The sequence below is a fragment of the Musa acuminata genome, chromosome BXJ3-4 (assembly GCF_036884655.1).
Source record: "Musa acuminata AAA Group cultivar baxijiao chromosome BXJ3-4, Cavendish_Baxijiao_AAA, whole genome shotgun sequence".
NCBI lineage: Eukaryota > Viridiplantae > Streptophyta > Magnoliopsida > Zingiberales > Musaceae > Musa > Musa acuminata.
The window spans coordinates 33,085,600-33,155,415 of NC_088352.1; the positions used below are offsets into that span (position 1 = coordinate 33,085,600).

The 69,816-nt window shown below is 37.6% G+C and overlaps 2 protein-coding genes across 4 annotated transcripts; both read right to left on the minus strand.

Moving 5' to 3' along the window:
* Positions 1 to 15,042: 15,042 nt before the first annotated feature.
* LOC135636755 (WEB family protein At5g55860-like) lies at positions 15,043 to 21,291 on the minus strand. 2 transcript variants are annotated; one of them, XM_065148768.1, is made up of 4 exons: positions 21,027 to 21,291; positions 19,633 to 19,702; positions 17,714 to 17,908; positions 15,043 to 17,009 (listed from the first exon to the last, which is right to left on the minus strand). In XM_065148768.1, the coding sequence occupies exons 3-4, from the start codon at positions 17,882 to 17,884 to the stop codon at positions 15,231 to 15,233; spliced, it is 1,950 nt and encodes a 649-aa protein (XP_065004840.1). In that variant the 5' UTR covers positions 17,885 to 17,908; positions 19,633 to 19,702; positions 21,027 to 21,291; the 3' UTR covers positions 15,043 to 15,230. The 2 variants fall into 2 exon arrangements, with proteins under 2 accessions (XP_065004840.1, XP_065004839.1); XM_065148767.1 differs by lacking the exon at positions 19,633 to 19,702.
* A 27,214-nt stretch (positions 21,292 to 48,505) lies between these two features.
* LOC103982006 (RNA polymerase sigma factor sigD, chloroplastic) lies at positions 48,506 to 57,599 on the minus strand. 2 transcript variants are annotated; one of them, XM_009398794.3, is made up of 5 exons: positions 56,997 to 57,599; positions 56,187 to 56,408; positions 49,275 to 49,454; positions 49,006 to 49,200; positions 48,506 to 48,926 (listed from the first exon to the last, which is right to left on the minus strand). In XM_009398794.3, exons 1-5 carry the CDS (start codon positions 57,561 to 57,563, stop codon positions 48,645 to 48,647), a joined length of 1,446 nt encoding a protein of 481 aa, XP_009397069.2. In that variant the 5' UTR covers positions 57,564 to 57,599; the 3' UTR covers positions 48,506 to 48,644. The 2 variants fall into 2 exon arrangements, with proteins under 2 accessions (XP_009397069.2, XP_009397071.2); XM_009398796.3 differs by having other exon boundaries at positions 49,275 to 49,415; positions 56,997 to 57,598.
* Between the last annotated feature and the right edge of the window lie 12,217 nt (positions 57,600 to 69,816).

The following is a 69,816-nucleotide window of genomic DNA, read 5'->3' on the forward strand; positions in this document are numbered from 1 at the left end:
CAGTGTCAGTCTAACACTGATATTGCACTAGGCGGTACCACCACCCAGTCTAGCGGTACCACCGCTTGACATCCTCTTGGAGATTGTGTCTGGGCGGTACCACTACCCAGATCGGTGATACCACAGCTTGACAAAGTCTCGAAGACTGTGCCACGACGGTGCCACCTCTTGGGTCACTGTTTGTGTCTTTTCACTTGGCCCAACATAGTCCTTACATGGGCCCAATTGACCCCTAATTAGGTTGGCCCAATTCCAATCTCAATTATATGCTAACTACAAATTCTAAGGTATACACTAAGCTAAATAAGCCCAATTCCAACAGACTCCCGACAAGCTCTTGGACTTCATGTTGATCTTCTTGGTGAGTTTCGATAAGCTTCTTTGGCAAGCTCCTGGACTTCTCAATCAATTCCGATAGAACTTCTGATGAACGTTCGGATTTTTGATATACTCTCGAACTCCCAACGAAATCATGTTCTTGACTCCGAGACTTATTTTGATTTATGCCTTACTATCATAGTTAATCCTATACACATAAAATACACTTCGATCTAGACAATTATTGCTAAGCATGAATCATATTGTCTGACATATCATTAGTCCATTGACACTTCATCTGATTCTTCGGCGTATTTTTCTCTCTTGCAGTCTAGTGCCCAATTGGCCAGTTGACCTCCGCAACTCTGATATCCTTAGCGGAATATCCGCTCTTCTTGGCCTGATACCTGAAACCATGGCCCGAAGCCTTCTGTTGATCTGTCGACCGATCTTCCGGCGCGACGTCCAATCTTCTGACATGTTTTTCTCCGACCCAACATGATTCTTCCTACTTTAATTGTCTCTCCCTGATCGAAGCATCCCGCGTCACTCAAAAAATAGATCAAATCATAAATACTTATCAATTGGTTTTATCATCAAAATTCGAGATTCAACAATCTCCCCCTTTTTGATGATGACAATCAATTGATGACAAAGTTTAAACAAACTCCCCCAATCAATATGTCATATTGATAAAACTCTTGGATTAAAAAATCTAAGTAATATGTTATCATAAACTTATATATAACATCATACTTCTCCCCCTTTGTCATCAACAAAAAGGAAAAGTGCAACTACCAAGTGTTTGAGATATTAGTTCAAATCATTGCATAATAAATATAATCTTCAGTTTTATACAAGCTAGCAAAAATTTGGCAAGTGCTACATCATATTAGAATATGCAAGCTATCATGTTTTAGATATGCAAGGTAGTAAGATAGCAAGTTCTACAACATATAAGCTAGCAAAAAGTTTTTTCATCATTTTAGAAAGTGTAAACTGGTAATATTTCGAAAGCAAATGCAAGATAGGTTTCTTGCTTTTGAGATCAGCAAACTAATAAGTTTTGCCTCTCTTTGCAATATATACGTTTGTAATTTTTGCTTCTCTTTAGATGTGCAAGCAAGCTAGCAAGTTTTTCTCCTTATAATTTGTCAAATTTTACACACATGAAAGTTGGCAAGATTTTTGCATCTTTTGAGATGAGCAAGCTTTTTGCTTCTTCTTGAAGTATGCAAGCTAACTAGCAAGCTAGCAAAATTTTCTCCCCCTATGTCATTGTCAAATAGAAGGGAAGAATACAATATTGTAATTCTTTTCCCTTTTTATCAATCTTCACATATGAGAACAATAAATTTGCATTATAAACATAATCTCATGTTTTATCATTCAAGCTAGCATATATATTTTTTTTGTTCTCTTTTGCAATGTGCAAGCTAATAATCTCCCTTTTTTTTACAATAATGATTCAATTATATCATGCAATATACAAATCATAAATTCTCATTTGTATGCATCAACATAATATCATGAGTATTTTATGTATAATTTCATATCATCACATAAAGAATATCAAGAAAAATTAATTGGGTGATGAGATAAACACTTCATGAATATAAGGAATTATACATCAAAATCATATCGTGAAGGATAAGATCATGTGAATGCCAAAAGACATGATTCATATAGTAAATCTTCTATTAAATAAAATACCAAAAAAAATATAAGAGTACAAAGAAGAGATCTTGATTAAAAAAAAATCAAGTAATAAATCCAAGAACACACAAGAAAAATCATGATTCATTTAGAAAATCTCCTCTTAAGAAAATACCAAGTAGAATCGTAGGAGAATGATTAATAAAAAAATATTGATTCATAATAAATCTTAATTTATAAATATCAAGGAATCAAGATCATGATTTGGATAAAAATTTATTCAAATTTAAATCATCAAATCATCAAAATCACTTTCGTAGTTCAAGAGATTTAAAATAAAATAGATTTATCAATCTCTTATTCAAAACTTGATAAGATAGAGAAAAAAAAAATTTCGAGAAAAATATTTTCCTCTTTATAGTTGTTTCAATTCATGTGATTTATTTCATACAAGCATGCCTTTGACATTTATACTAAACAAAAATATACATAATTTTTAAAATAAAAAATATCACTTTCATTACAGTAAAAATCGATAATCCATAAATCGAAAAATCATCATGCATAATTTCAAAATATAAACTAATTAAGCATGATCTCAAATTATCATTACATTTTCATTAAGACATCAAGCATGGTTTCAATCAAAATTGGAAATCATCAAGATACACATTATGTCTTCTTGAAAAATATACATAGGATTATTATTGGATTTAAATCTAACATTTTGTTCCTTTATCACAAAGCATGTAATTTTTATTATTATTTTCAAAATTACTAGCATGATCATAATTTTTGTATTTTCATTACATTATTAAACAAGTAGTATTCTATTGTTCTAAGTGTTAAATCCTTCATGTTCTTTGGAAGGTTGTTCTTGAGTTCTTCATGTGCATTGTACATCATTTCATAGGTAATCAAAGACCCTATAAGTTCTTCAATTGGAAAATAGTTCAAATCTTTTGATTCTTGTATTGCTATTACTTTTGATTCCCTATAAGTCTGACACTAACATTGCACTAGGTGGTATCATCGCCCAATCTGGCGGTACCACCGCTTGACATCCTCTCGGAGGCTATGGGCAGTACCACCGCCTGACACAGTCTCAGAGATTGTGCTATGACGGTGATAGCAGATAAGATTTCCTCAACTACATGCGGATATCTCTCTACTCTATTGAGGGAAATCCTCCTTCCTAACTTATATAAATAGGAGAGGGACATGTGAATACAATCAAGCTTCTTCAGTAATTTCTTTTCTATCTCTTTTCTAACATGGTATCAGAGCCTTCTCCCTTGCGGATGTAGGCAGCTCTGCCGAAGCCTTCTATTGCTCTTATGGGTGTCGGTGTGGAAGTCAGAAGGACTGGTGTTGACTTCCTTCCTCCATTGCAGAAGACCGATGATTCCTCTCCCACCGCCTCCTCCTCTTCTTGTTCGGTTGGAAAGGGTAGCGTCATTGCTTCCCTCTCCTCCCGTGCCTATGGGCTTCTTCTCCCGCCTCTCTAACTCTATCACTCGCTGCCTCTCAGAGCACCGTAGTTGGTTTGAACTCGTTGACTACTCGGCCACCTCTCGCCCTCGCAAGAACCTTGCTTACGTTGCCATGGTGGCCGCCATCCTCGCAACTACTCCCCGGCCAACAATCTCTCCTCCTCGTTCCCGTATCTCGCTCAAGCGAGAAGTGCCACTGTTGCCATCCTTGCCGCACAGCCATCACTGCTTTCTTGCGATAGCAGGAACGATTATAGTTCTTACAACAGCAACCGCAACAATCTGTAGCTGCAGCAGCAACTACTCTTCTCACTCGTTGTAGCAGGAGCTTTAGCAGATTTCTCACAAATTTCTCCTACTGCAGCATCGCTGCAGATTTCTTTAACATCGCTGCAGCATCACTGTAGCTTTCTCATCACTATAACAGCAGTTTTCAGTAGCTTCTGCAACAGCAGTCGTAGCAATCTGCAATTGTAGTAGCAGCTACTCTTCTCACTCATTTCCTCCCCCACTTCCTCTATCTACCGTGAAGCACTGCAGTAAAAAAAAAAAAAAAAGGAGGCTGGGATGTCTTCGTTATTTTTTTTTTATATTCCAATTCCTATTTCTGCAGGGACTCACAGTTCTTCTCCTACAAGGCTTATCTCCATCAATGCAGCCATACTAATCCCTTTCAAGTTATCAAAGGGTGGCAACTATGCATCCTGACGGGCTTAATTTTCTAATCTCTTATTTGGATACGACTTGCTAAGTTACGTTGATGGCTCCTTCAATTGTCTGCCAGCCATGCTCAACATCCCCGGAGAACCTAGTCTAGTACCTAATCCAGCTCACAAACTGTGGTTGCGTCAAGATTGTCTCATCACTCTATTGATTTCTACATGTGTGACTGCTGTCGATGCGTGGCGAATCATTCGCGTACTCGCAAGCTCAGCCTTCTATTCAAGTTGATAGTGACCAAACAAGAGGGAAGTACTATCACTGATTATCTACAAAATATCAAAGTTATCATCGATGACTTAGCATTGATAGGTCATTCCCTATATGACGAGGAGATCATCATCCATACCCTAAATGGTCTTGGAGATGACTATAAGGAGTTGGCGGCTACAATTCGGGCATGCGACTCGCCAGTCTCCTTTGAAGAACTCTATAACAAGTTGATTGACTATGAGATGTATTTGAAGCGTGCGGACAAACTCCTTGGACCGTCTATCACAGCTCAAGTCAATGATAAGTCTAAGAGGAAGAACACTCAGTACCCTCCGAACATTACCAACAGTATTCTTGATCCTATGGGTCCCATGCAACACCCCCCTTATCCTCCTAACTTCTCGCAAAGTGGCAACTCCAATACTCGTCCACCTTGGTATCCTGCACCTTCAAGCCACCAATGATAGATCGTCTACTAGTTGTGTGATAAAATCGGACACTCCGCTAAAGTTTATCGGTCTCGACCTTGTCTTCCTGCTCTATCACATTGGCCTCAGGCAAATCTCCTCACCACTCCGACGACTAGCCAACCCAATTGGATTGTGGACTTTGGCGCCTCCCATCACATCATCTTTGATCTTCAGAATCTATCTCTCCGCAATCCCTATGATGGCGATGAAGATATCATCATCGTCATCTCCACAAATAGAGGAAACATTTACGAATGGTCGTCAGCTCCACAAATAACCCAGCCCACTATTCATTCTTCCATTGCGGCTCTAGTTGATATCTGGCATCGTCGACTTAGTCATCCCTCGTCCCTTATTCAGCACAAATTACTTTCTAGTTTCTCTCTTCCTATTTCTAAATCGCATAGTTCTATAACGCATTGTGATGCATATCTTAGTAATAAAAGTCATCGACAACCATTTGGCCCATCTTCCATTTTCACCTCTAAACAATTTGAAATTATTTATACAGATGTTTGGGCCCCTGCCCCAATCCTATCTTTTGATAAATTCATATTTTATATCATTTTTATAGATCACTTCACTAAATACACATGGTTATATCCTCTTCACCATAAATCTGACGTTTCGATCGTCTTTCTCACTTTTTGAAAGTTAGTCCAAAACTACTTTCAGTCTACCATCAAAATGGTTTACTCTGATGGTGGTGAATATCAAGCCCTGGCATCTTATCTCTCAGCTTGTGATATCCAACACCTCAAGTCTCCCCCGCATACTCCTCAACTTATTGGCTCCGTCGAACGCAAACATCGGTATATAGTAGAAACTAGCCTCACACTTCTTCATCATGTCACAGACTTAGCTGGTTTTGCCTAAGTCGTGCGGCACCCTTGCGTGTCCGTCCGTAAAGGTCAGCCTCCCCGAAGCCTCCCATTGTCCCTTAGGACCAACAAAAGAGAGAACGAGTTAGAGAGAACGCCTCAATCAGGATCCACAAGCAAACATCTCTGAAAAACACTTCATAGACAATGCAAATTATAAACAGACTTTACAAGCTCTGAACAGTTGCACAACAAAGGGTAAAATGGTCCATTATAGACCGAAAATCTCTCGCACGTGTCCACATGACACAACCTTTATTTACAAGCCTAAAGAGGCCACCAATCCAACTAAAATGGGACTATTAAGCCTTTGGTCGCCCCTCTACATGCTGTACAAGGCATGAACATGCCAAAAGACACGGACATACATAAGCATTACATCCAACATCTTGTTTAGAAGTTTGTACGTGACATTCTCCCCCACTTATTCCTTCGATGTCCTCGTTGAAGCCTTTGTCGACACTGTAACTCCTCGCCTTTGCTGAGTCTTCAATCTTCTGCTCCAGCTATAATGCGCCTCTTGGCTCCTAGCTACTCTCCGCTGCTGTTTTTGAGTAGTCGAACCTTTGATCCGCCATGCTGCTTCAACTCACCAAGGACTCTGACTTTGGTGTGGGATTGGCTGAGTTGTGTTGATCCTTGTTGATTTCTGCGGATCCCCTAGATGAAGGAAAAGACCATCCTTACTGCGTCAGTCTCTCAAATGCCTCATGTTGCCTAAACTAGGTGGATGCTTGTTGGAGTTTTAACGAGCATCTTCTCGCAAACTTTTGAAGTTTTGAGTCATTCCTCTACAAAATTTGCTCATTGACTCTTCTTTCACTTAGTTGTCACATCCAAGTAGGTTCGCATCACTTCCGCTTTCGATTGACATTTCATTGGGAAATGAAGCGGACAATCTACTCTCAGTAACACTAATCACCGTTGGTGAGGATTTGACAACTATTGTCTTCCATTATCTTCGAAGGGTCTTTGAACATATGCAGAGCTCCTCTACTGGATAGATAAGAGGATTGGGGTACTCAGTTTCGCCCATTCTCTTAAGAGTTGAGAAGGCAAAGGTTACTTGACTTCGCCCGCCTCCTCGAGGTTGTACTCCATGCATCGAGCTGGTTACTGGCCTTCGCTTGCTCTTTGCTCACACTTCTGAAGCACTTGAAGTGTTTGCACTCCTTGCGTTGAGTTAGCTACTGTGATTCACCTTCTCAATGCCATTGAACATCTGGAATGCAGGAAGTTTTCACCCTAACTTAGAGTAATTCTCTCATAGGTTTGGTCGCTTCTAGTATTGTACCGTCTTCTCCATCAACCTTGCCGCCTACTCCACTGAGTAGCAAAGGTACAGCACCGCGTACTGCCTGCTTCATTCCTTGGTTATGCACTCTTGCATGACCCGAAGTCCTTCACTTTCGGCTATCTTAATGAGAAGCTCATTGACACCGGTCTTACGAAGTTCCTCGGCCTCTGCCCTTCAGCCTTGTCTCGGTACTTGGAGATTGCCTTTGCATGCTCCACCTCCTCGGCTACTTTCACAACCAAGCGCTCTCCCTCTATGAGAGCAAGGGATCAATGACTTTCACGGAAGTCCCGCCTCTGCGGTACCATGGCGCTGCCATTCCCATGGCCCTACTCTCCGTCGCCTCGCATTTGCTTCCCTTTTCTTCACGATCAGTAGATATGTCTCTGTGGCACTCCTCTGAGTCCACCTTCATTCTAACTGATGCTTGATTTTGGGTAGCTAAGTCCCTCTGGACTCGTCGTCGCTTCCTCGCCCCTTTCGACCCCCTGCTTCAACACCTCTGTGTTCTCCAAGCAGTTTGTTTGGTCGATGGAAAGACAGACTGCAACTCTCATGCATGGCCTCTGCCATCACGTTGTAGGGTTTGCACCGATTCTGTTCTCCTTAGCTTCCTTGGTAGCAACGTTCGCTTACTCGACCTTGTCCTCTGACTTGCCGGGCTCCCTTAAGCGAATATGAGCTCTGGAGCAGTCTAACTCTATAGTTGCTTCAACCATACCTCTGTATGATCAAGTCCCTCCCATGGGACTCACTAGTACTTGTATTCAAACTTTTTCCTTGGTGGAACATAGCTCCCATATGCTAATGACCAAGGCTTTCATCCGATGCAAACTTCGATGCACGCCCGGAAGACCCGCCTCTACGGTACCATGGCCTTCACTCCTTGAATCCATAGCCCTTCTTATCGTCGTGTTGTTCACCGAAGTGGAGCTTCCAGTAGCTCCCGATCATACATCCGTATGATCTAGTCCCTCACGGGACTATGTCATGTGTATCGCATTGCCACGAATTGTTCCACCACGATCCGCTGCACCATGTCGCCTCCTGGTGACATCTCCATTGCATTCTGATCCTTGTGGAATAAACTCGAATTGTGAACCCTCCATGTGTGGCCTCTGCCAATACATCGCAAGGTCTCTTCCACCTTCGATTTTGTTCGCTCCTTTGGTAATCGACCTTCATCCACCCACTCTTGGGTCACACCTAGATAAAGCACCGCTCTAGGACAGTCCGTCGCCTAGTAGCTCCCGAAGTCCACCGACTTCACTGTAATTTGTGCATCATTGTCTGGATCCTGGGCCTCTGCCCCTACCAGCACAATCTCCGCTGTGCACCGCTTCCTTTATAGCAACTTAAATGATAACACTGTGGCATATTCTTCAAGAGTACCCACCTCTGAGTCCTCTTGCCCCGTGCTAAGGCCTTCTGAACCCAATTTCGTCTTCGTAAATTGAGTCGCCTTAGTTCCTCCATCAAATGCTTCTCCGAGATAAGGTGCATGTGCCCAGAAGCTCCCTTCGTCTTTGGCACCATGCAAGATGAGTTTGCTCCGTCAGAATGAAGGACCTATAGAACAACATGATCCTACTCTTGCTTCTGCAAGAGTTCATGTCCTTGACCTCTGTCTAAGGAAAGCACTGTGCTTCTGCTCCATGTTCCAACTTCTATGCTGGCTCCCTTCATGCGGCTTGGGTACTTCGCCAAGTTACACCCAAGTTGCTCCGCTCCTCGTTTTTGCATTGAGTCGATGGTGGCCCTCGTGCCCACCTTTCCACGGGTCAGCCCTCCCTTGAGTCCGATCTCCAAATCAACTCCAAGTGTGCTTCATTTGTGTTGCTTTGGGACGCTCCCCCACCTGATCTCGCAATGCATCCACCAATGCATTCTCTCAAGCGAGATCATGCGACGACTCCTCGCCGCCTGCTCAGTCCATTGAGCTTCGTGGAGTTGTTGTTTGTTGAGGTACTCCTCCTCAACATGTGCAGTCCATCGCACATGATTCTCCCTCTAGAGAGCTGGGACTTATCCCTCCTAGATAACTGTCCCATTTGAGCAACATCTCTCTTCGTTTCGGAGACCACCATCCCCTTGGACTACTCCGATCTGCTGAACAAACTGTGCATTGTTCTGCCTCCTGTAAACGCACTTGCTAGTTTGTGACTCCACGTCAATACAACCCCCCCCACCCCCCCGCTGCACCACTCAAGGCCTAACAACATGCTAAACTCGTTGCACACTTCAGCCTCCTACGGACGTATCCTTCACATGCCAAAGAGAAAGTTTCAATGTTCCATAGCGCCGAGTTTCGGTCGCCTTGGGATGGCCGCGAACATTCTATCGTCCGCATATAAGCCCATGCATGAGTACCAAATTCTTCGAGTTAGCAATTCCCCTCACCTCTATGAGCTTTGCATAACTCTTTTAGTCGTTGAGCAACTTATTCCACCTTGCATGGTCTTATCCGTTACCAAGCGCCTCGCTTGTCTTAAGCACCATCAAGTATAGTTGTCAACGTTGAGCCGTAGCTCAAACTTAGCCATCCCAACCTTTGTGCGCTCCGCATTCTTCCAAGCTTGTCTGTTCTCATGGTGCCTCTTGCGCAAAGGGTTGGTCATTCCTCTAAATGCCAATGTTAGATGCCCACTCCTCCGAGCGACTCCTTTTCCCTACATCTCCATGCCCGTTTTCCCCCAAACGGTCGCGCGTGTGCTGACTGCCCTCAACGCAGCCCCGCTAGGTCCCCCACATTTGCATGCTAAGTGTTTCTATAAGTGCTTGTCCCGCTCTGATACCATCTGTCACGAACTTAGCTGGTTTTGCCTAAGTCGTGCGGCACCCTTGCGTGTCCGTCCGCAAAGGTCAGCCTCCCATTGTCCCTTAGGACCAACAAAAGAGAGAACGGGTTAGAGAGAACGCCTTAATCGGGATCCACAAGCAAACATCTCTGAAAAACACTTCATCGACAATGCAAATTACAAACAGACTTTACAAGCTCTGAACAGTTGCACAACAAAGGGTAAAATGGTCCATTACAGACCAAAAATCTCTCGCACGTGTCCACATGACACAACCTTTATTTACAAGCCTAAAGAGGCCACCAACCCAACTAAAATGGGACTATTAAGCCTTCGGTCGCCCCTCTACATGTTGTACAAGGCATGAACATGCCAAAAGACACGGACATATATAAGCATTACATCCAACATCTTGTTTAGAAGTTTGTCCGTGACAATCAGGCTTCCATGCCTTCAAACTTTTGGATGGCAACCTTTCATACTGCCGTCTACCTTATTAATAGAATGCCTATGCTAGTCCTACAATACCAATCCTCCTTTGACTCACTATTTCACAAACCCTCAAACCTTCGTAAACTCAAAGTATTTGGTTATCTATGTTATCCATGGTTGCGTCCTTATGCCTCTCATAAGTTAACATCATGATCTAATCCTTACGTTTTTATAGGTTACTCTCTTGAACATAATGCTTTCCGCTGCTATAATCTCCATACTCACAAAATTTTTATATCGCATCACGTTATTTTTGTTGAGTCTATCTTTTCTTTTCACAACCATACCTCTCCTACTATGCAGACCACTTCATTAACCATTTCTCATTGGGGTAGACCTCTGATCCAATCGAATGAGCCTCCCATGACATCGTCTAGTTCTTCCTCTCATGATCCACACTATTCCACTCCTCCGGTTTAGCATTTTCCCATTCCTACTCCACTTCTCTCTTCTCCGACTATTGGGGTACTTGGTTCAGGATCACAATTGTTATCTTTACCTCCTTCTCGGTCATGTGACCCTGACGTACCGCCACCTAACCCGGCCTGTGTCAATGACTCTCAACCACTTCTTCCAACAACATAGCCTCACGGTCCCGTAGTCTCCAACCATCCTATGACCACACGCTCTAAAAGTGGTATTTTCAAACCGCGTCATGTCCTTGATCTTCATGCTATCGTAGATTCCTCATCCATCACCATTGAACCCATCACTTTCACTCAAGCTCAAAAATCTCTACATTGACGTACCGCCATGTGTGAGGAATATAATGCCCTCCTCCATAACTCAACATGAGATCTAGTACATTTTCATTATATACAAAACATCATCAGGTGTAAGTGGGTTTTTCGAGTTAAGCGGAACCCCAATGGCTCTATTGCCTGATAACAGGCATACCTCGTCACCAAAGGGTTTCATCAATGACGTGGAGTTAATTTCACTGAGACATTTAGTCCCGTTGTTAAGCCCACTACAATCAGACTTATCCTGAGTCTCGCCACCACTAAGGGCTGACAATTACGCTAATTGGATGTTAATAATATCTTTTCACAAGGGAATCTAACTCAAGATATTTTTATGCAACAACCTCCTAGTTTCACTCATCCTCAGTATCCAAGGCATGTCTGTAAACTTTGAAAAGCTATTTATGGACTTCGTCAAGCTCCAAGAGCTTGATACACTGAACTTGGCTCTTTTTTTACTTCAGTTGACTTTCTCAACTCCAAATCTGATTCCTCGTTATTTTTGAGACAATACCATAGCGATACAATATATATTTTGGTCTATGTGGATGATATCATTATCATAGGCAACAACCCCGTAGAAATCCAAGCATTCATCAAACAGTTGGCAAATCGATTCTCGCTCAAAGATCTAGGACCCCTGAACTACTTTCTATGTGTAGAGGCCACATTCACATCTTCCGATCTCTTTCTATCACAAAGAAAGTACATTCAAGATTTATTATCCAAAACAAACATACAGGATGCAAATGTGGTTATAACTCCTCTATCTGCCAGTGGCTCTCTCAAATTATCTTATGGAAGTCCTACTACGAAAACCACTCAATACCGATAAGTCGTTGGTTCCCTATAGTACTTAGCTCTCACCCGTCCCGACATCTCATTTGTAGTTAACAAATTATCATAGTTTATGCAGAGGTCGTCTACTATGCATTGGTATGCAGTCAAACAAGTCCATCGATACCTTAAAGGGACTCTCAATCATGGTATCTTTCTTCGTAAATACTCTCCACTTCAGCTTCACGCCTTTATCGATGCTGATTGGGCAGGCAACTTTGATGATCGAACATCCACATCGTGGTATATTGTCTTCCTTGGCACTAATCCAATCGGTTGGAGTTCTAAGAAGCAAAAGACAGTTACACGGTCTACAACTGAAGCTGAATATCGTGTCATCGCCATTGCCACTGCAGGACTCAACTGAGTCACAAATATGCTCATAGAACTAAACATTAACTCTACTCCTACAATATATTATGACAATATTGGAGTTACCTATCTGTGCGCTAATCCGGTGTTCCACTCCTATATGAAACATATTGCTATCGACTTCTATTTTATGCGAGATCAAGTTGTCCGCTATCAACTATGAGTTTCTTATGTTCATTCGGTTGATCAATTAAACGAGTCACTCACAAAGCCTCTCGCTCGCCACCTTTTTGCATTACATCGGTCCAAGATTGGCATCCTTGATAGGAGCACCATCTTGCGGGGGCATGATAGCAGATAAGATTTCCTTAACTACATGCGGATATCTCTCTATTTTGTTGAGGAAAATCTTCTAATCTATTGAGGGAAATCTTCCCTCTTAACTTGTATAAATAGGAGAGGGACATGTGAATACAATCAAGCTTCTTCAGTAATTTCTTTTCTATCTCTTTTCTAGTAGATAGTGTCACCTCTTGGGTCACTGTTTGGGCCTTTTTACTTGCCCCAACATAGTCCTTACATGGGCCCAACTGACCCCTAATTGGGTTGGCTCAATTACAATCTCAATTATGTGCTAACTACGAATTCTAAGGCATACGCTAAGCTAAATAAGTCCAATAAGTCAAGGTTTTTTCCAGCGAGCTTCCGGCGATCTTCCAATGATCTCTCGGTAATGTTCTAGCGGACTCCTGATAAGCTCTTGGACTTCACGTCGATCTTCTTGGAGAGTTCCGACGAGCTTCTTTGGCAAGCTCTTGGACTTCTCGATCAGTTCCGGCAAAACTTCCGACGAACTCTCGAACTCCCAACGAAATCACGTTCTTGACTCCAAGACTTCATTTTGCTTTATGCCTTGCTATCATAGTTAATCCTGCACATATAAAACATACTTCGATCTAGAGAATTATTACTAAGCATAAATCATGCTGTTTGGTATGTCATTGGTCCATTAACGCTTCGTCTGATTCTTCGGCGCATCGTCCTCTCTTGCGGCCTATAGTACAATTGGCCAGTTGACATTTGCAACTCCGATATCCTTGGCGCAATATCCGCTCTTCTTGGCCTGATGCCCGAAACCATGGCCCGAAGACTTCTATCGATACGTCGATCGATCTTCTAGTGTGACGTCCGATCTTCTGACATGTTTTTCTCCGGCCATGATTCTTCCTGCTTTAATTATCTCTCCTTGATCGAAGCATCCTACGTCACTCAAAACACAAATCAAATCATAAACACTTATCAATTGGTTTCATTATCAAATTCCGAGATTCAACAAGTAAGAATAAAAATGAGTCCAAGAAAGATACAATCATATGCTATGAGTACAAAAAGCTATGACACTTTAAAAATGAGTATCTATAATTAAAAAAGAAGTCATCAATCTAAATAAAAAAGAAAGTACTCAAAGCAACATTAGATGAATTAAGTGAGCTTGAAACTGGAAGAGCAAATAAATGAAGAAGAAGTGATGAATTATGTCTTAATGGCTTTCGATAATGAGGTATTTGAGTCTCCCGAAACTTTCTTATCGTAAGAAGAATTACTTAAAGCATTTAATGATTTATATGATGAACTCAAAAAAAATTGATAAGAAATATAATTCACTAAAAAGGGATCATGCATTACTTACTAATGAATTTAATAAATTAAAAATTATGCATAACAAATATATATTAACATCTTGTACTCTGTGCTCTAAATGTAAAAATTTAAAATCATCTATTATTGAACTTAAAAAAGAGTTATTTCAAAAATCAAATACTTTAAAAATATAAAAAAAAACCTAATTATCATTAATGAGAAATTAGAACATTACTTAGGAGAATCAATTAATAGTAATAATATAATAGATACTCTTAAAAAGGAAAACATGTTTCTACGATAAACTTAGAAAATTTTAAATTTGAAAATAAATCATTTGATATGATTCTTGTTAAACAAGATTATATATTTAAAAAAATATTAGTTTCACTACACATCAAAAACTAACTAAATTTGTAAAATGACCACACTTAAATATAATTTTTGGGAAAAATTTAGTTATTATGCTTACACATGCTCTTCTAAGAAATATAATCATAAATTAGTTAAGATTCCTAAAGGAACCATAAATAATTTAAAACCAAAAGATAAAATACATGTAAGCACGAAGGACCCAGAATTAAATGAGTACTTAATTCGTATGTCTCTAAACAAAAACTAAAAACAAAAGATGATATTTTGATAGTGGATAATTAAAGCACATAATTGAAGATCTTATAAATTTCTTAAAACTCATTAATTGAGATGGAAAATATATTACCTTAAAAAATAATAATGAATAAAAAATCATTAATATTAAAAATATTAATAACAAATTGAATCTCTTGATTGATGATATATTTTTTATAGATAATTTAAAACATAACTTAATAAGTATTAGTATAAGAAAAATAATATTAAATTTAAATCTGATGCCACCTCAACAGATAGGACATCTTTTCGAAAGTCTACCAATCAAAACCATTATACCATGGTTTTCTCTACTCGAGCATCTTTGAGCTTTTGTCTAAGGGGGTTAGAGGGCACGGACCTTTAGGCTCCTTTGGAGACAACCATCCTTTGTCTGATATATCACTTCAATACAACTATACAGAGTTCACTGACCTGTAAGCTTCAGTTGCATGTAGGTGTTTTTTCCTTTTGAGGCTTTCTGCAACTTTACTGACCATTCAGTAATATCAAATGAATCAGTATTTAGGACGATAGTAGCTAGACAACACCCAGAAAAGTGATATGCGTGTAGCAACATTGAAACTGGAACATGAAACTAGAGTTCAGAAACAACCAAAGAGCCAAACCTTCAGAACTATACATAAGCAAAACCCCTGCACATGCTCTCAGGCCTAAAACACACCGTCAGATCATACAACAAGAGAAGCTAGTAAAGATAGTATCAGATCAGACAGGCTTCTCGCCTGGGAGATAAGATGGGGAGCCACCATCAACCTGGCTCTTCTTCCTATGGAATATGCCACTGAGGTTTGGCAGAAGTGCCTTTTTTGAAACCGTTGATCTAACAACCTTCCGATTCTCTTCATTCTTCTCTGCGGTTTTCACACTCTGAACCATGGGTCTTGGCGGCAATGCTTCTGTTGACATTTGTGTCTCGGCCAATATCCTTGAGGCAGTCTCAGCAGCCCTCTTCTGTTCCTTCTCCCGCCACCTCCTCATCTCTCCTTCAACAGCTTTCTTAGCAGCCTCGGCCATTTCAGCCCTCTTCAGTGCCTCCTCCGTTGCTGTCTCCATATCCTCCATCTCCTTCCGAGCTGCCTCAAGTTTCTTGATTGCCTCATTCTCACTGGCCCTCACAGCCTCTACCTGAGCTATGGCAGCAGCAACCTTCATCTCTGTCAGCTTCTCAGACTCCACAACCTTTCGGGTCAGTGACTCATATTCTTCTTTTGAGATTGTTATGTTGGCCCCAGACTCAGAAGTTGATGCACGAGCAACATTTGCTTTCTCAAAAAGTTCCTTGGTAAGTTCAAGGGCTCTTGCCTCTGCTGCTTTTGCTTCCTCTGCATCCTTCAAAGCAACCTGCAACTTTTTCTCTGCTTCATCTAAGGTGGTTCGGGCTGCCTCTGCTTCACCTCTTAGCTCTTCAGCACTTTTCTTCATTTCTTCTGCTTCCTGCAATGCGTTCTGAGATTCAGATGATAGCTGATGAAGGGCTGACACTAGATCATCAGATGCTGAAGTTGCCTTGGATTCTGCAACTATGGCTGCCTCAAGCTCAGCTTTGCATTTCTGAAGTTTGACGTGAAGGTTACTGACAACAGATTCAGTTTCTGCATCCTTCTCTTTGAGCTCTGTGTGCTCTTTCTTTACAGCTTCTAACTCAAGCTTCAGGGACTCGACCAAACTCCTGAGCGAACTCTCTTCTTCAGCAAGTTTCTGCAGCATCTCTTTAGCACCATCAAGCTCAGCAGTCACTGTTGTAACAAACTCCACATCTGAAGTCTGGGCATCTTCTATTTCCTTCTGCACGGCTCCAATCTTAGCAGTTGTCTCTGCCAGCTTGGCCTCAAGGTTCTTATGAACTTCAGGATCAAACTCTTTCTTCAAAGAAGCCAATTTCTTTTCAGTATCTTCTAGAGCTTGTTTGTAAGACTGTTTGGCAGCATCTTTCTCGATGCGAATCTTTGATTCTTCTTGACGGGCTTGATCAGTGGCAAGCTTCACATGCATAAGTGATTCCTGAGCAGCTGAAATCTCCTCCGACAGCTGTGCGACCTTCTCAGTGTTGCCATCATGTAGCTGCTTTGCTTCAGCTTCCTGCTCGATGGCAGTGAGCTTTGACTCCATTGATATCTCAAAATCCTTCTTGATCCTTCTAAGTTCCTGTTTTGCAGCATCAAGCTCTGTGATGGCAACTGCATACTGCTCCCTTGCACTGTCAAATTCCTGTTCCCAGACACCACCCTGACGAGTATTTTCAACAGAGCTCACATCTTCAAGTTTCTTTGTTTGAGTCTCTGCAGCTTCAGTAGCTTTTAGAGCCAATTCCTTCAACTCATTTATAGAATTCAGTTTGTTGGTCAGTTCCTCAACAGTTCTTTTAGCCCACTCTAACTCACCAAGTGCTTGGATCCTAGTTGTTTCAGCATTAGTAAGCTGTTCCTTGTACTTGTTAAGCTCCTTTTTAGCCAAGTGAAGCTGTGTCTCCTTAGCTAAAGCCCTCTGTTAAAAGAGAGAGAAGTTTGGAGCATATGCTTTGTGATATAATTGATTGATCAAAGTGCAGAAAAGAGACTAGCACTGACCCATATGAAACCAATATAAAAAGCAAAAACAACTTATTTATGTTGAACATACAAAAAATGAAATGACCAATAGAGCACTTCATAACACATTAAATTATGACTCAATGAGGGAATCCAATTGCCGCACTTTCTTAATCCATAAATCATGTACTTTTAAATTCATGACACTGAAAATGTATTATTTTTTTAAGAAATATTGAACCACATATTAAGTGTCCTGAGATAAAAGCCAAAAGCTATTGAATAGAAGTTTTTGCAGGTCCATTACATGAAAAGAAATCAACATTTATGATATAACCCCCTATAGATGATGTAGATTTCTTGCATATGTTTGGACAGGATCCCAAAAAGAAATATAGAACAACTACATTATTATTTCCATGGGTAATTGTTTGCTTTAAATGAAGAAGTAACAAGCCAACATCATTCCTTGTATCTATAATTTGGAGTCTCTCTCTAAATAGCACATCTTTAGATCACTCAGACAGTAATGAAAATGAAGAGACGACAAAGTCTCCAAATCCTACATCTTAAATTCAAAATAAAATGAACAGACAATAAAGTTGTTCTAGATAAAATTATTTTTAATCAGAATTCATAGACAGAGAGTGGAACATATACCTCAATGGGTGGAGGCTTTGGCTTTCTCACAGTAGCTCTGTCAGATGTAAATGCTACCTCACCAAACAGGCTGACAGCAGCTTTAACAGATTCAAAAGGCGCTCTTGTGTCTATCTCTGCTTTGGGTGTTTTGGGTGAATCCACAGAATTTTGTTGTGTGTTTGTGCCCATGATGCTTCTCTGAACTATGTCAGCCTACAAAAGAAAAGAAACAGTTTGCTTTTATGAACTCATAAAGGACTCAAAATTTTGTCAACTTCAGTATCCAACTGAAATAAGAAATTACATAAATACTAAATAATTCAAATGGCTAGATTTGAACAGAAAAAATCTTGTCAAATAGCTTGAGCATATTCAATGATTCACATTAATGTAACTAATACAAAGTTCACCTCAGTACAAAATTGACATAATTTTTGAAATGATAGGATATGTGGGGCCAATAATAATTACTTCATTTATGGTACAAGAGTTGAAAAAGATACCAACACATTAACCAACTGACCTGAATGGAAAGGATTAAATCAGTAAAGTATAAGTATTTAAACAATGATGTTAATAGAGAAAAAATTCATTTTAAAAGGAGCAAAACATAAAAAAAAAGCCACCAAACCTTAAACTTTGACCAACTCTTGGAATAAACTCGATGATGTATATCAGATATTTCAGCAATTAACTGATTAAATATTTCTCTATCTGGATATTTGTCAGACTCTAGATGACTACAATTCAGTCTGTTGGAACATTCAACCCTAGACATCCTATTCCCAAGATCTAACTACACAAATCATCATTTGATTCATGTTCATACTCATTTAAACAAATCTCGAACTTTCTCATTCAAGAGTACTAAAGCCAAATAAAGAAAAGAGACTGAGTTCCAGTGGACTGAAAACTGAAAAGCAAGCTTCACCACTTTGGTTCAACTTTCAGTCAATTATCTTTATCTTCTAGGATTTTCAAAGTACTTCAAACGTTTTTTAGTTACTCAATAGCAAGGTTTGTAATTTTACCGGCATTTCGAGCTCAGCTCGATATGGTGAGCATACTGAGTGGTATGCTCTGGCGTACCGATCAATATATATATATATATATATATATATATATATATATATATATATATATATATGGTAAAAAAGTTACAAAATAAATAAAAAGGGTGACGTAATCTCGTTTCTTCTCCTCACGAAGCCTCGGTGACATCGCCGAGGCTTCTTCTCCCCGCACGGATGAGAATAAGTCGCGGACGATGTTGAGGCCTCATCGCCTCAGACGAGGAGAAGATGACATCTCATCTGCGGCGTCCGACGAGGGAGGGCAGCAACAGATCAGGATCGTTGAGGGAGAGCGGCACCGGATCTCTAAGTTCTCCCTTTTCTTCTCCCTCTTCTTCTCCCTCGGCTAATACTGCCCGATAGCGGGCAGCAACGATCAAAATCGATCGTTACCGAAAGATTTCAAGCGGTAACGGGGCGGAAACAGCCCCAATTGACAGTACCGCCCGATAGCAGGCGGTCCGCGTACCGATCTATTGGCGGACCGGTACGTATCGTCCGATATGGGCGGTATCATTCGAAATTAAAATCTTTGCTCAATAGTATGAAAAAGCTTAAGAACCTACAAAAATAAAATCACATACAAGAATGAATTGGTAAGTTCAAGATAATATGAACCAATAACAATTGATCTTCAATGAATCTCCACAACAACAAAGCATTTTTCTAAGATCTGTTAATTGTTTACAACAATGATCTGGATATTTAAAGAAAACCTATGTGTTTAACAATCCAGAAAAACAACATTATTTACAATACTACTAAAATGCACATGAATTTTAGTTAGCACAAGATACAAACATATACAGCTACATCCCAACTGAAGTTCAAAAATTAATATTGAGATGGAAGATAAACTATAACCTGAAATGTAGAAAGCACTCTGAGACACAAACTTCATTATTCACAGTCTTAGGAAATTGTTTCCACTGAACTGGCAGTATAGTACAAAAATGGACATCAGGATTTGTCAAAATTCCATAAACAGCATTTCCATGCATATTTCCATCATTTTGGAAGGCTAATTATAGAGCTATCACCACTTACAAACAAACATGGATGTAAATGAAAGCAATAAGCTCACTGGATGTCAACAAATAAGCTATTAACTATATTTCAACGTCTGGAACTATCTTATCACAGTGTCTATCTAATTTAAAAGAGTGTTATAAGTGATCACAAAACTACATGAAGATAAACAAAGTTCCAACGATAATATCCATTTGGTAATGTTGAAAAGCAGAGAAGGATGTTTTTGCAGAAGTTTTTAGTGAAGTAGCACCCGTATCTTTATGGCCATGTAAAATACCATGACCCTTGATCACCTCGTCTTAAAGAAAGGTATTGAGAACATTCCCGTTCAGTTTAGTTCTTTCAAGTAATCAGGCATTACATTTTTTTTATCTGCCCTTTATAAAGATCTTGACACCAGCTCATGAATGGCATAAAACCCAAATTCTACAGATTTTTATGTCCTTTCCTAAGAAAATAGTAATTTGACTTCTCAATAATGCCAGCAGCCATAGGAGAAGGGAAAGGCTTCTAAATTGGGTAGAGATAACACAAAACTAAAAATCAATGCAACAAATAGTCAAGAATATTAAATAGATCTTAAAAGATTTTTGTCATAGTTCTTCATAGCAAAACGGATAAGAACAAAAACTATTCTGGACAACACATAAATCCAATTTGAAAAAGGATTTAACCAATATAACAACCAATGGTACAGTCAACTGTCTCCATCCTCGATTAGTACATAATAATATCTTAACATGTAAATTGTTGCTCTCTTGCCGGTTAAGAAAATAGGAAAGCTCTCCCTCTTAGTTCATGCAGTTATTAACCATCGCAAAGCGACGGTCAAACAGGATCAACAGAATTTTATTGGAAACAATTTCAATATGCGACGCAAGAGAACTTTGAGATCTCGTGCCTTCACAAAAACGATCAGATTATTCGATCCCTAACTTTTCAATAAGTGCCATCATAAAGATTCATTTCATAGAAAAGAGCAACCAATTTGATAAAGTGCGACTCGATTACAGCCTCTTTTACGTATAAATGACATCAACAATTTTTTTCCATCGAATTGAAGACGCCAATCAATTTCCAGACAAAAAAGCCGCTTAGCACTAGAAAGAGGCAAGAGGAGCAATAAAAGCACCAGGATCACAGAGAAGAGTCTCGGATTAAGGTTCCAGTCAAGGAACAAAACAAGGCTTGAAGAAAAAGGGGGAGATGATGATTAGAGAACAGACCTCGAATGGAAATCGGCTGCAAATTTCCGACGAGGGTTCAAGGACACGAGATAGACGGACGGGAGCGTCGGCGAGAGATCGAAGATGTGGAGACGCAGAGGACAGAGAAAGGAGGCGGCTCCGGCGACGGAAGAGAAGAAGCCGGCCGCTTCGAAGGCCGTGCGCGTCGTCGGAGGGAGCAGGAGGGACGGATCGATGAGAGAGAGGGAGAGAGACTTAAAAGGGGGGGAGGAGGAAAAGCGAGACCAGGGGTAAAGCGGACTCGTCGGAATGCGCGTCAGAGTTTAATCCCAAAAAATAGTCACCGATGCGGTGTTCCAGCCAAGACACCATCGAGTAAAGGCTTATTAGTTGGTTGGGCAAAACTAGGGGTCCTGTCATCAGCGACCAATGGGAATGATTCTATTCTTGCTGGAGTCCTCTCCGCGCAGGCAAACCCGGAGATAATAATAAAAAACATTTAAAAAGTGCGCGTGTCGGGACAAATTTCAAGTGGTAAAATGTTGAAAGTTGGACTTCTTTTGCGTCTCGCGGCGGCTTCGTCGTTTTTTTTCTCTTTTTTTTTTGCTTAAATATCGTGACAGAAGTATCACTATATACTTACTTAATTTGGACGGGCTAATTAAGGCTCTATTAGTATCATGGTTTTTTATATTTAAAAATTTATATTAAAATTTATAAAATTTATAATATTATTTATCCTGATGTTATCAACTATATTAATAAAAAAATATAATTTTAATATTTTTATTTTTAATCTATGAGATATTAAAATTATTTTTTATCGGTAAAATAATTAAAATTCTTAAATATTAAAATTTTTTTTTCTCAAAACTTTCACGTGATCCAATGTCACATGTGTTTTTTCCATTAATACAGTTAATCATATTAGGGAAAATAAAATTATTTTTTTTTATTTTTTAAAATTATAAAAAATCTAATATAAATTTTTAGATATAAGAACTGTGATACTAATAAGGTCTAAGTATATGAGCTAATATATAATTAGCCTCCGTGGGTGAGTTAATTATATATTATCTTATATACTTGGATTCTACTAATATCACGATCTCTATACTAAAATAATTTATATTAAAATATTTATAATTTTAAAGATAAAATAAATAATCTTATTTATCATCGTCAATTATATTAACGAAAAATACAATATGTGACATGGATCGATTTGAAAGTGATGAAAAAAAAAGATAATTTTAATATTTATTTTATTTCTAACACATAGGTTAAGGTTATTGAGATTATTTTTTTATCGATAAGATTGGTTTTTTATCGACAATCCAACACATTATATCACGTATTATATTTTTTATTAACACAACTGATGATATTATAATAAATAAGATTATTTATTTTATTTTCAGAATTATATAGATTTTAATATGAATTTTTTAAATATAAAGAATATGATATTAATAGGATCTAAGTAACACCCGGGAATGAGATGGGGCGATTGAGTCCTGTTCGGCTCAGCAATGGTCGGATCAATAATTTAATCTATTTAACATCTAATTGTGTAATTTCATGTGAACCACCTGACTTAAATCTAACACTATGCATCCATTTAATCATCCGAATCAGATTTAAGTTGACGGTCAGAATCTTAGACGACAGTGGACCCGTCCGAAATTGGTTTCGGGTTGGAGACCCCAGCACGAGGCATCTCCTCATTTGAATTCCTCTGCTTGTCCTCGCGCTAGCCTCCACGTGACTCTGCCTTCTTCCTATTTGAATTCTAGGGCAAGCGGAGCACGAGCTACCTTAGTCCGGCCAATTGTAGCCGGGAACTTTGAGGATGATCGAGCTTGGGACATGAGTCAATCATGAATTGACTGCCAAATCATGGTTCTCGAAATGAGACGAGCCGAAACATTTGATATTATTTTTGGATTGAGTTTGATGTATGTGAAATTTCGCTTATTGAACAAAGTCTGGATCTGAAATGACTTCCAAATTTCTGTTACTGTTATTGTTATTAGTTATTATTTTGTTTCTGTCCGGCATGGGTAAAAGTGGAAATAATGGGGCCCGCATGACCAGCCTCAAGTAACTTGAGATAAGTTTCTTAATAAGATCAGAGGCTTGAATTATATTGTAAATGTTTGATACGAAAGTTATATAATTATAAAATAATAAAATTAAAAAAAATTATAAAGTAAGAGATATGAAATATTTCAATGGTTAAGAGATGGAGGGTTAGAATCCCACGAATGTTTCCTGATGTTGGATTTATATGTGACCTCGTCGATCAGAATGAAGCGTTGATCACGCTACTAATTTTAATCCTTCGAACAAAATTATCATATTTAACGTGCTAAAAAAGTGCATCAGAATAATTAGAAAGTAAAATTCAAGTTCTCCCATTTTTCACATCTCGATGAAGAAGGGCAGAGGGCATGTCTCACTTGGATAGTACCTGAAGATTAATATGTCACGTGAATGTAGGCGAACGGGCACGGCATTAGGTCATCCAACCAAAACGATAAGGGTCAATCACTGCTTTCATGTTCCCCAGATTTAGTGACACGTAGTACGTGGATTTGACGCACGCACGAAGCCTTCCGAGTAGTATTTATGTAGTCACGTGCGTTAGTCAGCATCAATTTGTTCACGAGATCAATATCACTAAAAATATACATCAGCACTTTGGAGTTAGTTAGTATTTAGCTTTATTTTCCCATCAAATCCCATATAAATAAATTAAATATATATAATTATTTATTTTTAGCTTTAATCATTTTTTTTAAATAGCCTCTTTTTGCACCACATCTTTTGACTACAATGTATTATCATAAAAGACTCAACCTTATTATACTCTCTAAATATTTAATTATTTATGAATAAAAAAGAATTATTATTAATTTTATTTCTTAATCATAACATTTTTCATTTCAATAAGAAATGCATATTTCATTGCATATGTTGCTTGTTTATTGTGTAATACTGATCATATTCACTAAACATCCTTAATTTAGCAACTGTTTTATGATTTTTTAATCTAAATGACACCCATCTTGACGTCTTCATCCCCCTTCTATTAATCAGTAATTTCTTCTATGAATATTATTTACATTAACTTTTTCATATTATTGAGTCACGTTCATAAGATTTAACATAATCTATGACATAATCCAACCTTTTATTTTCTTCCTCCTATGTCAGACTGATATGAACGATATTAATCTATACTAAATTTCATGATTCCTAAGCTGTATATGTAGTATTAAAAATGCATGGAAAAATATTTTGTATTAACCTCTAATATATCGTTCTTTCTTTTATCATATCGTCTATTCCATCGCTACGTCGATTTTTCTGTGACATCTAATCTTTCAACGTAATATCCGATCCTTCCAACACGATATTCGAACCTATAGTATGAAGTCTGATCTTCGATACATTAATCAATCATTTGGCTTGATGTCCAGTTTTCGATGTGATAATTTTTTGATGCAATGTTTGACTCTCCTACTCATAGTTGGTCTTTCGGTGATCCAAGTCTATGATTGAAATATTTTCTACATCACTTATCTTAAAAATATATTAGTCTAATAAACTCATTAATTAATTTATCATCAAAATTAAGAATTCAACGATCTCCTCCTTTTAATAATGACAACCAATTGATGATGGAATCATAATAAGACTCTCCCGTCTATATGCTATCTTAAAATATAATGAACTCAAATTCAAAATAATAATCTTTCAATATTAGTCTTGAGTTTAAGTTGAAATAATTTTGATAATAAATTTAGTGTGCATTTTAGTTAAACAATATCATAAGTCATCATCATAAGTTAAACATACCATGACATAATTTTTCCTATTTAACATCAAAGGATAAAAATATGCATAGTGTTACCTAATCAAAAGGTAAAGATAGATATTGTTACTATTTCTTCCTTTTTATCATTAATAAAAAAATTATATAATCTACTCGGACGATGACAATCTAATATGTCTAAATAAAATAAGAAAGTGTGCATCAAAATTATCAAGACGTTGATGAATATGCTATATCTCAGTTAAAATCTAATTTTGACGTAGCTCAAGACGGTCCAATTGAGCTGCTATAAACTCAAAAGATGAAAAAGATGATAGATTCGCTAGATGTCTTATTCTAAAAGGATTAGTAGGAGAAGAATGATTGCCCCTATATATATATATATATGTGTGTGTGTCTGGTACATGATCAAGCGAAGGAGGATCAGTTTTTTTAAGTAATCTAATTCATATTTCAATAATTATATTACACCTTAATCTTCTCAATAGATTTCTATTAATGCTATTAAATTTATCTAGTTTCATGATTTCTTCGTATGGTGAAATGAGTGTCATGTGCATGTAAAAGTTTAATAATTAGGCCTCCAAATGGAAACATTGTTAGGATTGTTAGTGCAACGGTAAAGTATGATAAACTTTCGACGATTTAAACACTTTCGGAAACTTCGTACGATAAATGCAACGTTTCGTTTGAAACCGTTTCGATTGCGTTTTAACTTTAGGAATACGTAAGAAGGAGACAAAGAAGTAGAGCATCAAAGTGCAAATGGTTTGCAGTAATATAAATGACAATAAGTAAATGCAAACCAGAGAAGACGATAGTTTATAGTGGTTCGGTCAATCGTGACCTACATCCACTCTTCCGATTCCTCTTCCGTCGAGGCCACCGGCATCCACTAATGATCTTCCTTTACTAGGCGAAGATCAACCTCCTTCTTACACCCCTCTTACAACCTCTTACAAGTGATTCACCCTTTTACAAAGATTTCAATGAATAGAAAGGAGGTGAACACTCAAGCTATTGAAAACAAGACTTTTCCTAAGGCTTTTCTCAACTTCTAGCTACTCAAAAGGTTCTTGTCTCTGCTGAGAAATGAGGGGTATTTATAGGCCTCAAGAGGATTCAAATTTGGGCTCCAAAATTTGAATTCTCTTGGAGTTTCCGATGTTGGCGGTGCCACCGCCTGTCAGTTTCTGACCCTGACAGCCCAGGCGGTGCCACCGCCTACAGTGTTTTCAGCCCACTAGTTGGGCTTCAATCTTGGCCCAAACTAGTCCAAACTCGGGCCCAATTGGCCCCTACTTGGGTTATAGGATTAATACCTAATCCTAACCCTAATTAATATGCTAACTATGAATTTAAAGACATTTTATAAGCTATTACAAAATCCATAAGTCAAGACTTCTTCCGGCGAGCTTCCGGCGAACTTTCGGCGGTCTTCCGATAAACTCTCGGAAACCATTCTGCGGACTCCCGGCAAGGTCTTAAACTTCACGATTTGATCTTGGCGAGTTCCAACGAGCTTCTTCGGCAAGCTCCGATCTCTCTCGGCGAGCTCCGCGAACTTTCCACGAACCTTTCGGTGAGCTTCCAAAAAACCCTTCGGCAAGCTCCCTACTCATTCTCGGCTAGTTCCGGCAGCATTCCCGACGAACCTTCGGATTTCCGTCGAACTCTCGAACTCCCAATGAATCCTTCGCGCTTGACTCCGTACTTTGTTTCGCTTTATGTCTTTCTCATTATCATAGTTATTCCTGCACACACAAACTAAAACTCTACTCCGATCTAAACAATTATTACAACGCGAATCGACATTCCGTTGCCCGGCACGTCATTGGTTGGCGCTTCGTCCAATTCTTCAGCGCATCGTCCTCTCTTGCGGCTTGTTGCCCAATCGGCGGTTGACCTCCGCAACCTTGATATCCTTGGCGCAATTCCGCTCTCCTTGGCCCGATGCCCGACGTCCGAAGCCTTCTGCCGTCCAATATCCTGACGTGATCTCCTCCGGCGCAACGTCAATTCCTCCTGCGTTAACTGTCTAATCCTGATCGAGTAGACCTGCATCGCTCAAAATGCAGTTTAAATCATAAACACATATGAAGTGGTTTCATCATCAAAATACGAGATTCAACAAACATCATATCCTTATCAGATATATCAATCACATATAAGGTAACCAAAGCTACAATCATGTATTGTCATAATCCAGGTTCATATTTTCATAGTATTAACTTTACCAAGATGATGTTGTTTAGGAATAAAAAATAAATTAAGATATGATCCAGTAATTTTGTATTAAATAGTAAAAGATGCTCATAACGTGACTCAGACTCCTGGGACTCAATGTCTCATTGTCTTATAAAAAAGCAACCTTGTCTTATTTTTATAATACCTAAGATATCATAAATTATGCTATCTATGATAGGTATATAATGCCTTAGAAGATAAGTGGATGTCCTATCATTTTCATCTACTTGTAAAATATTTTAGCTAGTCTAGGGTAAATTAGTTCACTAAATTAAAGAATAGGAAAGACATTTAAATTAATAAACCATTGGATTATTTCTAGTTCACCAAAATCTTCTAAGTCCACATATCAAATAATTTTAGATTTAAATCTTGAAAATCTTACAATATGTTTATAGGAATCAAATAGAGTAGTGTCATAGGTTTTATCTAATTTTCTCTTTCTCTTGTTGCATGAGGATCTTTTAGGTGCTACGAAGACTACAATATATATTACAAAAATAAGAATAAGAACAAACTACAAATTGAGAATAAAAGGAAGATTTATAGGTTATCCTTGTAGTCTAATCTTTTACTAAGTTAAGCCTCTTTCTTGATCACTAACAAGATTGATTGAGTTCTTAACTTAATCTTTAGCTTGTAGAGGGAGGAGGTATGAGACTCCTAGGCTTTAGATAAGTGAAAACGAAGAAGAAATATTCAAGAGAGATTAGAAGGAGGTCTAGAGGGTGTTTTAGAGGAGGAGAAAGGATTGTGGGGGAAGGAGGAGGAAGAAAAAGGTTAGAGGAGAGAGAGGTCGACTAAGGAAACGAGAGGGGTTTGGAAAAGGGTTTAGGGCAGTTCTACTGCAAGCCCTAATTTTAAAAGAAGATGGGTTGGGTTGCTAGCGGTAGTACCACCAGCTTGGGTGGTGCTAACAAAAAGCACTAGCAATAGTACTGCTAGTCTAATGGTGCTACCATGAGCACCTTTTTTTTTTTTTAGCTTTCACAAAATGATATCAAAATTTACCCATTCAAGTTTAACATGCTTAATTCCTTTGTAATAAAATAAAATTATTCCTCATTTATTAATTTAGTAAAAATATCTACTAATTGATATTTTGTGTCAATAAAATCTAAAAAAATATCATGATTGCTTGTATAATCCATAATGAAATGATGTCTAATGTTAATGTGCTTAGTTCAAGAATGTTGAATAGGATTTTTTGATAAAAAAATTACACTAGTATTATCACATTTTATAGAAATATTTTTGAAATAAAGTTCATAATCTTCTAAAGTATTTTTCATTCAAATTATCTACATACAATATTCACCTTTCATAACATATTTAGCTTCAACCGTAGATAGTGTGATAGAGTTTTTCTTCTTGGATGGCCAACAAACAAATGTATCACCTCAAACAAGTTTCAGAGGTATTTTTTCTATTAATTTTAAATCTTGTAAAGTCAACCTTAGCATAGGCAATCAAGCCAAAATTTTTAGATTTAAGATATTATAATCCTAGATTAGGTATTCCTTTTAAAAATATTTTTTTTTACTGTTTTATAGTAAGATTATTTAGGATTAGGCTAAAATCTTATACAAAGCCCAATACTAAATATTATATTAGGCCTATATATTTATCATGCGTATATATATTTTTTTATCAAAGTATTCTCCTTCGTCGTCCAAGTCTAGTTTAGTAGAGATGTTTGTTGGTGTTTTGATAGCCTTAGCATTGTCCATGTAAAATTATTTTAATAGATCAAGAGCATACTTGATTTGACTAATGAAAATCTCATTATTTAGTTAATTTATAATCATAGAAAAAATATCAATTCACCCATTAAACTCATTTTAAAATTTTGGCTCATACTTTTAGCAAATGATTCACATAAAGATTTATTAGTAGAATAAAAAATAATATCATCAACATAAATTTATATAATAATAAAAATATTATTAAAATATTTAATAAATAATGTGGTGTTGATCTTATCTTTTGAAAAATTATTTTGAATATGAAAAGAGCTAAGTCTCTTATACCAAACCCTAGGGCTTGCTTCAACCCATAAAAAGGCTTAGATAATTTATTAACATGATTTAGAAAAAGATCATTTTCAAATTTGAGAGGTTGCTTAACATAAACTTTACGAAAGTAAAACCATTAAGAAAAGTATTTTTGACATCTAGTTGAAATAATTTATTTTTTTTTAAAATATGCATAAGCAAGAAGTATCATTATAGCTTTAAGTTTAGCTATAAGAGCAAAGGTTTCTTCATAGTTTATACATTATTCTTGGTTCAAACATGTAATCACTAATTTAGCCTAGTTTTAAACTATAATATTTTGTTCATCTTACTTATTCCTAAAGACTCATTCAGTGTCAATTATAAAATGATCACTAGGTCTAGAATAAACATCGAAACTTTATTTCTTTCGAATTGATTTAGCTCTTCGTGTATTACCGAGGCTCATGAGTCCTCATCAATGTATTTAAACTCAATAAAAAGTTAGCATTTATATAAATATTTTTTAATGATGAACGAGTTTAAATACCTTTTGATATATTTTCAATAATTAGTTCCTTAGGATGTGCATTTATATATTTCTATTTCTTAGATAATATTTTTTTTGAAGTAGATATATCTGAGTTGCTATGGAGAGTAGAATATTCATTCAAATTTAATTTGTTACATTCAAAATCATCATTAAAATTATTATTTTTAGTTTGGAGAGATTTATAAAAAATAACGTGAATAGCTTCTTCAATGAGTAAGGATCTCTTACTGAAAACTCGATAATTATTAAAGATAAAAGAATATCCAAAAAACTGTCTTTATCAGATTTTATATTAAATTTTTCTAAGGCTTTCTTGTTATTTAAATAAAATCTTTACAATAAAAAACTTTCAAATATGAGATGTTAGATCCTTTATTATTTCGTAATTCATAAGGAGTTTTAGATAGATGAGATCTTAGAACCATATTCATAACATAGCATATCATATTAATTTCTTATCATATTCATGTTATACTTCGATCCAAAAGTATTTGAGTATACTATGTTCATTAACCATGGTCCTTACCATCTCTTATAAGCTCATATTCTTTCTCTTAATAACTTCATTTTATTAAAAATTTCTTGGAGTGAAGAAATTATGATCATACCCATTCAAATCATAAAATTTATAAAATCATAAATTTTAAATTTACTACTATGATCACTATGAAATCATAAAATCTTTTTTATTTTAAACTAGTTTATAAAATATGATAAAATATTTAAAAATTATTTTTATGTGCCAAGAAATATGTCCAAGTATATCTACTATAATCATCAATGATCATAAAAAATATATTTACTATCTCCTAGACTTATGATATCGATAGGTCCAAATAGATTCATGTGAATTAGTTGTAATGATCTAGTTGTATTTATTTGATTTTTGAGTTTAAAGCTACTCCTTATATGTTTTCCTAGTTAGCATACATTACAAATTTTATTTTAAGTATTTCTCTTATAGATTCCAATAACATATAAAATTTTTCTAACTATACGAGGAAATCCTCAAATATGTTGAGGGAAATCGTCACTCCTAAACTGTATAAATAGGAAAGGGGACATGCTAATGAAAATTACTTCTTCCATAATCTATATCTTCTATCCTCTTTCAACACTGTATCAGAGCCGGCAGTCTTGGTGCCTCCAGTAGAAATGCACTGACGAAGTGAACCAGCTTCCCCGTCGGACCTGCTTCCCCATTTTCTTGTCTGATCTCCACTCGGCCATCTCTACCGGCGCAAACATGGCCTCACCGAGAGCACCGAGTTCTTCTTCACCAGTTGCGGCACCTCCGCTGGCTTCCCGAGCACCACTCGCTCATACGAGTGGTAGAACCTGACACCAGCCCAGTGGGTACTAGGCAGTGGTGACTAGGCACTACCGTGTGGCCCACCACTGTGTCGGGCGTCTCCTTAGTCGCTCGATGGAAAGAACTGGTGAGCAACCATCGCGGGCTCCCCTTACCTCGTCAGTTACTATGGTTGGGCCTGTTAGGATCAAGAGCACTAAGAGGGGGGGGGTGAATTAGTGCAGCGGAAAACTTTCTATGTTTTAAAACTGAGTTCGTACGACAAAGTCGATTTCAACAGAAACTTCGATTCGTAAATCACTTTAACTTGTGATTAGGTAAGAGGCAAATAAAATGAATCTATTAAGGCAGTTTGCTATTGTGATAGAAATCAGAATGTAAGCGCAAACTGAAATACGATGTTCGTACGAGAAAATCGTTTTACGTCTAAACACGAGTCGGTAAGTATTGAGCTTGGAAACACAGACGTAAAAGCGTAGAAGGCAGTAAGCTTTGAAGGAGGTTTGCAGTAAGGATAATAAGCTCAAAGTAAATGCAAACCAGAGAGCAGCGCGATTTAGAGTGGTTCAGTCAATCTTGACCTACATCCACTTCTGGCTTCCTCCACCGATGAGGTTGCCAACGTCCACTAGAGACCTTCCTTCAATAGGCGAAGGCCAACCACCTTTTTACAGATTCACTCCTTTTGACGGGCTTAGGAGACAATCCTTACAAACTTTTCTCTCCTCTCTTGAAAGATCTGAAGTTGGAAGAAAAGAGGGAGAAGAACCTTTAGCTTATTACAACACTTTTGAGCTCAAAAATCTCAGCATAAGATTAGGATTTTGGTGGTTTTTGTTGCACTTTCATTGCTGAAAGAGTGGGGTATTTATAGGCCCCAAACCAGTTTGAATTTGGAGCTCAAAACTGTCAATTCCCAGAATTCCGGGGTCTGGCGGTTGCACCGCTATCAGAGCTCGGAGACTGAGCTCTTGGGCGGTGCCACCGCTTATCAGGGGCGGTTGCACCGCCTAGTAGAGCTCGGAGACCGAGCTAAGGCGGTGCCACCGCCTGACTGGGGCGGTTGCACCGCCCAGCCAGAGCTCGGAGACCGAGCCCTGGGCGGTTCCACCGCATGTCAGGGGCGGTTGCACCGCCCAGCCAGAGCTCGGAGACCAAGCCCTGGGCATTGCCACCGTCGACCCAAGCGGTGCCACCTTTGGGCGAGAGATCTGGGTCCGAATGGGTTGATCCATTCGGCCCAATCTCATTCTTTCAAGGGCCCAATTGCCCCTAGATTAAGTTAATGGGATCACCTCTCATTTCTAACTTAATCATCATGCTAACTACGACAATTCTAAGGATAGCTTACTCCGGTGCGTCAATCGCTTCTTCCAACGAGCTTCCGGTGAACTTCCGTCGATCATCCGATGAACCCTCGGTGATGCTCCTACGGACTTCCGGCAAACTCCTGGACTTGCGACGATCCACTTGGCAAGTTCCGACGAGCTTCTTTTGGCAAGCTCCTGGACTTCTCGGATTTGTTCCCGTAGAACCTCTAACGATCGTCCGAACTTCCGTCGAGCTCTCGAACTCCCAACGTGATCATAGTCCTGACTCCGACGCAACTCCTGCTGCATGTCTTACTTTCATCGTAGTTAATCCTGCACACTTATCTCAACATATGGATTAGATAACAAATGACAATTGATGTCATCATCAAAATCTGAGATTCAACAGGGCCCTCTTTGTCGACTGCGATTTCTCCACCTCGTTGCATATTTCCCCCTTGCTGCATATTTCTCCACCTTGTTGCATATTTCTCCACCTCGCTGCAGATTTCTCCACTGCAGATTTCTCCAAATCACTATATATTTCTCCTCCAATAGCATCGCTACTGCAACTTCCTCCTACAGCATCTTCCTCCTATAGCATCTTCCTCTACCGCAGCAGGCACTATAGCAGCAGCCGTAGCAGCAACTCTTCTCACAAGCCTCCTCCTTTTCTGTAAAGATCACTCTTCAGTAAAAAAAAATGACAAAAATGTTTGGGATGTCTTCCTTATTTTCTTCTTATATTCCAGCTACTATTTCTACAGGGTCTCACAGTACTTCTCCTACGGGGCTTATCTCCATCAATGCTGCTACGCTAATCCCTTTCAAGTTATCAAAGGGTGGCAATTATGCATCCTCGTGGGCTCAATTTTTTAATCTCTTATTTGGATACGAATTACTCGGCTATGTTGATAGCTCCTTTAGTTGTCCGCCAGCCATGATCAACATTCTCGGAGAACCCAGTCTAGTACCAAATCCGGCTCACAAATTATGGCTGCATCAAAATCATCTCATCCTCTAAGTCATTCAAGCCTCAATTGCTGGATCTGTCGCTCCATTGATATCCTCATGTGGGACTATTGTCGAAGCATTATCTAAACTACAAACTACCTTAGTGAATCATTCGAGTACTCGCAAGCTTAGCCTTCTGTCCAAACTAATAGTGACAAAACAAGAGGGAAGTACTATCACTGATTATCTACAACATATCAAAGTTATCATCGATGACTTGGCTTTGATAAATCATTCCCTATGTGACGAGAAGATTATCATCCATACCCTAAATGGTCTTGGAGACGACTACAAGGAATTGGCGGCTGTAATTCGGGCACGCGACTCCCTAGTCTCCTTTGAAGAACTCTATGATAAGTTGACTGACTAAGAGATGTATTTGAAGCGTGCGAATAAACTGTCTGGACTGACTATCACAGCTCAAGTCAGTCATAAGTCTAAGAGGAAGAACACTCGGTACCCTCCGAACATCACAAAAGGTATTCTTGATTCTATGGGTCCCATGCAACACCCCCCCTTATCCTTCTAATCATAACTTCTCGCAAAGTGGCAACTCCAATACTTGTCCGCCTTGGCATCCTGCCCCTCTAAGCCAACAATGACAGGTCGTCTGCCAATTGTGTGATAAAATCGGACACTCCGCTAAAGTTTGTCAGTCTCGACCCCACCTTCTTGCTCCGTCACACTGGCCTCAGGCAAATCTCCTCACTACTCCGACGACTAGCTAGCTCAATTGGATTATGGACTCTGATGCCTCCCATCATATCACCTTTGATCTTCAAAATTTGTCTCTCTACAATCCCTATGGTGGCGATGAAGATATTATCATCGGTTGTTAGGATCGAGAGCACTAAGAGGGGGGGGTGAATTAGTGCAGCGAAAATCTTACAGCGATTTAAAACCGAAAGCTGCGTTTGTCCGATAAAAACGATATCGATGTAAAAGCCGATTCTAAGATTACTTAAGATTAAGCGCAGTTTACGTCTAATCACAGTTTACGTCTAAACTGAGTTTGCGTCTAAATACAGTTTGCGTCTAAACGCAGTTTTGCGTCTAAACACAATTTTACGTCTAAACGTAGTTTTGCGTCTAAACTCAGTTTACGTCTAAACGTAGTTTTGCGTCTAAACTCAGTTTACATCTAAACATGGTTTTACGTCTAAGCACAGTTTGCGCAGTTTACGTTAAAACGCAGTTTGCGTCTGAGCGTAGTTTTACGTCTTAAACGTAGTTTGCGTCTAAAACAGTTTCAAAGCGATCCAACCTTAGAAGCTAGTTCATAAAAGCGCATAAGACAGTTTTGCAGAATCAAAACACAAACGTAAGTTGATCGTACGAAAAACACAGATTTACGTCTGAATGCAGATTTCGAAAAGATCAGCACTTAGAACTTGTTCGTAAAGGCGCAGAGAGCAGTAGTTATGTAGGAGGTTTGCAGTAATGATAAGGTACTCGAAATAAAAGCAAACCAGAGATTTAGAGTGGTTTGGTCAAACTTGACCTACTGCACTTTTGGCTTCCTCCTCCGACGAGGTCACCGACATCAACTAGCTGCCTTCCTTCAATGGGCGAAGGCCTACTGCCCTTTTACAGTTTCACTCTTTTTGACGGGCTCAGGAGACAACCCTTACAGATCCTTTCTCTCCTCTCTTTACAACTCAAGACTTGAAAAACAGAAAGAGGAGAACTTTTGGACTTTACACAAATTTGAGCTCTTAGAATCACAGAAAAGATCAAGAATTCGGTGTGGATCTGTATCTTTTCAGTGCTGAATGGGTGGGGTATTTATAGGCCCCAACCCAATTCAAATTTGGAGCTCAAAACGATCAAATCCCGGAATTCCGGGATCAGGCGGTTGCACCTCTTGACTGGAGAGGTTGCATCGCCTGGCAGAGCTCGAAGACTGAGCCTCTGGGCGGTGCCACCTCTGTCAGAGGCGGTTGCACCTCTCTGCCAGAGCTCGAAGACCGAGCTCAAGCGGTTGCACCGCCTGACTGGAGAGGTTGCACCGCCCAGTCTCGCTCGGAGACTGAGCCCTGGGCGGTTGCACCTCTTGGCTGGGGCGGTTGCACCTCCCAGTCTCGCTGGGAGACACAGCCTGGGCGGTGCTACCTCCCTGCCTGGGCGGTTGCACCTCCCACAGCAACCTGGGTCCGAATGGGTTGAACCATTCGACCCAATTTGAGTTCTTCAGGGGCCCAATTGCCCCAGGATTAAGCTAATGGGATCACCTCCCATTTCTAACTTAATCAAAGTGCTAACTACGATTATTTCCTAAGACATATTCTGCAGCTTGCTTTGGTGCGTCACTCGCTTCTTCCGGCGAGTTTCCGGCGAACTTCCGTCGATCATCCGATGAACCCTCGGTGATACTCCTACGGACTTCCGGCAAACTCCTGGACTGCGACGATCCACTTGGCAAGTTCCGACGAGCTCCTTTGGCAAGCTTCTGGACTTCTCGGATTTGTTCCCGCAGAACCTCCGACGACTGTCCGAACTTCCGTCGAGCTCTCGAACTTCCAACGTGATCATTGTCATGACTCCGGCGCAACTCCTGCTGCATGTCTTACTTTCATCGTACTTAATCCTGCACACTTATCTCAACACATACATTAGACAACAAATAACAATTGACTTCATCATCAAAATCCGAGATTCAACAACCTCCCCCTTTTTGATGATGACAATCAATTGATAAAGGAGTTAGCCTTAACTCCCCCTGTCTTTATGTCATACTTCTCAAATTTAAAAACTCTATAAATTCAAGAGACATATTCCCATGATGATTCCTATCATAATGTATCTCTTTGAAGATGATGTCAAGGCTTGACATACATTTTCAAATTCAACAAATTTGAATGATGGATATTGTAGCAATTCATCATATTGTAAGATATCGACATGTAAAGCTGTGAAGCAATATTTTGATATCATTACATGATGTACATATTTCGAATATTTTAGCAAGTGTAGCATTGCATCACATGGTAAGATATCAGTTTGTACGATGCAAATTTTGATATCTTGATACAGGGCATATGGCAATCATATATTTCTTGGTGATGCAAGTGTGGCCTTTTCATAGCATCAGTGATAGCAACCATATTAACATTAGTAATAGCAACCATATCAATTCATATGTTTCTCCCCCTTTGTCATCAACAAAAAGCATGGTAGCATTATCAAAAAGCATAGTAGATGTGATTTCAGAAGGTTATCACGCACATAAAAGAAGGCATGACACATATAATACTTTGAATATCTCTTCTCCTTGTTATGTTATAGTTCGTTGCTTGAAGGAGGAAACTCATTTTTCAAAAAGTTTTCATAAGAGTGTACAAGAGAATCCTATTTTTAGCATTCAAATCGAAAAATGAACTTCTTACATGCATTCGGATATGAGTAAGCTACTGATTTTTAAAAACATTTGTCACATAGTTTCCAACATGTTATTTGATCAAGTGATACCAAGGCATGTAATAGTAATCAGTAACGTCCGAAAAATAATTTTAACTAGTTTAAGTATTCGGACACATCAACATTCCTAATTCTCTTCTTATGAAATCAAATTGTTCTTCACTTAGAGGTTTTGTAAAGATATCAGCTAGTTGATGTTTTGTATCAATGAATTCTATGATTACATCATGATTCGTAACATGATCTCGTATAAAGTGATGTCTGATGTCAATATGTTTTGTTCTTGAGTGTTGTATAGGGTTTTTTGTTAGGCATATTGCACTTGTGTTATCACATTTAATGGGAATATTTTTAAGATGAACTTTATAATCTTCTAAGGTATTTTTCATCCAAACAACTTGTGCACAGCATGCACTTGCTGCAATATATTCAGCTTCGGTTGTTGATAGTGCAACCGAGTTTTGTTTCTTGGATGACCAGGAAACAAGGGCATGTCCTAAGAATTGACATGTTCCTGATGTGCTTTTTCTATCTAGTCTACAGCCAGCGAAGTCCGCATCAGCATAAGCAGTTAACTCAAGCTTCTCTGATTTTGGGTACCATAATCCTAGATTTGTGGTACCATTAAGATATCTGAGTATTCTTTTAACTGCTTTGAGATGAGATATCTTAGGGTTTGATTGAAATCTAGCACAAAGTCCTACACTAAACATTATGTCTGGTCTAGTTGCAGTGAGGTAAAGTAAACTTCCTATCATACCCCTATAGGTTCTTTGATCGAAGCTTTCTCCATTTTCATCAATTTCTAACTTAGTGGAGGTGCTCATAGGAGTGTTAATAGCTTTTGAGTTATTCATATTGAACTTCTTTAGCAAACTCATAGCATATTTAGTTTGACTAATAAAGATGTCATTGCTTAGTTGTTTGATTTGTAGACCTAAGAAGAATGTTAACTCTCCCATTAGACTCATTTCGAATTCACGACTCATAGTTTTAGCAAAGGATTCACAAAGAGATTCATTCGTAGAACCAAAGATAATATCATCAACATAAATTTGAACAATGAGAAAATTATTTTCAAAGTTCTTGATGAATAATGTAGTATCAACCTTGCCTTTTATGAAATTATTTTCAATAAGAAAAGAACTAAATCTCTCATACCAAGCCCTCGGAGCTTGTTTTAAACCATAGAGAGCTTTAGTTAATCTAAACACATGATTAGGGAGACTATTATTTTCAAATCCAGGAGGTTGTTCAACATAGACTTCTTCGGAAATAAAGCCATTAAGAAAAGCGCTTTTAACGTCCATTTGAAATAATTTAAAATTAATACTGCTAGCGTAGGCAAGGAGCATTCTTATGGCTTCTAATCGAGCCATAGGCTTCTAATCGAGCCATAGGAGCGAAGGTTTCTTCATAGTCGATACCTTCTTCTTGGTTGAAACCTTTGGCCACTAATCTAGCCTTGTTTCTAACCACGATACCATTTTCATCTTGCTTGTTTCTAAAGACCCATTTAGTACCAATAACTAAATGGTCATTTGGCCTAGGAACAAGCGTCCACACCTCATTTCTCTCAAATTGATTCAATTCATCTTGCATTGCGATAATCCATGAATCATCTTTCATGGCTTCATCAACACATTTGGGTTCAATTTGGGAGAGAAAGGCGGCTTTGATGCGTCTCCTAAGATTAGCTCCTTAGGATGAACATCTACATACTTCCAATCCTTGGGTAAGGAAATCTGAGAAGTGGATGCATCCAAGTTGCTAGTTGGAGACGGGGTTTCGTTTAAATTCAAAGAATCAAAATTAACCTCATCGTCAAGATCATTTTTCCTAATTTCGGAACTCTCATTGAAAACAACATGGATGGATTCTTCAATAATTAAGGTTCTTTTATTGAAAATACGAAAAGCTTTAGAAACCGAAGAATAACCAAGAAAGATTCCTTCATCAGATTTAGCATCGAATTTTCCTAAGTTATCCTTTTCATTTAAGATAAAGCATTTACACCCAAAGACTTTAAAATATGAAACATTGGGTTTTTTGTTATTCCATAACTCATAAGGAGTTTTGGTGAGTAAGGGTCTTACTAGAACTCTATTCAAAATATAGCATGCAGTGTTTACGGCTTCGGCCCAAAAATATTTGGGTAGGCTATGTTCATTCAACATGGTTCTTGCCATTTCTTGTAGATTTCGATTTTTTCTTTCTACTATCCCATTTTGTTGAGGATTTCTTGGAGTAGAGAAGTTATGGTTGTATCCATAGAGTTCACATAATTCTTGGAAGTCATGGTTTTGAAATTCTCCACCATGATCCCTTCTAATTGACGAAATCATAGAACCTTTCTGATTTTGAACAAGTTTACAAAACTTGGTAAAATATTTAAAGCATTCATTTTTTTGTTTTAAGAAGTAGGTCCATGTATATCTGCTATAGTCATCAACAATGATAAAGGCGTACTTGCTACCTCCAAGACTCGATGTAGAGATTGGTCCGAATAAGTCCATATGGATCAATTGTAAGGGCCTAGAGGTGCTTATTTGATTCTTAGCTTTGAAACTACCCTTAATTTGTTTACCTAATTGGCAAGCATCACATACATTGTCTTTGATGAACTTGATATGAGGAATTCCTCTTACAAGTTCTCTAGATGATATTTGAGTGATTAGTTTCATGCTAGTATGACCTAATCTTCTATGCCATAGCCAAGCATCCTCATTCATAACCGCAAAACACATTTCATCACACAAATCATTGATGTCAATTGTGTATACGTTATTTTGTTTTAATGCAATCATAGACATGTTCTTATGTGGTTTTTCAATGATGCAAGCATTAGATTTGAATTTGACAACGTATCCTTTATCACATAATTGACTAATGCTCAAGAGATTATGTTTTAAACCATCAACTAACAAAACATCTTCAATAAAGAAGTTGGATTTGTTACCTATGGTCCCTTTGCCAATGATTTTACCCTTGTTGTTGTCTCCGAAGGTGACATAGCCTTCGTCTATGCTAGTGAGCTTAGAGAATTGAGATGGATCTCCGGTCATATGCCTTGAGCATCCACTATCAAGGTACCATTTCTTGCTCCTAGCTTGCGATGGTGTGGGTTTCTACAAGAAAGGATGATTTTTAGGTACCCATTTGCTTTTGGGTGCCTCAAAAATAGATTTACATTGTTTGTCATGTTGCATAGAATTTGTCATGGTTCTTTTAGGAACCCAAATCAATTTGTTTGGACTAATTTTCTTGAATGGACAATAATGCGTCTTGTGTCCAATTTTGCAACAGAAGTTGCATTTGCTTTGATGTTTAACATGTAAGATGGGTCCTTTTACAAAGGTGGTTGGATTTAGGTGAGGACTTCTCACAAATCCAATTCCACTTCTTTTTGGAACGTGACCCTTGTTTGCAAGGATCATGTTCAATGACTTGCTACCAACCTCGAATTTCTTCAAGGTGTCCTTAAGTAGCGAGTTTTCTTTTTGGAGAGTATCTAGATCATGACATTTGATACATGAATTTAAACTATCATGATATTCAATTTTTAATTTATCAAAATCACAAGTAAGACTATCATGCTCCTTTTTCAGCAATTTGTATTTACTACTAATAGTCTTGCATTCATCAAATAGTTCATGGAAAGCATTTAATAATTCATCGAATGATAAATCTGCATCTAATGAATTTGTTACCTCATCTCCGATGGCCATTAGGGCGTAATGAGCAACTTGCTCGGTGTTGGACTCCTCTTCTTCAGATGCGCTCGAGTCATCCCATGTTGCTTGAAGAGCCTTCTTCTTTGATGTTCTCTTTTTGACTTGGGGACAATCACTCTTGTAGTGTCCCGGCTTTTTGCATTCATAGCAGATTACTTGGTCCTTCTTAGGTTCAAGTTTAATTTTTGCATCATTCTTAAACTTGTTTCTTTTAAAGAACTTTTTAAACTTTCTTGTTAGAAGTGCCAAGTCATCATCATAGTCCTCATCACTTGAGTTTTCTCTAAGTGGCATTCAGAAGTTTTAAGTGTCATATCCTTCCTGTTCTTTGGAAGGATGTCTTCTTGCTCTTCATGAGCTTTGCAAGTCATTTCGTAGGTCATTAATGACCCAATTAGTTCTTCAAGAGGGAAGTTGTTTAGATATTTTTCCTCTTGAATAGCAGTGACTTTAGGATCCCAACTCTTATGAAGGGATCTTAGAATCTTATTTACGAGCTCAAAATCCGAAAAACTTTTTCCGAGTCCTTTTAGACCGTTGACAACATCCGTGAAACGGGTAAACATGTCGCCAATAGTCTCACTCGGTTTCATCCGAAAAAGTTCGAAAGAGTGTAACAAAAGATTGATTTTTGACTCTTTCACTCTACTTGTGCCTTCATGAGTCACTTCGAGTGTGTGCCAAATATCAAATGTAGTTTCACAAATCGAAACACGATTAAACTCGTTTTTATCAAGTGCGCAAAATAAGGCATTCATAGCCTTAGCATTAAGAGCGAAAGCCTTCTTCTCCGAATCGTTCCAATCGATCATTGGAAGAGAGGACTTTGAGAAACCATTCTCAACAAGATTCCAGAGTTTAACGTCCATAGAAATAAGAAAGATCCTCATTCGGGTCTTCCAATAGGTATAGTCCGTCCCATTAAACATGGGTGGACGTGTAATGGAATGGCCCTCTTGGTTTCCGGCGTAAGCCATCTCTCTTGGGTTTTAATCCGTTTGAGAGTTAACCGTGCTCTGATACCAATTGTTAGGATCGAGAGCACTAAGAGGGGGGGTGAATTAGTGCAGCGGAAATCTTACAGCGATTTAAAACCGAAAGCTGCGTTTGTCCGATAAAAACGATATCGATGTAAAAGCCGATTCTAAGATTAAGCGCAGTTTACGTCTAATCACAGTTTACGTCTAAACTGAGTTTGCGTCTAAATACAGTTTGCGTCTAAACGTAGTTTTGCGTCTAAACACAGTTTTACGTCTAAACGCAGTTTTGCGTCTAAACTCAGTTTACGTCTAAACGCAGTTTTGCGTCTAAACTCAGTTTACGTCTAAATGCAGTTTTACGTCTAAGCACAGTTTGCGCAGTTTACGTTAAAACGCAGTTTTACGTCTAAACGCAGTTTGCGTCTAAGCGCAGTTTTACGTCTTAAACGTAGTTTGCGTCTAAAACAGTTTCAAAGCGATCCAACCTTAGAAGCTAGTTCATAAAAGCGCATAAGACAATTTTGCAGAATCAAAACACAAACGTAAGCTGATCGTACGAAAAACACAGATTTACGTCTGAATGCAGATTTCGAAAAGATCAGCACTTAGAACTTGTTCGTAAAGGCGCAGAGAGCAGTAGTTATGTAGGAGGTTTGCAGTAATGATAAGGTACTCGAAATAAAAGAAAACCAGAGATTTAGAGTGGTTCGGTCAAACTTGACCTACTCCACTTTTGGCTTCCTCCTCCGACGAGGTCATCGACGTCAACTAGCTGCCTTCCTTCAATGGGCGAAGGCCTACTGCCCTTTTACAGTTTCACTCCTTTTGACGGGCTCAGGAGACAACCCTTACAGATCCTTTCTCTCCTCTCTTTACAACTCAAGACTTGAAGAACAGAAAGAAGAGAACTTTTGGACTTTACACAAATTTGAGCTCTTAGAATCACAGAAAAGATCAAGAATTCGGTGTGGATCTGTATCTTTTCAGTGCTGAATGGGTGGGGTATTTATAGGCCCCAACCCAATTCAAATTTGGAGCTCAAAACGATCAAATCCCGGAATTCCGGGATCAGGCGGTTGCACCTCTTGACTGGAGAGGTTGCACCGCCTGGCAGAGCTCGAAGACTGAGCCTCTGGGTGGTGCCACCTCTGTCAGAGGCGGTTGCACCTCTCTGCCAGAGCTCGAAGACCGAGCTCAGGCGGTTGCACCGCCTGACTGGAGAGGTTGCACCGCCTAGTCTCGCTCGGAGACTGAGCCCTAGGCGGTTGCACCTCCCAGTCTCGCTGGGAGACACAGCCTGGGCGGTGCTACCTCCCTGCCTGGGCGGTTGCACCTCCCACAGCAACCTGGGTCCGAATGGGTTGAACCATTCGACCCAATTTGAGTTCTTCAGGGGCCCAATTGCCCCAGGATTAAGCTAATGGGATCACCTCCCATTTCTAACTTAATCAAAGTGCTAACTACGATTATTTCCTAAGACATATTCTGCAGCTTGCTTTGGTGCGTCACTCGCTTCTTCCGGCGAGTTTCCGGCGAACTTCCGTCGATCATCCGATGAACCCTCGGTGATACTCCTACGGACTTCCGGCAAACTCCTGGACTGCGACGATCCACTTGGCAAGTTCCGACGAGCTCCTTTGGCAAGCTTCTGGACTTCTCGGATTTGTTCCCGCAGAACCTCCGACGACTGTCCGAACTTCCGTCGAGCTCTCGAACTTCCAACGTGATCATTGTCATGACTCCGGCGCAACTCCTGCTGCATGTCTTACTTTCATCGTACTTAATCCTGCACACTTATCTCAACACATACATTAGACAACAAATGACAATTGACTTCATCATCAAAATCCGAGATTCAACATCGGTGACGGTAAAAGCCTTCCTATAACTCATATGGGTTCCACAACGCTTACTTCTTATACAACCACATTTACATTCGATACTGTTTTATGCACATCTAATATTAAACTTAGCCTCATTTCTGTTTCTCAGTTTTACAAACATAACAATACTTCAATTGAATTCTTTCTTGATTCCTTTCTTGTTAAGGACTTGAGCATGAGGGTATCCTTGATCCAATGCCCGAATAGTGGCAACATTTACGAATGGTTGTTAGCTCCACAAATAACCCGGCCCACTGTTCATTCTTCCGTTGCGACTCTAGTTGATGTGTGGCATCGTCGTCTTGGTTATCCCTCGTCCCTTATTCAGCAGAAATTACTTTCTCATTTCTCTCTTCCTATTTTTAAATTGTATAGCTCTATAACACATTATGATGCATGTCTTAGTAATAAAAGTCATCGACAACCCTTTGGCTCATCTTCCGTTTCCTCCTCTAAACTATTTGAAATTATTTATACAAATGTTTGGGGTCTTGCCCCAATCCTATCTTTTGATAAATTTTGATTTTATGTCATTTTTGTCGATCACTTCAATAAGTACACATTGTTATATCATCTTCACCATAAATCTGACGTTTCGACCGTCTTTCCCACTTTTTGAAAGTTGGTCGAAAACCACTTTCAGTCTACCATAAAAAAGGTTTACCCTGATGGTGGAGATGAATATCAAGCCCTGGCGTCCTATCTCTCAGCTTGTAGTATCCAACACTTCAAGTCTCCCCCACATACTCCTCAACTTATTGGCTTCGCCGAACGTAAACATCGGCATATAGTAGAAACTGGGCTCACACTTCTCCATCAGGCCTCTATACCTTCAAACATTTGGACAACAACCTTTCAAATTACCGTCTACCATATTAATATAATGCCTACGTCAGTCCTACAATACCAATCCCCCTTTGACACACTATTTCATAAATACCCAAACCTTCGTAAACTTAGAGTATTTGGTTGTCTATGTTATCCATGGTTGCGTCCCTATGCCTCTTATAAGTTAATATCACGATCTAATCCTTGCATCTTTATAGGTTAATGTCTTGAACATAATGCTTTCCACTACTATAATCTCTACACTCACAAAGTTTTTATATCGCGTCACGTTATTTTTGTTGAGTCTGTCTTTCTTTTTCAAAACATTACCTATCCTACCATGCAGACCACCTTATTAATCATTCCTCACTGGAGTATACCTTCGATCCAACTGGACGAGCCTTCCATGAGATCGTCCAGTACCCCCTCTCATGATCCACACTATTCCACTCCTCCGGTTCAGCAATTGCCCATTCCCTCCGTTCCTACTCCACTTCTTTCTTCTCCAAATATTGGGGTAATTAATTCAGGATTACAACCATTATCTTTACCTCCTTCTCGGCCAAGTGACCTTGACGTACCTCCACTTGACCCGACCTGTGTCAATGACTCTCAACCGCTTCTTCCAACAACACAACCTCATGGTCCCGTAGTCTCGAACCATCCTATGACCACACGCTCCAAAAGTGGTATTTTCAAACCACGTCAAGTCCTTGATCTACATGCTATCATGGATTCCTTATCCACCACTATTGAACCCACCACCTTCACTTAAGCCCAAAAATTTTTGCATTAGTATACCGCCGTGTGAGGAATATAATGCCCTCCTCTATAATTCAACATGGGATCTAGTACCCTTTCATCGTACACAAAACATCATAGGGTGTAAGTGGGTTTTTTTAATTAAGCGGAACCCCGATGGCTTTGTTGCCCGATATAAGGCATGCCTCATCGCCAAAGGATTTCATTAAATACCTAGAGTTGATTTCACTGAGACATTTAGTCCTGTTGTTAAGCCCACTACAATCAGACTTATCCTAAGTCCGGCCATCACTAAGGGCTGGCAATTGCGACACTTAGACGTTAATAATACCTTTTTATAAGGGACTCTAACTAAAGATGTTTTCATGCAACAACCTCCTAGTTTCACTCATCCTCAATATCCAAGGCATGTTTGTAAACTTTGAAAAGCTGTTTATGGACTTCGTCAGGCTCCAAGAGCTTGGTACACTGAACTTGGCTCTTTTCTGACTTCAGTTGGCTTTCTTAACTCCAAATCTGATTCCTCGTTATTTTTACGACAACACCATTGCGGCACAATATATATTTTGGTATATATAGATGACATCATTATCATAGGCAACAACCCCGTAGAAATCTAGGCGTTCATCAAACAGACGGCAGATCGATTCTCGCTCAAAGATCTAGGATCATTGAACTACTTTCTGGGTGTAGAGACTACATTCATATCTTTCGGTCTCTTTCTATCACAAAGAAAATACATGCAAGATTTATTATCTAAGACAAATATGTAGGACACAAATGTGATTACAACTCCTCCCTCTGCTAGTGGCTCTCTTAGATTATATGATGGAACTCCTACTACGGAACCCACTCAATACCGACAAATTGTTGATTCTCTACGGTACTAAGCTCTTACTCGTCTTGACATCTCATTTGCAATCAACAAATTATCACGGTTTATATAGAGGCCATCTACTATGTACTGGTCTATAGTCAAACGAATCCTGTGATATATTAAGGGGACCCTCAATTATGGTCTCTTTCTTCGTAAACACTCTCCACTTCAGCTTCATGCCTTTATCGATGCTGATTGGGCAGACAACATTGATGATATAACATCCATATCAAGGTATATTATCTTCCTTGACGCTAATCCAATCAGTTGGAGTTCTAAGAAACAAAAAACAGTCACACAGTCTATAATTAAAACTAAATACACCATGCCAACGCCACTGCCACTATAGAACTCAATTGGGTCACCAATCTGCTCAAGGAACTCAACATCAACGCCACCCCTATAATATATTTTGATAATGTCGGAGCTATCTATCTGTGTGCTAATCCAGTGTTCCACTCCCGCATGAAACATAATGCTATTGACTTTCACTTTGTGCGAGATCAAGTTGTCCACCGTCAACTATAAGTTTCTCAAGTTCATTCAGCTAATCAGTTAGCCGACTCACTCACGAAGCCTCTCGCTCATCAACTTTTTGCATTACATCGATCTAAGATTGATGTCCTTGATAGGTGCACCATCATGCGGGGGCATGATAACAGATAAGATTTCCCTAATTATATGAGAAAATCTCTTTACTCTATCGAGAAAAATCCTCCCTCCTAAACTGTATAAATAGAAAAGGGGACATGCTAATGAAAATGACTTCTTCTATCTTCTATCCTCTTTCAACAAATTCTTTCTTTTCAATTTGTGAAATTAATTTTATACTAACATGTCCTAGTCTCTTATTCTAAAGTCATGCATCAATCTTTCAAAATTTAAAAATATGTTACATAATGAAAATTATTAAGATTAATAGTATAAATATTATCACTTCTTAAAAATATCATAGATTTATTCTTAATTTAGTATTTCTCTGATGCATGATATTCAAATTTAATATTATATTTCTTATCATAAAGTTAGTTGGATAATGCTTGTTAAGTTTGTTTCAAACCATCAACCAAAAAGTATATCTTTAATCATGAGATTTGATTTGTTACTAATATTTTCAATGCCAATGATTTTTTCTTTTATTATCGTATCCGAGGTTAATGTATCCTCCGACTAGTGAGCTTTGACAAGTTTATAGAATCTTTAGTCTTATATACCTTGAGCATCCAATAATTAAGATATTATCTTTTACTTTTAGTTATTATTTGGAGATATACTTACAAAAAAGAGAGATTTGTTTTAGGTACTCATTTAACTTTGAGTCATTCATGGTTAGATTTATTTTTTTTCTTTTATTAAATAGTTTATGATTCAGGAACTCAAACTAATTTATGATGAGTATATTTCTTAAGAGACCTTATATAGGCATAGTGACGAAATTTTTCATAAAAATTATATTTAACTTTAGGAGGAATATATAGTATATATTTTTAAAAAATTTAATTGACTTTTGATGCATGTTACTGGGTGTGAAACCAATATATTCTTTTCTAAATACACAACCTTGTTAAGTAACTAATTTTTAATTTTAAATATTTAATATTTATCATAAAAATATATATCTTTTAATATATCATATTATATTATTACTATCTATTGATTCTTCTAAGTAATATTCTAGTTTTTCATTTGTGGTAATTAGATTTTTTTTATTTTTCAAAGTACATGATTTTTGAAGTAACTTTTTTTTTAATATATATTCGTTATATATAATTTTTAATACATCAAATCCTTCCATTTCCAGACTTAAGTTGAAGATAATATTCAGCCACACGATCTTGTCATTGACCTTCCAATTTGAAATCTAAATATGAGTATCGCATCTACACACAATCGATGTACAAGTCTTAACCCATATGCATATGCTGGAAGAGTTAGGACCTAAATCTCAAAATCAGTTTGACACATTCGAGTCTCGAAGCTTTAGAAGTTGATTCTCCATCTCTCTGTAACATTGGTTGGATCATCCCCTTCACTCTAAAATAAGTTACAGGCATTCGGCAAATACCATAAAAAATCACAGTGCCTTATCAATAATTTTAAATAGATTTATTTCCACCATCACTCACGTATGATTAGAAGATCCTTCCCTCCATCCCTATTTCTCCCTTCTGGCACAGTAACCTGTCACCAAAAATACACATAATCTAAGCCAAGGTGTTTCTTAGCATGAAGTGAGGAATACCTCTTTCGAGGTAACATCGATACTGTGAAAAGAGTACCTTCGCCACATTAAGGAATCGACTTAAAAGATCAATACATGAATCTTTCGATAATGTAATAGCCACCTAAATACTTGTCTGCATCTTTGAGTAACATTTCCAATTCGTCTTTACGTTGTTTATGTAAATGAGGATGCTGCTGGTCTATTAAATTTCTTATTTTAATAAATTTAATACCTCGGGTTGGTGTTTCTAAAAATTCTTATTTTTATTTTAATCGTTTTATAATTAAGAAAATCCAAAGTTCTGTTTTTAATTTAGAAAATCGGATTTTCTTTTTATTCGTATGTCCTTAGATAGGAAATAAATGTTTTCTTTTTCTCCACAAAAATTTTAATTCCAAAAATTCCAGATTTATTTTAAAAATAATAATAATTTTATAGTTTAAATTTTATAAGAAAAGGGATATTTTCCAAAAAATTGTAATTTAGAAGTCTTCAATCAAAGCTTACGATTTAAAATTTAAAAAGGGGGATATTTTCCAAAATTTTGTAATTTAAAATTTTATAAGAAAAGGGATATTTTCCAACATTAGTCCGAAGAACAACTTCGTCGCATTCTTCGATTCACTTCCACATACTTTTGTTACTTCCAATAATAAACCCGTAGACACCTATGTGAAATATCTATACAACATTACGATGAAGATATTCGACGAAACTCTTATCTTCTCGGAGTCTTTTTAACGCACCGCAATGAATTTGTCGGACTCTTTCCCTCGACAGATTCATCAGTCTACCGATTTCATCACATGATCGAACAGTTTCACCGTTCAAACCATAATGCAATCTTACGATGTACTCTTCCCTATCGCTTAAAGTCTTGAGAGCTTTCTCCAAATTTTGCAACAGTAGTCGTCTATCGACGACTGTCTCCGGTCTTCGATCATCTTGTGCAGGGATGATATCCTGAAACCAAAGGATACAAGTAAAGAATCGTGCGAGCAAAAGCTATTTTGTTTCACAAAGAATAAACAGTAAATATGACCATGAGACGGAGCCCCTCCTTTCCTGCTTGATCAATTGAGATCGGAGGCCTACTTCTCTCAGAAACAAGTCGCACGTTCGAAACATCCATGTCGATGAGGTCTGCTACTTCTTTATAAGTAGGCGATCTCCCTAGTCGTCTTCTCAACGATGAGTTAGCTTCTGCAACCTTGTTCATTGCTTCACACAAGTTCCCCTGCACAAATCCTTACATGCACATTTATCATGTCCAAATTTGAGGGGCTATGTACTAAGGGTATCACCACTCACCGGCAATCTGATGAGTCTTGATTTGTTAGCTATAGCTCTAACAATTCCCTGCTTGATCCACCAATAAACATATGTTGAGAGTTTGTATCCTTTCATATGATCAAATCTTTGTGTGCCTCGAAGGAGTCCTATGCATCCTTCCTGAAATAGTTCTGTATGATCAATCACTTGGGAAATTTTCTGCAGAGATCATAAGTTTAGTTTTATTGTTATCTTTGTTCGATCTCCAGTAAAAACATACTCTTGTTCTTCTGAAAAAACGTAATGAATTTTATTGCCTTTTACTGATTCAATTGATTTGCTACAGGCCTTGGTTGTCTTTGTATGATCTTGCTGTCTGCTCTGCTTAAAAGACAATTCAACATAGTAAGTTTCTGTAGCCAAAATTGTATGCTAAAGTCCCTCATTCATGGTGCTCAAATCTAAATATTTGCAAGTGAATATTAGCTTCCATTTTGTTCAAGTTATCTCATCTGAATGATCATTTACTATCGGTAAACATGAACTTGACACAAGATTTCTGTAATTTTATTCTATTCTTTCTCATTTATCCAATTTTTGAGGAAAGATTTTGGGAAAACATTAAAAGGGAGCATGCCTCCTAATATTTAGAAAAAAAATTATAATTTGTTTCATGTAAGAAACATCAAAACTTCAATTTACATAAAGAAAATAAGGGTATAAAGGAGGTCACAGGCAAGTTTAATAGATTTATAACAACACACATTGCTGGTGATGATGTCAACTCAGATAGGCTTTTCTCTTTGAAAAACACTAATCATCATCATATACTCTATGATGATTTAAGAGAATTTGATTGCAGGCACTAAGCACTAAGGTTTAAAATCTTGCTCTAGCTTTGATATTTGTTGTTGGTCATTTCTTTACTGTTTTATATTAGTTCAATCCAGGTCTAAAACAATTGATTGGACCCACAGAAACCAGTTCTTGATCTGTTTTTATTTTTAACATCGATAATGAAACAAAATTTGTTTTTTATATTATGAATCATATATTTAATATATATATATATATATAATGTAAAGAATTTCAAATTTTCATGAAGTTAGCACATACATTACACATACATCACAAGTATATTAAATAAAAAAAATTGTAAATAATGAACTTAATAATTAAACAAGTCATACCTTTTAGTAGGGCAATTAGTGCTGTCAAAACAATTTGTGCTGCAAAAGTGGAACAGTTTCACAATATCACTTGGTTGGAGATCCATATTATAATCTTGAAGAATCCATGAAGACTACTGCTGTTATGGCCTTTGACAATGATAGATTAGATTTGTGTCACTACTAAATCAAACAAGCTATAATCCGGATAGCTTGGTTACTAAGTTTACTTCTGATTTTAATCACAATATCAGTACCAGTAGGCACTATGGCGACATGGTAGGTATGAATAGACAACATTGTTGTGATGTGATGAGATGATGAACACACTTTTAACTCGATCTCAGCAAAACTCAATTCTGAAGAGTTATTATCTAAGTTTTCTCTATCCTTATTTTTTTCCTTAAATTAATTACGCGGATGACATTAGTAAAATATTATTGCTCTATGCAGACTCTATCTCTCTGTTTCTGAATAACTCGATAGTGCTGCCACTATCGATGTTGTTGTTAGATGTGTTACTATTCATCTTATTCGAAAGTTTTAAGTCAATTAAGAATAAGTTTTGTCATCCTCCTCAAAATGTTGCTCACTAAAAGAATTTAATAGTTTTAAAAAATATTATAAATTTATTTAAAAATATTATTATTTACAGTATTTTTTAAATATGGATAGTAGAGTATTTTATGGATTATGAACATATAAAGATAGACCCTTGAGAAATTAAAAAAAAGGAGCAAATCCAAAAAAAAAAGTAAGAAAAAAATTAAAAATTACTTGAGATATAATAAACTGTGATAGACTAGCATTGTCTGTGTTATGATAAATATGATTTGATTAATATGTCAAAATCCTATGTGGTTAGATCACTAATTGACATATGTTTAGGCTAACTTAGTATGACTAATATAGTAAATTGATAAATGGTTCGACACTATTGAGGGTAGTTATAATCGATATAACAAACAAATGCAACAACAAAGGTGGTTGCGATTGATTCTTATTAACATGCTCTACCCCCTAGTCTAACTTGAGATATAAAATAAAATAAAATCTAACTCCTCCAACTAGTCTAACTTGTTCAAATTGACATACTAACTTAAGCGCCAAAGGGGTGTTGTCGGGACAGCGCCCCGACTTAGTTTTGTAGGGATCAAACATCTAACTTGGCAAGTTTAGCTTGGTGAGTTTCCCCCAAAACTAGCTCGAAAAGGAACATAATAAATCTGAGTTGGCCTTTAGCTTCGACAACCCAAGTTAGCCGACAAGCATTATTTGTGTTTTATCAGCCGATTGTGATACCGCCTATGCAGCCTTTCGAATAGTTGTACCACCGAGTTCGATGGTGGTACCACCTATTCCAATGATAGTATCATTATAGTCTAATTCAACCCCCCTCTTAGTGTCATTAAGATTCTAACATTGAGACCACTTACATAAAATGTACTAGTAATTAGTAAATATTCCTAGAAAAATAAAGCACGGAAAGTAGCCAAAAATGGATTCATATTCATGATCTTGTTTAATAGAAGATATAAAAAAAAGCCAATTCCTCGTAGCTTTATACTTCAAATGTTGGATGTCTACGAAGGGAAAACTAATCCTTCGGGGCACATAGTTACATTTACTTCACAAATGACTATTTATGGAACTACAAACTCCCTTATGTGCAAGACTATTCCGACAACTTTAAGAGGAGCAACACGAGTGGTTTGTCAAACTTCCCTTAGAGTTGATCTCATCCTTCAAACAATTAGCCAAAGAATTCGAGCACAGTTTTATCAACTATAGCCTTCCAAAGAAAACCATCATTTCTCTCCTTACTATGCATCAGGAAGAAAAAGAGCTCTATATACAAGGAGGTTCAATGATGATGTCCGATAAGTCACATATCTAACCCTTTCTATTCTCATCAATGCATATATTGGTGGCTTCTAACCTTTAAAGTTTTTTTACAAAGTCATCATTCAGTCCGTCAATAACTTTTTCAGAGCTATTGCAAGAAGCCAACCATCACATTGTTGCCAAATTAGCGATTGCTGGAAAAAAGAAGGGTGAAGCTAAGAAAATAATAAAAGAGGGAAAAGCCTCACATCCAAATTTTGTAGAAAAGCTAATATATGATAAGCCAAGAGGAGATCAGCCACCTCCTCAAAAGTTCATGCTACTCAATACTTCCTACATTGAAATATTCATGCATATTCGAGAGAAAAGATCTTGAAGACACCTCGACTCTTGAGGGCTCCACCAATAAGGAGAGGTATGACTAAATATTATCATTTTATTGAGACTATCGAAAATTGTTATCTTGAAGGAGCAAATTGAAGATTTGGTCAGAAAGGGATACCTTAAAAAGTTCCTCCATCGGATTTAAGAATCCTTGCCAAAATTTCGAGGCCCAATTGAACGATAAGTGGTTTTGATTGTGGGACCATAGTTTTTCCACCCAAAAAATGTATACAAGAGAGCCTCAATTAAAAGGTTCTACCCCAATGGAGATTTGCCCATTGTGTTTAGGGAAGAAGAGACTAAGTACCTATATCTAGAGTACGATGATCCGTTAGTGGTTTCTCTCAAGATTGCAAATTCATTAGTTAAAAAGGTTCTAATTGATACAGGGAGCTCCACATATATATTATATCATAATGTCTTTCAAAAAATTAGCTTGTTAGCTAAGGACCTTTAGTCTATCTCCACCACCTTCATTAGGTTCACAAGAGAGTCAATCACCCCGATAGAAATTATCAATCTTTATGTAACTTTTAGATTAGTGATTATACCAAGATTATAAAAATCAAGTTTCTGGTAGTCGATATCTCTTCAACTTATAACACCGTTATTAGGTGACCTACTCTCAATAGAATCCAAGCAGTTGTGTCGACCTATTATATGACACTCAAGTTCTCAACTAATTCGAGAGTAGGGGAGACCAAAAGTGTCCCCGAAAGTCTAAAAAATGCTACTAACATTAGTTACCCTTCCAAAGAAAGGAACATTATCGATCCATCAAATGAACCCGTGATATCCCTCACCATTAACTCTACACCGTATGATAGGATAATCCTTGGAAGAAATTCCTTTGAATGTGGAACGACCAGATTGAACAGTGTAATTGGGGTCAACCTCTACCTAAGATAGGAAGAAGGAGCTCATTAACTTAGAAACATTCATATAGTTAACTAGTGATATGCCTCAAATAGATCTTGGTGTGGTTTAGCATCAACTCAATATAAACTCAGAGCATAAAATGGTCTTTCAAAAACCTCAAAGATTTGCTCCCGACCACCAGTTTACTATTAAGGTCACTACCCATAATGGCTTGCTAATGTGGTCCTCATCAAGAAAAGTAATGAAAAATAAAGAATATACGTCAATTACACTAACCTCAATAAGGCCTACACAAAGGATAGTTTTTCCCTTCCTCAAATCGATTAGTTGCTAACTTTCATGGATTCTTTCTTTAGGTATAACTAGATCAAAATAACACTGGAGGATAAGGAACACACTACCTTCATTATCAAGAAAGACATTATTATAAAGCCATATCAATTAAAAATATGGGGGCACCTATTAAAGGATGGTCAATAAAATGTTCTAGCATCAAGTTGAGAGAAACATAGAGGCCCATATATATCATATATTGGTAAAGAGTCATACCATCGACATACACTTGGTTGATTTCGGGTAAATGTTTGCCACTATCAAGTAATATTGGATGTTGTTGGAAAAAAATCTGACCAAGTATGCATTCAGTGTAAGTTCATAAGAATTCCTATAGTTCATGATACATCAACAAGGGATAGATGCAATCCAAAAGGTCTCAGCCTTTATCAACATGATATCTCGAAGCTTTATTAAAAAGGTTTAGCAACTAACTGGTTGGATCGCAATGCTTAGTGGATTCCTATCTTAAATAGGTGATTGATGTTTACCATTCTTCAAAATTCTAAAATGCTTGAGAGATTTTCAATGGATTGGGAAGTGAGGGACATGTGTTATGATGTCATAATAAAAGTTAAAATGCATTAGATGTCACATGCATAAGTATAAAATGACATATAAGTATAAAATGATTTGATTGGCGATTGACATATATGATTTTATTTTTTAGTTGAAGTTAAATTAATGGCATATATGACATATATGAGGCTCATGACATCGATAATTTTCTAACCAAATTTTATAATGCTCTTCAGCTCGGGAAGTGGGGGGCATGTGTTATGACAAATATGACTTGAGTAACATGTCAATATCCTATGACTGACATATCAGCATTTATGATACTTTGTTTGGCTATGGCTTTCTTACCACATGTCTAAATCACTAATTGATATATCCAGGATGATTTTTTATGAACGATATAGTAAACTGACAAACAAGTATATAAATAGTCACACAAGTATGCTCAAGATACGAAAAAAAAAAAAGAATCCAATTCATTTGACTTGTTTAACTAGTTCGAAACGACTTCCTAACTTAAGTATCAAAGAGGCATCGTTAGGATTTCTACTATAAAAAGAGTCGTAACTCAAGATAAAAAAAAAAAGAAAAAAAATCCAATTCATCTTATTTGATTTATTTAACTAGTTTGAATCGACTTTCTAACGTAAGTATGAAAGAGACATTGTCAGGATAACCTCTGACTTAGTTTTACAAGGATATGATATCTAGCTTGACGAGTAACACCAGCTTAAAAAAAGAATCTGATTGGACCCAAGTTAGCCTCAACTCAGTTAACCTAAAATCGATTCTAACAATTAGTTAATACCATAGGTAAATCGGATGAAATAGACAAGTGTCAGTGTTTTATGCACTTATGGTGATTGTCCTAGTAATCATCCGGATGATGCATAAACAGTGAAATATTATCTCTCCAATCTCATATTCGAACAATATATTTAAAATGCTACTATCAAAGGTCGTGTAAATTTAGTTTTCTTAGGCATCCAACATTGGGTTCCTCGAGGACTTGTGCACGTTTCTCTATATCAGAAAAACTTGCAGTGAGATGTTGCATCAGCTATATTTTTCCACCATAATAGTCATGATCATGGTGTCCCGATAATGGACATGGTAGTACAATAGCCTGGTGCTTTGTCTAACAAGTATCAATACATGATTAAAACTTATAAACCATAGTTGAATACAACCTAGATCGTATCTACATGCGTTTAGCCTAAATTTATATAGCTAGGGATCCAATCCATGTGAAACAAAGGTAGATAACCACTCATTCGTATAAGATTATGGGTATCAAGTCCGGATACATATTTAGACGATATCAATGCCAACATTGGCTAGATCTTGCAGCCCAACTAGTTTAAATCTAAGAAGATCAAGCTTGAATCAGTAGGTAGGTATCTACATTGAATCCTTACCAAACAGCACAAATCTTACTTGGATTCACAAAGATCTAGCTTAAATTTATATAGAATTATTATATTCGAAGGCCTAGTATAATTTCATATAAACAAGCATGCACTCAAACAAAAAATCATGGTCAAAACCATGAGTACAAAATGAAAGCATCGAGGTTCACCTTTGAGTTTATCTATCTTATTTCTGAAAGTTTAGACTTGTACTAAACTTTCAGAAATAAGAATTTAAGCATCGCTCACCTTCCTTCCAGTGAGGTGGATGAGTCAAACATAATTAATTAGAAATAAGAATTGATCTTATTACGAAACAAACATACAATAGGAATAACTAAGTTCTTGAGGTTGCACTGTTAATAGACTATGGAATTACTTTAATTTATCATCTAAATAAGATTGTGACGAACCTGGATGAGGTCTTGGATGGTCAGGCCTTTCCCTTGATAAGTTGCTGCAATCGAGACCACAAGCCGCTTATAACTCAGGGTGATTCTCTCTCGACTCTCTCTTGCCCTGAGAGAAGCCTTTTCACTTCTTCTCTTCATCCTACCATATTGTGCAACACTCTCTGAATCCAGTGAACTGCATCCCCTCAACAGTTGCGCTTCAGCATCCATCATGGCCTCTTCCTGGCGTCACCATTCCAGATGTAACTGAACAGTATAGTGCTCGAGCAGACATAAAAGCTTTAATTGGATTAACATTGAAGGCACCAACCAAGTATTAACAAAACAAAGAAAACAAGAGTAGTTCATCTCTTTGGAAGGCACTGTAATTTATTAGGCTTGATTCGAATTTGAAAGGACGAGCTTAAACACCCCTATGTTGTGCTTGGAATATAAACTAGTTAGGCTTGAGATTGAAGCTATGAATGAAACTCGAATTCAACTAGTTAGACATGGGATGAATTTTATCGAGCTAATTCCACAGTGTTCATATTCGACTCTGCTTAGAACAAGGTTAGTTTAGTTTAGGCTCGATCAGTTCAAGTCGAGCCTGGTTGGTGTGTTTGGACAAAGCTAATTTTGATGACTTCTTCTTGCATGTATCCTTCGATTTGGTTGCTAAGACGGTGAGTTCAGTGTTCTTTTTATTCGAATCAAACACATTCAAGATTGAAAACTGGAATCGATCTGAAAATTGAGGATAGAAGATTAACACAATCAAGTTTCTAAACTGGAAACGAAATGCAAATTGGGATAGAAGATGATTCCTACTTTGAGATAGCAAGAGAACTCGGCTTCTTGTCGGGATGTAAGATATTTTGATCGCTCCGATCTCGAAGAGCATGTTTTACCTAAGAGAAACCTGCTCGCAATCCCATCCTCCTCACTGTCGTCGTCAACGCCTGACAACCCAGCAGCCTTGCTCCTCTTCCTCCTCCGACGCCTCCGCCGCTCGGTCATTGCGTTGTCCCCACAACGTCTTTCATCGGAGTCTTCTTCTTTCCTTCGCAGCAGCAGCAGCAGTTCGCGTCCAGACTGCACTGGCGTTATCTCCTCGAAAGCTGTCGCTGAAGACACTGCTTCCTTGGCAACTTGCGCGGCCGCCCGTGAGAGATCGACCGCGTCTTTCATGGCGGTGATCGTCGTCGGAGTCCTGGAAATTACTCTGGAACCATGCGAGGAACAATAATTTGATGGAGGTGAGGAGATGACGGTGGTGGGTTGTGACGCCTGAGCTGATGATGATGAGGCCTTCGAGAGCATGACACGGTGGGTTGGGAGTGACAGGGTTGTGGGTGCGCCGGAAGAAGTGTTCACGGAGCATGCACACATTATCATTAGCCGGATGAAAGGGAGGATGGCTGATGGCGTGGGTTTATGTAGCGGGATATCTCTTGTTCACGGAGCATTCACGCCACTTGTTCACATTTAAAGTAGATAAGGTTATCCCAACTCAATTACATAAACGTGAATTTTCTATAAAAATCTGTTTTTATTGCATAAATTTTTTAAAAAAATATTTTTTTTAATTTTCTTTGAGACATGTTCTCCGTTCTCATATTAGTTTAGGAGTAAGAGAATTCAAGGGATTCTAACATTTCTTCCCCCTTAAATTCAGTCGTATCCTTAAGACTAAATAGCATCCGTAAACTTCTCTTTTAGCATCTTGTACGACTCCCAAGTTGTATTTTCCTTTAATAAGTTAACCCATGCTCTAGCACTTCAATCACAGAATGGCTTACGATTGAACTTGAACTTCACTAACAGTAGTTATCTCCGACAAATGGTGTCACACTATCGCATCTTCACCTAACTTCTTTTTAAAACAAGAAACATGAAAAACTAGGTGTATCTTGGAGCTAGGTGACAAATCCAGACGGTAGGCAACTGGTCTAATACATTCTAATACTTTATAAGGCCAAAATTGAGGAGACAACTTCATAGAAGACCAAACCTTTATGGAAGTTTACTTATAGGGCTAAAGATGAAGGAAAACCCAATCACCCACGGTAAATTCTCGTTTACTTTAATGATAGGTACTCTACAAGCCAATCATGTGAGTGATGACACGTGTGACACATTACATAATTTATTTATTTATTATTATTATTTGTATATTCTCATTTTATGTTTCTTATTGCATATATTGTGATATCCTTGGATCTACGTAAGAGGAATTGGATCATGATGATATCATAATAATGAGACCAATTCACCTATAAATAAAGATCATGAATATTTTTGGTCATAGGTACTCGAGAAGGACATCGAGATAGCTAAACATACTAGTGTACTATATACCCGTTCATATGATGGAGGCAACTGGTCACATAGCTGCTTGTGTGGAGACACTAAGGATATAGTATAGGTGCTCATTGTTGGGAAACTTAGGGTAGCATCATATGCGTAACGAAAGAATAGAAAACAAAATTGTAAATTTCTTATAGTTAAAGTTTCTCGTCATCGTGCGAAGATTAGTGCGCAAAAATCCACAAAACTGAAAACTACGTGTATATAAAAGATATGTTACCTAGGAAAATCATATATCCTTGAAAACCTATAGATTTATGGGAGATGGGGAAGGAAGTCAATTGTTCTCCTCTCTAATGGTGATTAACATAATAGATATAGCGAAGACGCTCCTCAAATCACTATACGATCCTCCTCTCCATGTGCACCACGTGATCAAGAAGGGGCCAACCGTTCTTGCTGTCCACACGTCCCAAACTAGGGCTATTGCATGAGGAGAAGAGAGAGAGAAGAGTATAGGATGTGACAGCCAAAAGGGTCTAGCCTATACCCCTTTGGTTCCTTCCTATTTATAGATGTCTCTATCAACTTAATCCTAATGGATATTGCTCTATTGGGTACTAGATCTCCATCCAACTACCCAAGCCTCTTAAATTAGTAGATCTCTACCAAATAATCTCTTATTCGCTCTTATTGGATCTTATTTATAAGATCCAATAATTCAAGGACTTATTGGATATCCAATAAGATAGGGGCTCCATCAAATCTCTAATTGTCGCAACACCTATTATATGTGTGTGACCCTCTAAGTCCAATATCAGTTGGCCATGAGTTATACCTATCAGAACTCCTTCTGACTTAATGAATTATTATCTCTATAATAATTCATTCGACTCATCGACTAAGGACAAACTAGGCCACTACGTCATACTCCCCAAATGATATAGGAGAATCCAATCTATTGGACTTATCTGTCCTCAATTATTATGTATTTATAGTCCCTCATCTATCTAATATCCCAAAGATCATATACTAGCATGGTACTGTCAGGCCCATACAGAATCTACTCGAGTCTTGTTCTAATCGGATTCTCTCGGAGAACTCATTCTCTTTCAATCCGAATGACCCTAGCTAGGGATTTGCTTGAGCAAGAATACATGAGATATTCCTATCATGATACCGAGAGTAGATTATCCTCTATCGACACTTAATTGCCTTCGTAAGGTTGGTTGTTACTCCCGATAATCGATCGTGCTAGCACATCAATCTATCCATCATATGGACAGGTATATAGCACACAAATCTATCTGGTTATCTCAATATCTTTCTCGAGTAACTTACAACCAAGATTATTTATGGTTTATAATTAAAGACGAATCGATCTCATTATCGATTCTCATTGTACAAATCCATGTATATCACAATATATTCAATAGGCAATATAAAGTGAGAAAAATATCAAATAAATAATAAGCAAAAAGAGTATGTATCATGTCACATGTATCATCACTCATGTGATTGACTTGTAGGGCACCTATGACTAGCATAGGTCTTATGCCCCCAAAGACTCCTACAGAAAGGGCAAACATGGATAGGATACCCTATATCTCAACGATAGGATCTATTATGTATGTTATGCTATATGTCAAGCTTGATATGACGCATGCTATAAGTGTTACCAGCAAATATCAAGCAGATCTAGGTTTAAAATACTAGTAGGTAGTAAAGTATATCATTAAGTACCTGAGAAGGACTAATGAGCTTTTACAGATATATGGAGAAAGTAGCCTCAAGGTTGAAGGCTACACAGACTCAAGTTTATAGTCTGATGTCGATGATAGCAAGTCTAACTTAAAGTATGTATTCACCGTGAATGGAAGAGCTGTTTGCTAGAAGAATTCCAAGCAAGATACTGTTGTTGACTTGACCATAGAGGTAAAGTATATTACTACGGTAGAAGTAGCAAAGGAGGAAATCTAAATGAATAAGTTCATCATAGATCTGTGAGTCGAACTGGATAGTGAGGAGTTGATTCTCTTACATTACGATAATAATAGGGTGATTGCTTAAGCAAAGGAATCCATATCTCATCAGAAGTCTAAAAATATTATGATGAGATTCATTCTGATTAGAGAGATCGTGGCCCATAAATATATAGCAGTGAAAAGAGTTTCATCTAAAGATAACATCACAAATCCACTAACAAAATCATTGTCTCATATCGTCTTTGAGAGTCATCGAGGTTTGATGGGGATCATACATATATGTAATTAGCTTTAGGTCCAATGACAGATTGCTAGTCAAAGGTGCCCTACAAGCCAATCATGCGAGTGATGGCATGTGTGACATGCTGCGTAGTCTTTTTGCTTATTGTTATTATTGACATATTCTCAATTTATGTTTCTTGTTACATATATTGTAATGTCCTTGGATCTATGCAATGAGAATTGGATCATGATGAGATTATAATAATGAGACCAATCCACCTATAAACACATACCATGAATATTCTCAGTCATAGGTTACTCGAGAGGGACATCGAGATAGTCGAATAGATCGGTATACTATATACCCATCCATATGATGGAGGCGACTAGTCTCATAGCTGCTTATATGGAGACAATAGGGATATAGTACAAGTGCTTATTGGAGAATAAATTCAACAAATAATCTGCTCATGGAATACTAGATGGTTGATGATACCTCATTATCAGTTAATGATTCCATGATCCTAATTATGTGTCTAGTCCTTAGACTTAAGATACCAAGGATGCCTTATATGAATACTCTACTCTTTAATACGGGACTTATAGGTCTAGAAGTTTCAGATCTAGCATAACTAGTCATCGAGAGTGGTAACCAACCTTATGAGGGCAATTGAGTGTCGATAAAGGATCATCCGCTCTCGGTGTTAAGAGAGAAATATCTTGTGTATTCTCACTCAAGCAAATCTCTAGCTAGAGTCATTTGGATTGAGAGAGAAAGGAGTTCTCTACGAGAATCCGATTAGAGCGAGACTCGAGTATATTTCATATGGGCCTGATAGTACTATGTTTGGTACACGATCTCTAAGATATTAGATGGATGAGAGACTCTAAATACACGTAACTAAAGGCAAATAGGTATAATAGATTATATCCTCTTGTATTGTCTATGGACTATGATATAGTGGTCTAGTACGTTTATAGTCGATGAGTTGAGTGAATTATTATGAAGATAATAATTCACTAAATCAGGAGTTATAATGGGTATAACTCACAACCAGCTTGGTATTGGGCCTAGATGGTCATACACATATGGTACATGTTGTGACGAGTAGAGGTTTGGATATGAGATATTTGCCAACATCATATCTTATTGGATATCCAATAAATCCCTGAATTATTGGATCCTGTGGATAAAATCCAATAAGAGTTAAATAAGAGATTATTGGATAAAGATCCACTAATCTAAGAGGCTTAGGTAATTGGATATAGATCCAGTACCCAATCCGTTAGGGTTAAGTAGTAAGAACCTCTACAAATAGGAGGGGCCAAAAGGTGACATAGGCTAATCTCCTCCCGGTTTCCTCTCCTATTCTCCTCCCTCTCCTCTCCCCCTCAGTCAGCAGTCCTTACTTGGGGTGTGTGGACAGTAAGAAGTGTCGACCCCTTCTTAAAGACAATGCAATCTTATGGTGCGCGTGAAGAGGAAGATCGTGTTATGATTTAAGGAGCATCATTGTCGCATCTACCATATGGATTACTGCTAGAGAGGAGGATAGTTGACCTTATTCATCCTCTCCTATAGATCTAGGACTTTTCAAGGATATATGATCTCCCTAGGTAACACATCTCACATGATATGCATAGTTTTTCAGTTTTACGATTTCTCACGCACCAATTATTACACAACGATAAGATATTTTTCTTTGGGAGATCTAAGTTTTCGTTTACTATTCTTCCACTGCGCATATGATGCTTTGATCAGATTTCCCAACAGTTGTTTCATTCTTGCTTGTGTGGCTACAAGGTTGTCCCTTGAAAGCTGAATAATCTTATCTTTGTCAAGTAATTTCTTATCCACTTGAGCAGCTTTAGAGGAGCTATGTACATATTTTATAATTATAGGTGGGGTTTGACTATAAACTATTTCAAAGGGAGTTGTTTTAATAGAAGAATAGTAGGAAGTAGTATACCACCACTCTGCCTAGAGAAGTCATTTAGTCCATTCCTTCAACTTGTCGTTGGTAAAGCATACAAGATAATTTTCTAGGCACCTGTTTACTACTTCAATTTACTCATATGTTTGTAGATGATAAGTAGTACTCATATTCAGTTGGGTACCTTATAAACGAAAAAGCTCCATCCAAAAGTTGCTAGTAAAAACCTCGTCTCTATCACTAATAATGGAATAAAGAATCCCATGCAATTTAGCTATGTTCTTAACAAAAATACGAGCAAAACTTATGGTAGTATAAGGATATTGTAAAGCACAAAAATGAGCATACTTCGTAAGTCGATTCACAACTACAAATATAGTACTTTTTCCTTGTGATGGTGGGAGCCATCAATAAAGTCCATGGATATATCGGTCCAAGCAACATCAAGAATAAAGAGGGGTTAAAGCAAACCTAGGTTAGCTACTGTCTCACTTTTATGGCATTGGCAAACAATACATTCAGCAATAAATTTCTTAATAAAAATTTTCATAACCTTATGGTAGAAAAGTTGTCGGGCTCATCTATAAGTGTGGAGATATCCGGAATGATCAACAATTGATGATGAATGGAACTCCTTCAGAATTATAGCGCAAGTCCACCGAATCCCAACTATAATTTGGAATAGAACTTAGAGCTTCTTCTAGTCTTTTAATAATATCTTAGATCTCTGGATCATTTGACCATTCCCTCTTGATAATTATTAAAGAAGAGAAGAAGCTTTATTGAAGAAATGAAAATACTATAATACATTAACATGTTCCCTCTCCTATTTATACAAATTAGGAGAAAGAATTTCCCTCAATAGAATAGAGGATTTTTCTTAACAGAATAGAGAAATTTCCTCATATAGTTGGGGAAATCTTATCATGCCCCCGCAAGATGGTGCTCCTGATAAGGATACCAATCTTGGATCGATGCAAAGAATGATTTACAAGCGAGAGATTTCGTGAGTAGGGCAAGAGTAGATCGCTGCTACTATTGCGATTGTTGTTGCTGTGAGGGCACAGGCGTTCCCTTCATTCTCCTTAAGTCCACCCTTCGTTCTCTTTAAGTCCACCGACTTTTGGCAGATCAACGAAGGTAGTGAAGGCTACCGCGGTGAGGAAGATGAGGATTTGCCGTGGAGCCTCTTAGGAATATGGCTGTAGCGACATTGGTCGCTGGCCGAAGACAAGGGCGAAGCTTTGCTTTTCTCAACGACGTTGGTCGCTGGCCAAAGGCTCATTGACAAGGGCGAAGCTTCGCTTTTCTCAATGATGTTGGTCGCTGGCCAAAGGCTCATTGCTCTGATACCATGATGAAAAGAATAAAAGATAAGAAGTTTTATTGAAGAAGTGATGAAGCTTTATTAAAGTAACTTTAACTTTAGCTTGAATACATTAACATGTCCCTCTCCTATTTATAGGGATTATGAGAGAAGATTTTCCTCAATAGAATAGAGGATTTCCCTCAACAGAATAGAGAAATTTCCTCATATAATTAGAAAAATCTTATCTTCTATTAAATACAACTCCTATACCCTACTCCAGAAGCATCAGACTCAATCATAGTAGTAGTTATTATAGTATTTAAAGAGTTAAATGCTTGAGTTGCCTTTTCTAACCATCTAAATGCATCTTTCTTCATAAGTGATGTCAAGGGGGTATTGATTTTGTCATAATTCTTCACAAACTTTCGATAATAGCTCAAGTCCCAAGAATCCCTTTAAAGCTTTGATTGATTTCGAAATTGGCCAGTCTTTCATCATTTGAATTTTTTAAGGATCAACAGTAACACCCCTTTAAGAGATGATATGGTTGAGATACTCAACCTCTGATTACAAAAAGCTACATTTTGATTTCTTGACAGAAAGATAATACTTACGAAGGATAGTAAAGACAGTTTGTAAATATAATAAATGACTCCCTAAGGAGAGACAATATATCAAAATATCATTAAAGAAAATCATAATAAACTTACGGAGATGAGCCTAAAATATATCATTCATTAAACTATGAAAGGTAGAGGATGCATTGATTAACTCAAAAAGGTATTATCAGAAATTCATAGTGGCCACTATGTGTTCTAAAGGTAGTTTTTTTAATATCATCTTCATGCACTCTGATTTGGTGATAGCCCAATTGTTGGTCCAATTTAGTGAAAACGTGGGCTCCTCCCAATTCATCCAAAAGCTCGTATACCACTGGAATATGATATTTGTCTTTCACTGTAATGTTGTTTAGTGCTTTGTAGTTTATATACATTTGCCATGAGCCATCATTCTTTCTTACCAGTAGGACTATGGAGGAATATAGGCTAACGCTAGCTCTCATGACTCTTGTTTCCCGTATCTCTTTGATAATCTTCTCTATCTTTGCCTTTTGAAAATATAGATATCTATAGGGTCGGACGTTGGTTGGTGCTCTCCCGAGTAATATCGGAATTCGGTGATCATGAGGTCGAAGAGGTGGGAGTCTTTGTGGCTCTACAAGTATATATGCAAACTCTTTAAGCAATGATTTGACATCTTCGATCTGGCTGTGCATTACCACTTCCTTTTCAATGCTCTACAATTGTACTAATAATCCGGTGTGTGTCTTCTGAAGAACCCTCTCCATTTAATGGCTAGTGATAGTTATAACCTTACTTTCATGTCTTTCCTTTATGATCATCTACTTTTCATTAATAAAAAAAATTCATGATTAGTTTAGAAAATTTTCAAGAAACATCACTAAAGGTTGATAGTCATTCAATTCCAAGCACCACTTCATAGTTTTCTAAGGGTAGCAAAAAGAAATCCATAAGCAATTCTTAGCCCTACATAATTAGTTTTATCTTCGAACACTTGCTATCACAAGTTAGAATCCATTCATTAATAACCTTTACTTCAAATTTGACACAACCTTCAATATGGTAAGTCAATCGAGCAGCAACCTTATTATCCATAAAATTGTTAGTGCTACTAGTATCAATCAAAATAGTAATAGGTTGATGTCTCAAAGTTCCTCCAACTTTCATAGTTTGTGGGTTAAAGTAGCTGACCAATGCATATATTGTTTGTGTGATAGGTTCAATATCTTCATCAGTATCCATACCTTCATGGTCATAGTCCACATCATCAACTTTCGGTTCCTCCTCGATCAGCTCAATCATCAGAAGCTTTCCTTGTTTGCATCAGTGCTCCTTACTCCACTTTTCATCACAATACCAACACAAACCCTTCACTGATCTTTCCTTGAGTTCTTCTTGGGTTAGTTTTTGGGTGTTAGGGTTTCGACTGGGAGTAGATGGGGTGGGTGTTTTGCTAATCACTTGTTTATTAACACTTCTATTTCGGTAATTCTTCATGCTAATTTTTTCCTCATGCAAACATATAAATGAGATCACAATGGTCATAGAACGGGGTTAGCAAGCTTTAACTTCACACCGGATATCTGAATTATATCCTTCGATAAATGTATCCACCAGTTGCCATTCGTACTAGTCTTTGGCTTGATTTAACAATCATTCAAATTGACTTTGATATTTTAGTACTATAGAGGTCTGACGAATTTTGGCGAGCTGCCCATCAACATTCTAGTATTTAGATGGTCCAAAGCGAACAAGAAGCCCTCTCTTGAATTACTCCCATGAGGAGATTTCATGATAGGTTACGTACTAATTATACAATTGAATTGCATCTCCATCTAATTGAATTGAAGTTATTTTCAACTTAGATTCTTTTAGAGTTCCGTAAAAGCAAAAAAGAAATTCTACCCTAGAGATCCAACTAGTTGGATCCCCATCTTCCCATCTTGGAAATTCCACTTTCATGCGTGGGTAGCTTGTGTCATGTTCTTGGTGCCTTTTTCCTATGTCTCCAGATCGGTTCAATGTCGGACTTGAGCTCTCAACTTGTTGAAACTTGTTGAAGTTCTCCGATAGACTCCTTTTGAAATAGTTAAGGGTTTTTTACAAGTAGTTCTCAATTTTGGCTTCCAAGACTTCTAGTTGGCTTTTATTGAATTGTTGGTAGCCATTGCGTAGGACTACAGATCTATAATTCCTAACTCTTATTTCTAGTATCAAGTTAAGGGCATCAGCATTGTCCTATTTGGTGCAGCTATTGTGACGTCGGTCTGTTGTAGCACTGAGGGCATGAAAGATCGTTGCAAGGATGCCGAGGAAGTCTTGGATGTTAAGAGCAGCATGAGGGCTCGCTGCGATTGCTACGTGGAGGGCACGTGGCTAGAGGGCAGCATTGGTGGCTCGGTTGGGAGGTAGTGGCGGAGTCGAGAGTAGTGTGAGGGCTTATTACGGTCGATGCGTGGAGGATGCACTACCGGAGGGCAGCATTGATGGTGCGGCTAGGAGGTAGCAACGGAGGCGTGGTTGTTATAGTGGGAACGCTAAGGGTCACGATTGGGAGCAGCTTCGGCCACATGGTTGGGACGGGACGCTAGAGATCTTATAGTTGGGACAAGACGCTGGTGATCCTAGTCGAGCCGACGAGAGGGGGTGGTCCACTAGCTGTCACCACTATTTGAGGCATTTGGGAGGCCACATGTATGAACTAGCGGGCAACCGGCAGCGGGCAACGGGCAGAGAAGCAAGATCGCACAGTTGGAAGCAGCGTGGAGTCAAGAGCAATGTGAGGGCTCACTACGATCGCTATGTGGAGGACATGCGGCTAGTGGGTAGCATCGATGGCATGACTAGGAGGCAGCGGTGGAGGCGTGATCATTGCAGCAGGAATGTCGAGCGATTGGTGTGGGGAGTTGTAGCAGAAACATCAAGGATCGTGGCTCTGATACCAGATGGTAAGACCCTTAGGATTTTACCTTAGAAGAAGGGGAAGAAAGGGATAAGATCATTTCAAGATGATTGACCTCCTTGATTGCTTTGAGGGGAACAACCTCCTTGATTGCTTTGAGGGGAACGACCTCCTAAGGTTTGCCAAAGGCTACAAAGTATTTCCTTGATAGTGAAAAAAAAAAGATACATCCATATTTATATAGTTCCACCCCTTAGTCCATTAGGACTTGGACTCTTAATCAAAATAACAAATCTCAACTAGACCCTTAGCCGACTAGAAGGCCTAGTCAGCTCCTACTGGAACTACAAAACTCAAGAGAATATGTTCTTTATATTAGTTTAAGACTCAGAGAATTCAAGGGATCCTAACAAATTTTTATAAGAAAGAACTCAACTACATTTATGTATAATGTTCTTGAGCTTATAGCTTTGTCGTGCATATTAATAATATAATCTTGAATTTATCAAATATGGAATCTTAGTTAGTTCTTTCATTAATATATCAACTTATTAACAAATTTAAATTAAACTTTAAATATTCCATGGTGCTAGTTGTAGACCATAATGAAATCTAAATATTATTAGTAATTATCATAAAACTAAGTCTTTAGACATTTTTTGATCATTTATCTCAATTATTTATTTCATAGGATTTCAATAGTTATATCTATGATCCTTTCAACGAGTTTGAATAAGGTCTAACACACAGTGTAAATTATATATGTTCAAGCTATTTATAATAATTTAATCTAAAAAATAATATATTATTATTTATAAGAATGCAATGGTGGAAGTAACGCAGTAACAAAATAATATAATATTAATATTTTTGATTTTTTTAATAAATATTGAATTATTAATATCATCTCTATTTCACCCAAAGGTGAGATATTAATATCTTTAGTATTTACATAAAATTATTTATGAAGGAATGATATCTAGAATAGTATTACTATATTTGGATATACAATCTTGAGCTATAACGATATTCAAAATAATATTATCTTATCTCATCATATAATTATTCGAAGTAAATACTCATTTAAGATTATATAAATCTTCTAATTATCTGTCATTATGAATATTATTTTTTCTAATATTATTTAGAACTATTTTTAATATAATTTTATAAGTTATTGGTTTAGGCCACTTTAATGACTACAACACTAATATAATAAAATATAATTTAAAATATTTTATAAATGATAATATATTTATTATAATTCATATCCTATAAGTTTATCATCTAATGCTACTTTGGCAACTACTAATTAGATAAAACTAACGGATATGAGTTACAAATAATATTCTTAAATTTTTTTTACCTAATTTATATTGAAACAATTCAATAATAATAATAATCATCATAATTATTAAACATTAATCAACATTAAAAAAACTCAAATGATAACTGCAATCATGATAAATTATAAATCATATATTTTATGTGAAAAATATATATTATTTCATAGTTTCAAATATATGCATGTGAATAATCAAACAAATATCCAAGAATAATAATTATATTTTTAATTATCACATGTAAAATTTTATTAATATGTCATATAAGAAAACTATTAAAAATTATGATTTATATTTTTTTAAAACTACATATGAAACCCTTAAACTAGTCAATCTTATTTAATTATATAGGCCCAAAATTGGGTTATCCAAATTGGGCTCAAAGATTTAGATCAATCATTCATCCAATTAAGTCTATCAAAATTAAAATTGATATTAAAATTTGACTTTTCCCCAATTTGATCAAAACTTCAATTGCATATTCTCTTTCTTCTTACAACTCGAAGTAACAAAACAAAGAAAGAGACCCTTTCTCATTCGGTGACTAGCGACCTCACTAATCACCGCAACCTACCGTTATGTTACTCACAAATGGAACACCTCCATGGTACATCATTGAGTGAGCGTTGATGATGGATCATCTCACCATGCAACCATGCATAAACGCCAACTAGCAACCCCTATGGTCATCGTGGTGTGCGATTGTACCCATGCGTCTACTATGCAATTGTTGGGAATCATGGCTTTGGCATCTAATTGACATCGATCGCGACTAGCAAATACTGTGATGGTGTTGCCGAAGTTGTCGTAGGCATTGACACTGTTGCAGCCACTATAAGCAACAACACTAATATAGTTGCTACACGTAGCAGTGCTGTTACAACTGCCATAGGCAGCGACACTTCTACAACCATCATATGCAATGACTCTACTACAATCGATACACATAGCAACGCTATCGCAATCGATGCACATAGCAATGTTGCTGTAGTTGCCATAAGCAACAACGATGCTACTACAACCGTTGCATGTAGTGGAATTGTTGTAGCCACTTGCGACAAAGGT

What these genes read in the sequence shown, in the direction of transcription:
- LOC135636755 (XM_065148767.1), bottom strand. Translation starts at nt 17,884, where the DNA reads ATGGGCACAAACACACAACAAAATTCTGTGGATTCACCCAAAACACCC. An exon ending in CAAAGCCTCCACCCATTGAG is followed by an intron (nt 17,010 to 17,713) that starts GTATATGTTCCA and finishes CTCTTTTAACAG; the next exon opens with AGGGCTTTAGCTAAGGAGAC.
- LOC103982006 (XM_009398794.3), bottom strand. Translation starts at nt 57,563, where the DNA reads ATGATAATGTGTGCATGCTCCGTGAACACTTCTTCCGGCGCACCCACA. An exon ending in CCATCCAAGACCTCATCCAG is followed by an intron (nt 49,455 to 56,186) that starts GTTCGTCACAAT and finishes TGATCTCTGCAG; the next exon opens with AAAATTTCCCAAGTGATTGA. An exon ending in AGGAGGGGCTCCGTCTCATG is followed by an intron (nt 48,927 to 49,005) that starts GTCATATTTACT and finishes CTTTGGTTTCAG; the next exon opens with GATATCATCCCTGCACAAGA.